The sequence below is a fragment of the Cupressus sempervirens genome, chromosome 10 (genome assembly GCF_028749045.1).
Source record: "Cupressus sempervirens isolate cs-2001-9-10 chromosome 10, ASM2874904v1, whole genome shotgun sequence".
Lineage (NCBI taxonomy): Eukaryota > Viridiplantae > Streptophyta > Pinopsida > Cupressales > Cupressaceae > Cupressus > Cupressus sempervirens.
Window position 1 is genome coordinate 900477727 of NC_143127.1, and position 72089 is coordinate 900549815.

The window sequence follows — 72089 nt, forward strand, 5'->3', positions numbered from 1 at the left end:
TCTGTAACATCCTTGATTTTGACAATCTTTGTAGGTGTGATGATGGCATGAGGAGGACTAGGAGGTGATAGTTGTGTGTCTTGCACACTTTGATCTTGTTTCTTAGCTGTATCTTTCTCTTCCTCTTTCTCCTCTGTATGTGCCTCTTCTTCTTCCTCTTCTTCTTCAACCTTCTTCTCCACTTGTTCCTTTTCTTTGTCTTGAACTCATGATGCCTTCATCTCCTATTTCCTAGCACTTGCCTCTACCTTATATTCTTCATTGTAAACATCTTCTATTTTCTTATAAACTATCTTCCACAATCTTGTGGACTTTGTAACTACATCCTCAATTTTGTTCTGCAAAATGCTAAAAGCTCTATGTTTGGGAGTGAATCTATTGTTATGCTTCTTAACTGCATTTGTTATTTGATCCTTAGTCAAATCAGCCAACAACCTAGCTAATGTTGATTCTCTTATCTCCCTTTCCATTTGCAAACAAAAATGCCACTTATCCTCTACAATTTTGTATGATTCCTTGGGCATTGATTCATCTAACTCTAGAGGTGTGTGCTTATAATCAGCCATCATAGCATACACTAATTCCTCTAATTTATTTTGTTCCTCCTTGGTGAGCTTAGAAAAATTTAGGTTCTTTAAACCTTTCAAATCATCATTCTTAATCTTTGATCATAATTTATCAATAGCAATCTGAGGTTTGTGACTTACCACTTGAAATTGGTTGCTGTCCTCTAACTCAGTCTTCTCTTCATCTGTTTGAGGCTGGGTAACAAATTTTCTTTTCTTCTTTGGCTCGGTAGCAGTCTTCTTTGAAGTTTTCTTCTTCTCTTTTGCCTCCTCTTGGGCTTTTTGTGCTACAGCCCTTGTAGTAGGTCTCTTTGGTGCAGGAGCAGCTACTTTCTTTGCCTTGGGTTGAGGAGTAGGAGGAGTTGTGGCCTTTCTTTTTGTGACCTTGGTTCTAACTTGTGCTTCCTCGGCTTCTTCTTCCTCAGCACTTTCCTCTTTATCTTCTCCTAACCCTTGAGTCAAACCTTGAGGTTCATCTCCCTCATCTTCAATGTCTTCTTCTTCCTCTTCTGCTATTCCTTCTCCTTCAACACCAAATTTTCTCTTGATTTGACTTACCAATTTTTCTTTCTTCTTTACTGCTGAGGTAGTCTTCAAATCTATTACCACCCTTGATTTGACAACATCATAAGTTCCAAAGGCTTTTGCATTCTTGTCAACTTCCTCTACAAGGAGAGCTGTTATTGCTGTAGAGGCTTGATCAATATCGAGTTGATAACCTAGTGGCCTAAGCCATCTCACTCTAGGTATGACTGCCTGGATATAAGTATAATCAATATCTACAAGAAAGCAAATGTCTTTTCCATATTTCTCAGTCAATGAGACTGGAATCCTCATTCTTTGTTTCATGGACTGTTTGAAGTCCTCAAAGTAGCTAGTCATTTGGGCATCAAAATTATCACCCATCTGTTCAATATATCCATTGATCTGTTCAACAATTGTTTTATCTGGATTCCATTTCACCTTACCCATAGAAGGGAATTGTTTCATCAGATAGAAACACATGCACACAAAAACTAATCCAAATTTGTAGTGAGCTCCCTTGCTCTTCCTTATAGCTCCTAGATTCTCATTAATCTGTTAAAACATGAGTTCTACTAGATCATAGGTATGATCCTTTTTAACCAATTTGTATGCAACGTCAAGTGCTATACAAGGCACACTATTTAACCTTCTTGACTGATAGAATTTGTGTGAAATGATTCTCACAGCAAAATCTAGTAGGGGTTTTGTCATTATATCAATAGCCATTCCCCTATTGTTCCATTTAGCACTTGTGTTTCTCTCTATTACTTCCTTTTTGTCACTACGCAAGGTCTTTGGCTGATCTAGGGTTGGAATACTAGTAACCCTATGAACAGTTTTCTTGGTAAATTTCACTGGCCCTATTTCTAACCAAAAGGCTCCATCATGTATTTTGCTCAAAACTATGCATACCCATTCAACTTTGAAAACAATTGGAAACTGTAGGGTTTTGGTCAATCCCTTTCTCTCGATTATTGAGAACTCATCTTTAAATATTTTTTTCTCACATAGCTTGTCATATGCATTATAAATTTCTAGATCTCCTATGGCTCCAATTTTGTAGTTATAAAATCTACAAACATCTTGGACCATGACAACTTTATCAGAAATAACGGATAATGCACTTGTAGGATCATTCTTGTATGCAACTTCTAGAATGGGCTTGAACTCTGATTGCTTGACTTCATTACTAACCAACTATATTTCATGACTCTCTTTTCCCTTAGTGATTCTAGACCCAGATGCCATTGTTTTCCAAACTAGGGTTTATAGTTCAAACAAGTTTATAAACACTATGTAGCTCAGCACACAAGTAAAATACCTCAAATCAATAAAACTCATGCTGAATAATTTTGGAAATCCTTGCAAATGGCTTCTAAGATGCCCTTGATCTTCTATGCTCTTTTTGTCTTTTCTTTGTGTTTGAATGGTGAAAAATGATCAAAAATCGACCTATGTACCCTTTAAAATAGAGCAATTAATGCTTAGTGTGTTGACAACTATCTACTCAGCACTTGAAGGATTTCAACATGACTCGACACCCATTGTGTTTTACTTCGCTCAACTCCCATTGATATTTCACAGCTTGGCATCAACTATCAACTCGGTCACTATTAGCAACTCGGCACTTGAAGACAACTTTAGAAGATTTTGCAAGACTCTCATTTTTGACTTAGCATCTTTGCTTATGCTACTTTCTTCTTTGCAGTTCTTCTATGCCTTGGGACTGATGTATGATATAACTTAGTATATCAGTCCCACACACCCATTCTTGCTTAATTAAATGAAGTGATCTCTACACTTGATGTGCTACACTCATCTTTCTTCTTCCATGTCTTATTCATCTCTCTTCTGATGTGTTCAACATTTATCTTTGCCTTTCCATTGTTGAACTCAGAACTTGGAGCCTTTGACCTTGTTGGACAATTCCTACTGATATGACCAGTTTCCAAGAAACTAAAACATGTGGTTTGACTCAACCATATTTTATAGTTCCCCCTAAAATGTGTTCTTATGCAATTTTGGAGTATATGTCCATATTCCTGACAATAGTGACAACTGTACCTAGTGTTGTAATCCCAATGATAATGACTTTCATTCCCTTTTGCTTTTACTGGCTGATTTGATGTCCACATAGGCTTTGATCTACATTCAAATGGTCTATGTCCATATTTCTTACAATTATGACAATGTCCATCAAATCTTTGTGTCCTTGTGACATTGGATCTGCAATCTTGTGTCATATGTCCTTGCATTTTGTACTTGTGACAGTAACTCTTGCTTTTATGTGTGTTTGGCTGATTGATTCTCCTACTCCTGCAAACATTAGCAGTATGCCCCTTCTTATTACAGTAATGACAAGTGAGTTTTGAATCCTTACCTTTTTCACTTCTTTGTTTAGCACTCTTTGATGATTCTCCAACTTCAGTGCTATTATATCCAAGTCCTGATGTATCATGGGTTGATCTTGGGGATTTTAGCAATTGCTCAAAATACTTGATGGCTTCATTGGGTTTGTTGAAGCTCTCTAAAATTTCCTTTTCTCTTCTCAAGTCATTCTGCAATTGTTCATTCTGCATCTTCAGTGTAGATATCTCAATATCTTTCACATTGAGTTCATGATGAAGATTCATCATTTGGGCAAGTGTATCCATCTACATGTTTGAGATCCTTGTCAGTTCAGTACATTTTTCTTCAAGTCTGTTTGCAAGATTTCTTTTGTCATTTTCCATCACAACTTTATCTTCAACTACTCTTTTCTTTTGTTGAGTGATTTCACATAACATTATGGCCTGTGATTCATGTTCCATCTTGAGAGATCTTATCTCATCTGCTTGAACTTTATTTTTCTCCATCAGTTTTGCGATTGCTACATCAAACTCTTTAGTATCTCTATTGGAAAATATATTTGTGGTATCAATCTCCTTGTAGTTTATCTCATTTTCAGCTATGGCTAAATCCTTCCTTCTTTTCAAGGAATTTCTCAATTTATCTCTAACTTCCTCCAAGCTATGCAGAGCAAGTTGCACATCTATCACCTAGTTTTCAATGATCTTTCCGAGTTTGAAAACTTCCATCTTTAGATCTTTTCCTCCAAGCTGTTAGGCTTTTTCTTGTGAGAACCTTGATGCTCGGATACCAATTGTTGGAATATTCAAATATGGAAAGAATACTTATGAGAGGGGGGGTGAATTAGAAGTATCACACTTTAACCAATAAAACTTTTATCTGAAAGTAAATTGCATGCATGTAAACACATCAAATAAACATGAAACTAATACATGCATCAACAACACATAACACTGAAATTTGGTAACCTAGAAACCCTCTAGAAATAAGAAGGTAAAACTGGGGTGGGGATGATACCCACAAAATCATTGCAGCAATATTGTTCAACCACTTCTGATGGTCTGCCCTGTTAAAGGCCTGCCCTATTAAAGGATTTTCAAACACTTTACATGAAGTGTTACCCTATTAAAGGATTTAATCACCTTTTGATAAGGATCTACAAATAGCTAAGGATCTACAAATATCTATTAAACCAACCTATCTACATAGGGTTTCCTTTCTAATACAATGGTAAGAGAGTATTAGGTATTATGAACCTGATAGTTTGCAATCCTTGATTGCTGAATGCAAGCACTTGTTCTAGCTCTCTCACTAATTTTGTTCCTCTGAGATCTAATTTCTATTCGTCTCCTTTTCTTTGTTCTGATCAACTAAATATCAAATTCTTGCTCTTACCCTCTATGTCTCCTTTTACTGAATTCCACTATGTTTTCCCCTTAACATTGTTCTCTCTCTCTCATCCTTGTTACAGTGAGACTTTCATTTTCCTTAAAAAGACTTCAAAGACTTAGGGTTAGGTATGGATCTACGATCCACATTAAATCTCAATTTCTCACTCAATACTTTCTTTTTGTTGATTGGTTGCATGCCTTTCCAATTTTCCAATTGGCTGCATGTAGATTGCATAGGAAATGTAAAAGATTCGTTCTTATTTCTAGATTTTTCAAGATTTACCTTTTGTTGGCTACAAAAATGGTTTACATCATAGTTTGTGCAATTAGAAACTCTTATGCTGATATTCTGAGTTACTCGGCTCATCAAGCATTACTGATGCTTGGCACATGTTGTTTCCTGGATAGCTCGGCACCTAAACAAAATTGTATCACTTGGCACCTGATCACTCTGGATCACTCAACACTTGATATTACTCAACACTTGATATTACTCAGCACTTGATATCACTTGGCACTCGATAAGCTCTATATCACTCAGTACTTGATATTACTCGACACTTGATAAACTCTTTGCTCAGCATGTATAGTGAAAAATGGTTAAGTGTATTGACACTCAGCTGTCAAAATTATTCTTTAAACCAACAAATTTGTATAAGCTCATTGCCAGTAGCCACACCTTATATACAATAAAAAAATGTAATTAAAAGGGATTACCAGAAACATTTTACAAGAATGAATCGATATTTAATCAAATAGAAAGCACATAATTACCTTTCCTGTGTCAATGCGTGCTAGCTCACCTCTTGCGCTTTGTCCCCCCAAGATAGGTGGTACCTGCAAGATAAAATAAAGATTAACAACCATATATGCTACAATATCAAATAGAAAAACAAAATGCGAACACAACATAATGTACCATAGATGTCTCAAGGCCAAATGAAATGGCCAAGAGCATGGCATCATCAATCTATCTGAGCTCCTCCTCGGTCATCAACTAAACATGAATGAAGATCACATACATATAAAAGTCAATATGGCTTAAAAATTAAAATTACTCTATTATAAAAATTAACTTTAAATCGCATATGTCATAACAAATATATATATACACATACCGACACCAAAGGAGTCCATGCCTTTGCATTCCCCTCCTTTCTTGCATCAAGGTCTGTAGCCTCTGCACGTATGTCTAGTGTATCCTCATGTAATACAAAATGATACTCAGGAAGATCACCTATGGGACCCAGGCAAATATTCTATCACGTAATGCAAGTGTGAGGTACACAAACGTGTGATGAGCTAGCCGATGATGAACTGGCACTAGCATCATCAACACGAGGAGGCAAGACTGACCTAGCCTAAGATATCATTAGGCTACTTAGCCTATGAATGACTCTAATGGTTTGAGAGCTAGCCTCTATCATAATATCTGGATGTTGCACTCGAGGAGGGGGGCAGATATCAGTGGGGGGACAAAAGTGCCAACTTTCTTCCACTAGGAAGATGGTCTATCCTGAGGAACTCCTAGTCCTAAGCCCATGTTGGGCTTCATGCTCCAATAGTTCATAGGTAAAAGCACAAACCTGTGTCACCTTTTATAAAGAAACACCATATCAAAATGTGACAGTTCAACATTAATGACAAAAAAAATGGTATTTGTGTTTAAAATATGAAGATGATGTAAACTGATGAAATGTGTAGAATTGGATGAGTTTTATGCTTATAATTTTTCTAATTTTTTTAAGTAAGAATTTATACATTTTATTTTATTTTGAAGTCCCTTTTTTAACTATAAAAAATATAGGGTGTAGTTCCCGTTAAACAAGTATATGCAAATCATCTTTTTTTGTTCTAATTTGAAAACATCTTATAGATGACATGTAAAGCTAGTAAACAAAAAGAGAAATAATTATTTTTGATGTATATTTTCTTTGTTATAAGTACTCAAGTTCAACCTTATTAGAATCCAACAGTTTTTTCCTCTCGTCAAAACTTCCCTATCAAATATATACCTTCTTGAAAAAAAATTACATATTCATGAAGAGGATTCTCTCATCTAGAGATAAATATAATTTTTTAATCTTTTTTATATGATTTACTATTTTTTTTCCTTTTTTGAGGGAGCATCTTCTGAAATGTTTGAATATCAACTTATAATATTTTGAGATTATAACATATTATAACTAATCAAAACACTCAAAAATTTATATTATGATGATATTGAATTTGAGATCTATAAAAGGGTATTTTTAGTTTTTGAAAAAAATTGAGTTTTGATAGAGAAATGAAATTTGACCAAAATAGGTTTTGGTACCATAAACGGTGACATAGATCTATGCTTTTACCCTCACTTTAAGTTTCAACACAAATTCTACATATAATTTTCTAAGGAAATAAAATGGTATGTCTAAATTTCCATGCAAAGGGATATCAAAGACCATCCACCAATGATCCCAAAAGTTTGCATGTATGGTGTCATTTGTGCACCATTTAATCGATAGTTTAGATTTTTTTGGGTCGATTGGTAAACCTGTTTTTGAGTTTGCAAAAAGGCTAGCCAAATCGTCTTTGGTTATGTTGAGGGCCGCAACCTCATCATAATCCAAACCATCATCAAACATCTCGTGCATTTCATCACGCCAATGAAGAGTAGCATTTTGTTGGTTTGTAAGGGTTTCAATGTTATCCACTATGGTGTTTAATGTGGATAAAATAAGAGCCAATGCGAGTACATTATTATATGTTCTATGCAAACCTCTCAACTTGGTGAGATTTTTATTTATCAAATCCTCGATTCGAGGAGGGTTTTGAGGGGGTAGAGGATCATTTGGTGGACGGTTTTGTTGGCGTACTGGATCGTTTGGTGGGGGGTTACAAGGAATATTATTCCCTGCCTCAGTGTCATCATTTTGATCAGTCATTCCTATTGAATTGCAAAACATAATTTATATTTTTCTAAAAATCTTAATTTTAACCATTTTTTTCAAAAAAACTCTAGATTCAACTAAAACAAACAAAATCATCCTAAAATTTATTGAATTTAGGTTAAAAATGAGTTGGAAAAAAAAAACATTCCTTAATATTTGATATCCGATCTTGAATCGTATATCTAATCACTCTTGTAATACTGGCCCCAAATTAAATTAATAAGAGTGCCCACGGGTCTATGTTTTTATTTTATGTTATGCACAGGTATCAGATATCTGATATGCCTAGAATATTATATATTAATTATAACATATAATATCTTACATTTTTATTATTATATTATATTTTATATATAATATATTACATTATATTATATTTTATATTATATTATATTATATTTTTTTATTATTATATTATATATATATCATATTACATTACTATATATTATAATAATATTTATAATATAATTTTATTATTATATTATATAATAATAATAATATTATATTATATTATTATAATGTATTATATTATATTATTATAATTTATAATATATTACTTTTTATTATTATATTATATTACATTATATTATATTTTATATTATATTATATTATTATAATATAGTACATTATAATATTATTATTATAGTATAATATTATACGATTATAATATTATAATAATATATTATAGTATAATATAATAATTATTATTATAATAATATTAAATAATATATTATACTATTATAATATAATAATATTATTATTATATTATAGTATAATAATTATAATAATTATATTGTTATCATATGATTATGCTAATTATCAGATATCCGATATGTGATCAGATATCCAATAAGGCTCAGCCTTACCTTCCAGGTTTGGTACCTGGATAGGTGAAAAAAAGTCAGAGCAGATTTTGAAACACTTTTAGATGTCTTCAAACTATATTTTTTTCACATCACCACTTTTTGGCACACCATGATCATGCACATACCCTTTCTTCAAACTAGGAATACATCTTACTCTTCTGACTTTTCTTATCTTGACCATATTATCAAAGTTTATATGACATAGTCTTCTGTGCTATAGCCAACTTTCTTCTACTTGAGCAATAAAGCATGAACAATCACCAAGATCAAGATAAAATAGGTTACCTTTTGTTTGTTTTCCTGATCCAATCAGATTTCCTTGGTTATCTAGTAGTCTTGCCTTGCCATTCATGAATTCTACCTTGAATCCAATGTTGTTTAGTTGTGCCACACTTAGTAAATTATGTTTTAGTCTTTCAACCCAATAGAAATTGTCACATACAAGTTCATTGGTTAATGAGATTCAACCTTTTTCTTTTATGCAATAAGGTTCATTATTTCAAAACCTTACACTACCTCCATCATAGTGTTCAAAATGTTCAAACTTAGTTTTATCTCTAGTTATATGGTGAGAACATCCACTATCTATGGTCCATGTGTCATTTTTACTAACATGAGAGACAAGTGCCATCTTCTCTCCTTCATCATCAAATTCATCTTTTATAGCAATATACACTATTTCATCTTCACTGTTATCAGAATCTATAGCCATAAAACAAGTTTTCTTACCTTTATTTGTGACCTTTGAATTCCTTCTTGCCATTCTACTTGTGGCTTTTCTTCTCTTCCTTGACTTCTTTGTTTGGACACCTAGCATCAATATGACCAATTTCTTCACAAGAAAAATAGTTTAAAGGAATTTTACCTTTGTACTTTCCTCTACTCCTGAAATATTTATTTGGAAGTAGAGCTTCAACAATTTCAAGATTACTATTAGAACTTTCTTCTATTTATTCCTCACTTTCTAACTAATTATCTTTTATTTTGTTGCCATTTTCTTTGAGTGAGAGTTTACCTTCAAATGTAGACTCAATATTCTTGGAAGCAAGAACATAGTTGTCAAAGTTTTCTAGTTCAAACGTTGTCAATCTTCCTACTAGGGCATCCAAGCCTATCTTGTTATTTGTATCACATCTCTTTTCTTGAATAGTAGACACTCTGATTGCATAGATGGGAAGCAAAGTTTTGGGCATTTTACTTACAATAGTTTCTTCTTTGATTTCTCCTCCAGATGCTCTAATTGCACTGACATTGGCTTTGATTCTTTCCACATATCTTGCAATGTTTCATCTTCTCTCATTCTCATTTGATCAAATTTTCCTCTAAGGCTTTCTACTTTGGCTCTTCTTACATTGTCATCTCCTCCATAGATTTTTTTTAGTTTGTTCCACATATCAAAAGTAGTTTTACATTCTTTGACCTCAGCAAAATTCAACATACTGAGAGTAGATGCAATGTTAATCATCATGATGTTATGGTTCTTCTTCTCAACAATATCTTCAATTGACAATGTTCCAGTGGGAGTTTTATATTCTTCATCAGGATATTTGCAACCTAAATCACTAATGGTAGCCAGATGAAGCCTCATAAGTCCTTGCCATGCTGCAAAGTTGTCTTTATTCAGCTTTGGAATCTCTCTCTTGTAAGACATCCTGATCTTTAGCTTACGTCCTTGAAACCTTATCTGCAAACACCAAAAAATCTGATGCCAATTTTTGGAAATATAAGAGGAGTAAGTGAGAGAGGAGGGCTGAATTAGTTACTACTAAAATAAATCCTAGACCCCTTGGATGTCAAATAAAATTCAGACTGATAAAACTGATAATTGTTAATACTTGGTAAGCATACAAAAATTGTTGTAACTCGATAAATGCAGAGTGTGTGTTACTTTAGCAGATCTTAAGATGTTATCATTAATTTACTTGCAAGCATCAAAGAAATAACATGAAAAAATAAGACACTAGGATTTAACATGGAAACCCAATTTGGAAAAAACCACCAATTGTAACTAGTTATTATTTTTCACTCTTCTGAAGTGACCCCTATTAGGAGCCAACCTTATGAAAGGTTACAAAACACACTATTGGGTGTGACCCTGTTAAAGGATTTAATCACCCTGTTAGGAGTGGCCTTGCAAGAGGTCTTCAAACAATTCAATGGAATTGCCACCTTGTTAAAGGATTTACAAATGGCTATTAAACCAACTTTGTTAAGAAATTTTAGATCACTGCTACAATGGTTAGAGAGTAACAATGAAATGACTTGATTGTGATGCAACTGAATTGTTGATTACAGATCTCTGTTCTAGTTCATACTTGATCCTTTTTTATCAAAAAACACTCATTTGCTCCACAAGGATACCTATTTATCCTTCAAGTTTTCTTCCTCTCTTCTTATCTCTTTCAACTCATTCAACTTTCATGTCACACTATTTGAAATCACAACTTAACCTTTTACTTATACCTTCTAGATTGTCAAGTTGGCTCAAATACAAATTATAATAACCAATATTCATTACCATAGTTGGCTAGAATTAATAGGTAAAATAATTAAGCTTTACATACCAAAATAAAAATCCTTTGGTAGTCGACCCAGCTCGGTAGAAACTAATTCTAAAGAAATTTCCTATGTTAACCAATAGGGGCTCGGTTAACACTATGAACTTACAAAATTCCTTTGGTAACCAAATGAACTCAATTCTATTCAACTTCCCTTTGTTAACTGAGTGAGCTTGGTTAACAGTCTTTTCTACATAACTTCCTTCGAAGCCCGAGTGAGCTCGGTAGATACTGCCTTCTATTTATAGCAGACTCAAGAACTCTTAGTAGACTATGAAAATTGTCTTCACTAACCAAGTGAACTTAGCATGCACAAACCATCAATTGATATGAAATTTGTGTAACATCAAAGACAACATACAATTAATCAATTGTATCCAAAAAGTTGTGCATCATAGGTGGTCCTAGAAGGATGTGTTTCCTCTTTATTTCTGAAAACAATTGTTTGCAGAATTTCATTTACATCATAGTGTCAATTATATAGATTTTCTAGCTCATGCTGGACAAGGCCTCGATAGATTTTCAGAGAGATTTAGACCTATGGACACCCCTGCCCTCATTAATAAACATGCAATGATGGGTTCAAACCTTTTGGTCATGTCGAGAGCTCCACAAATGCCTATTGCGGGTATGACTATTCCTAATGATATAGCTAGGAGTTAGATATATTCTAGCATAGCCACAATTGCTACACACTTGCAAGAGATGTCTTTAGATTGATGTGGCAAATATATGTTACAATCTTGTGGTCCCATTTCGATAGGTGCATCCTCTAGCACAGGAGTTGATGATCTATATGAGATAGAAGATATACCATCTCCACTAGAGTTTACTACTATATTACATGTGGATGCATTGCATCATATGTCATCTTATTTAGCATTCCATTTTGTTGGTTCATATCAGGCATTTCCAATAGTCACAAGGATTTCTCTTCATGACATTGGCGGACACATCAGCCATATTCTCTCACACACAGCAAGATTACAACCCTCACAGATATAGGAGGATATCCCTACACATTTGATAGCACCTACTTCTACAAAGGGCTCTACAACACCTATCCTCACACCTACTCAGGATCTTGTAGCACCTACTCCTACATAGCCTAGCCCTATAACACTACCTCCCCCCCCTCCTACAGCACCCCCCCATACTTAGGCCCCCATAGTATGATTGGGTCTATTTACCACTATGATTTTAGATGAAATGGTTGAACTGGACTAAGCTACTCTATCACTACATGATTCAGATATCAGTCAGATTGGTAGAGCATTACATGATGCTAGGGTAAATATTATAAATTTATATGTTTAAATTTATTTGTACTATAATTTACATATGTATACTTGTTTAGCGTACTCAAGATCTTTTATACATGTACTTAGGTCTATACATGTATTCTTGAGTAATTTAATTTAACTTGTGAACATGTACATGTGTGTTCTATAGGGTCTTAGTGATAGTATGTTGCATTTTGGAGATCTTCAGACCCCAAAAAATCTTGTATGACATGAGTCAGAGGTATGTTATGTATTTTTTATTATATATTTGATAGATATATATTGTACATATGATATAATACATGCATGCATACATGTATAATTTTATAATTTTACAAATTTCTTTCATTTGACACAAGGTTCAGATCCAGATCATAGAGCCTTTTGGGGTCATGGATTAGGAGGGGGATGTGGTTGATCTTATTTTACATGTCTATTTCATTGATGTTGGGACACTTTATATATATACATGTCATTTTAGATACTTTGATATGGAGATGTATGTTATTTCAGATACATGTGTTATTTCAGATACATGTATTATTTTGGATACTTTTATATGGATACATGTTATTTCAGATACATTTGATACATGGTATTTTAGAGACATTTGATGTGGTATTTTGGAGACATTTTATATGGTATTTTGGATACATTTTTACATTTGTACATACATTATTTCATAGATGTGTTATTTCACATAGATGTACATATTATGTTCATGTCTTATGTTCATGTTCAATGTATGTATGTTTTCAATATTCATATTTTTATTTCATAGATCATGTGTTATTTTGTACATGTGTTAAATGGAGGTCCTAAGGGAAAGTCCTAATGGGATGTACATGTACATATATATACATGAAACCATACACAAAAAATAAATAACATTACATGTTCATCACTAAATTTAATACATATAAGAACACAAAGAATACATATGAACATAAAGAATGTAATACATGCTATTATAGAATCAATTTTAAGAGTGCATTTAATCAGTAAAGGGGTTGTCCTAATAGGATGTCTTAAAGGGTTGTCTTAAGGGGAGGTCCTAAGGGGAAGTCTTAAGGGGAGGTCCTAAAGGGAAGTCCTAATGGGATGTATGGACATATATATACATGAAACCATACACAAAATATAAATAACAATACATGTCCATGACTAAATTTAATACATATAAGAACACAAAGAATACATGTACAAACATAAAGAATGTAATACGTGCTATAGAATCAATTTTAAGAGTGCATTTAATCAATAAAGGGGTTGTCTTAAGGGGAGGTCATAAGGGGAACTCCTAGAATGGGATTTCTTAAGGGGTTGTCTTAAGGGGAGATCATAAGGGGAACTCCTATAATGGGATGCCTTAAGGGGTTGTCTTAAGGGGAATTCTTAAGGGGAGGTCCTAAGGGGAAGTCCTAATGGGATATATGTACATATATATACATAAAACCATACAAAAAATATAAACAACAATACATGTAACATCACTAAATTTAATACATATAAAAACACAAAGAATACATGTACGAACATAAAGAATGTAATGCATGTTATAGAATCAATTTTAAATATGCATTTAGACAAACTATAAATAACAATACATGAATGTTCATAATTTGTACCATATATCCAAGATCCATAATCAAGTGTACATATAAATTTATAAAATATATATCGAAAATGATGTGTATGTAACTAGTAAATATGAAAGTATGCTCGACCTATATATAGAAAATAAGTACAAATAGCTCTAAACTAGAGGTCCACAAACATTGTATTGTTAGGATCCTCTCTATTTTTAATTATCTCTAGAATATTTTTATGTTCTTCAATAGGCAGTTTCCACTTTTGATTTCTACGACGTCCTCTTCTTGGTATTGCGTTGAATTGCAACTTTGTTGCTACAACATGGTTACTATATTGTACAACTTTTTCTCCATGCATGTATTCAATAAATTCAATACCGCTATTGGTTATCCTAATTTGTTGATAATATGTTCCTTCAACAACAATTGATCCAATTGGATATGACTGTCCATCAGCATCTATAGTTCCTTCTAGCAACTTGTGTTTTTCTTTTGTGCATCTTAGAAGATAATAGTCTACATTTTCTACATTATCTACTAAGTCTTGGAAAACAAAAATATCTCCTGCAATGTACATAAAAATAGACATGTTTATAAAGTGAAAAATTTAACAAGCATACATGTGTGTCATATATATGTACATATGCCACAAACCTGGAATAACTAAATCAGAAACATGCTCATAATCAGCCGAATATATAGGATCATGAATGTTAATGTCCATGTCAGCATCTTCAAAAGGAGGCTTTCTGACTATGTCCTTCAAATCCCAATGTGAAACATATCCACTTGCAATATTTTCACATACATCATTGGATTGTCCTTCATGCAGTCATCACAAAAACATGATTTCTCTCATGCTTTAATCACTGGGGGGTTTGTGGTGCCCTGTAGTCACCACTTGATGTAAACTTCTAATACCAGAAATCGTTTGACAATTGTAAGGATTAGATCAATCTATATCTATTACAAATACAGATAATTTAATTAAAAACTTGAATTATAAGAATATGTACACACATACATGTATTATATCAAATAAATAAGTATATTTAATACTCATACCTTTCACTTCCCAAAACTAACACTTATTGTATTTAGTATCTCGAGTAGCAAAATGATCTTTGCACCATTCAACAATTTCTTGTGCACTATTTATCCTATTACCTTCAATAGCATGCACATGTACATATATAATTTAAAATACATTAAATATGTGTGTGTGTGTGTGTGTGTGTGTGTGTGTGTGTGTGTGTGTAGAGAGAGAGAGAATCTATACAAGTATATATGCTATAAGTAGATCGAGAACACACTAAATGTATGTACATGTATGTACCTGCAAGTTCATGTTGTCGAAGTGCGCACTTTATACATGCTCCTGCTCCATCGTGCTCCCTTTTTCCATGTCCACTTTCAAACAAGTTCCACAAAAACCTAACATTGCTTCTAGCATGTTGCATGGCTAACCAATTAAATGATTTTGCAGACTTAAATTGTCCCGTGAGTTCATGAAATGAGATTAAAAAATAATTATATAAATCAAATTGAAATACGTGTACAAATCAATATAAGTTTTACATTTAAAGTTATATTTATTTGTACACGTATTTCAATTTGATTTATACATGTATTTCAATTTCATTTATACAAATCAATATACGTGTACACACCACATTTGATATAACTGCATCAATCTCAATGGCATTGATAAGGTCCTTAGGTGGAACCTAGACCACATCAACGACAATCAGAGTGTTTGTAGAAGGGACAAAGGGCATAGAGTCCATGGGGACAGTGGGGGAGGACGAGTCCTCCCTGGAAATAGTCATCAAATTTGAAAAAAAACAGATACAAAAACTCAAGGGGGTTGTAGAGCTCCAATTTCTTATTCATGTTATCTAACTTACTATCTTGTTATTAAATAGTAAGTAGGGTATTAATTGCACAAAGCCTGATAATAAGTTGACAAAAGCTTACATTTATATAAAATATAGGTATTATACTAATTTGATATTGTCCTTTTCAAACACTTATGAGATCCATTATTGAGATTATCATATATATTTAGCTATTAAAATCATATTCTCTCTACACAAATCCTAAATCCAAATGAAAAAGTCATTTAATTATTAATTTTATTGAATCGATTTAAAATATTGATGAGGTGTGTCCTATCATACACATGAATTTAAAAGAAATGTCATTTCATAGTAGGTAAGGTATCTTTCGATTATATAAAATATTGATACTGTGCTAAACATGAGTGCGCTTTGGTTGTCACCCGTGCAAGTTGTGAATATTTAATCCAATATAGAAAGGATATTTTCTGCTATTTCATTCAAACGAAATAATAATAATAATGATTTTGAGGAGGCCTCGATATATGAATAATAATAATAACACTCATAATTAATAATTAAAATGCTATTGCCGAGCCAAGACAAGATTACAGTCAAATGATTTGTTGGTGAAGGACTACAAGCCCATTGATAAAACTAAACTATTATTATTAATAATAAAATAAAAATATACTTTAATTTATCTCGATAATTAATGGAGCAGCGCATGTTAGAAGTGAGAACATGAGTTATTGAATTATTATTAAGTATGACTATTATACTGAATCTACATTGCTGTTCAATTATCCACTTGCATAAATATTGGTTGGGCATTTTATCATTTTACTGAAACCAACCAATGATTCTTATTTTGAAAGTGATGTCTATAAATTTTAATAGAAATGATGATAAGTAACATGACGCAGGCTTAATCAACGGCAATCGCCGAGCGTTGAGAAAATAAATTTATAATAATATGCTCATTTGGTGGGCATTCACTTTGAATAATATTGGCCCTAAATATACACATAACAACCTGCTTTCTCATCATATTTTCGCCTCAGTTATTGCTTTAGTATTTCAGAATTTTTGTTGGCAGTCACCGGGAGACATGGGTAACATTTGCAAGTGTTTGAGAAGGTCTTCCAGTCTACCGTCCTCACCCCTTCCAAAACCCTTGGAGTTGTCTACGCCTAGTGTTCCGGTGGGCTCTTCTCTGCATGATGATCCTCAGCCACCCATCAACAATATGCCTTCCTCACCTCCTACTGTTCCAACCGCATCGGCGCCCCCTCTTTCCATTGATTCCCTCAACCTTCGCATTCAACAAGTTGATCCAGCTGATCAAATCGAGCCGCTCATCCGCTTCGTTGATTATCATCTACACAGGATCAAGGTACCTACGGCCCCAACCCTCGAAACAGTGCTTATGTAGGTTCGGTTCATGACTTATTAATGAATTTTCAACTGAGAAAAGTGTGTGGTTCTTGACTATTGTAGGGTTCTTCAGAAGAGGCGTCATCCTCAACCTCCTCTTCTGTGTTGACTTGTGTAGCCTCCAACACAACTCTGGCTGCTCAATTTATCGACACCATTTCAACCGAAGCTGAAAAATTAACCAGCACGGTACTGGATGTTGCTTGGCCGTAAGTGTAACCTCAAGTGTAGGAATTAAGTATTTGTAATTGACAACAACAGTTTGTTTCATTTTCATTTGCAGGACATAGCTAAGGAAATGGGAGTCTTAGCTTTGGAAGGGCTGAAGAAGGTCGGGGAAGCCCACTGGGTGTTCTTGGGTCTGTCGGTGGTTGCATCTGCACTGGAGAGATGTGTGACCGTGACATCTAATGTTTCCGAATGTATCGACCTTTTGCAAGCAATTGTTGACCTTGCGAAAGATCTCAAGGTCTTCAGGAACGCGATGCCCGATGAGAAGGAGAGGCTACGCGGAGCGGTTCAGATGATAGTGGAGGGGGCGATCATGTGCTCTGATTACATCAGCAAGGGACGACTCTCCAGGTTTGGGTTTGGCGCACACTACCATTCAATTTAAGTTTTTATAACACACTCGCTTGCGTCCCACGATCGTATTAATTGAAAGTGTGTGATATTCCTATTAGGATTTAATCGTCTAATTTGATTTCAAGAATAGTTTAGATGTTCACTTTTACATTAAATTTTCTAACTCTTTTTTCTTTTGCTTTCATTTGTTTTTTAATTTTAGGTTGGTTCTTTTTATCTACAAATAAATAGTATTTTGAAAAAAAAAAAAAAAATTTATAATAAAAATATAAATTAAAAGGGAGAAATCTGTGATTGAAGTTTATATCTATCTTTTTTAGAGAAAATAAAAGAGAAAAATAAAAATAGTTGTAAACTTAAATTATCTCAAAGAGGCTAGTAGTTGTAGGGAGGCAAGAAAGGTAAAGAAGAGTCAAAAGTGGCATCCAAAAAAGAAAATATAGAAAGAAAATGTGAATAACTAGAATCCACAAATAAGGAAATAAAAAAAGATTGTAATGAAGAAATAAAAACCTTAACATAAAGTTAGACCAATAAAAAATAAGTTGCATAAAAAATATTTAACAAACTAAAATAAGAAAACAAAAATGAACAAAATATTAGATATCTATATATAAACATACAACTATGTATATTTTACAATTTGTGTTCATTGTATATATCTATATCTATGGTGCTTGGTGGTTAGAAAGAGATTTGTGAGGGTGGATTTGAACACTCACTCATGCTTAATATCAGTGTTGTGCTCCTTCATTCTAATAGCAAAGAAATCACCTATTTCACCTATATAAGGACTACTGAATGAATAAGATACTTGAAATAGTGCTTCAAGAAGTTTTCACTAGGCTCTTTAATTGGAGGGGCACATAACTCTTCACCAAGAAAAGGGGCCTAAAACCAAAACAAATTCATTTCTTCTAGAAAAGATTTTAGATAGTCTATAGGAGAGTCCACCAATATAAGGCAAGGTCATACTATGAGGATCCACTAGAGGAGGAAGGATAGAATTAGAGAGGAAACAAGAGTCAACTTGTATAATGGCTCTAGAAATTTGTTTGCTAGAATAATCCTTAAGCTTTAAGGTATGCCAAGGATGCTTAAGCTCTTGGTAAATGCTATCTTCATCAAAAATACAAAAGGCTCTAAGGATAAGGGTTTTGATGGTCCCCACTTTTTGGCAAGGGAAGTGATGCATAAAAGACTTGAGGTAAAGGTCAATGTGGGGTACTTTGTAAATGACCTAATGACCTAGGGAGCTATTTGGTTTCATGGTGAGAAGTACATCCAAGAAGGGGAGTTGTCCACTAGATTCTAGCTCCATGGTAAATGTGATGGAGTGGAAGATCTCTCTCTCTCTCTCTCTCTCTCTCTCTCTCTCTCTCTCTCTACACACACACACACACACACACACACATATTTGTATGTATGTAAATATATATACACAAATATGTATGTATACATGTGTGTGAGAGTATATACACAAACACACACATCTATGTCTTTGTGTGTATGTGTGTATATATGTGTGTGTGTAATTATATATGTGTATGTCATGACTGTGGGGTCAACAAATGTTTGTGTCATTGATATATTTCTTTTACCTTTTGGACTTGAGGCATGAGATAATAGAGCCACATCATTTTGACACTACTTGAGAAGGTTAGCTATTATAGGTGAACTTTATCAACCTACTAAGAGGTAAAAACTTTAAAGATTTAAAAAGTAGATTTAAAGAAAAAATAAACTAAGGATATGTTCTCAATGTTTTCCTTATGGCCAAAAAGCTCTATAGCACCCACAATGGGGACCTTGTTAAAAAGAGAGACAACATTAGAACAAACTAAGAGGCAATTATCATTAACCATAGTGTCCTTGATATATTGATCAAAATGAGAAGAATATTTGATGAATGAGTCTAGATGAGGTTGAAGAGGAAGGTCACAATCTATTAGGCGGGCAGAGCCTACAATGGGCATAATGAGAATAAAAGGGAGACCCTCTTTGTGAATTTTGGGGATTCCAACTATCCAAGGACTCGCTTCTTAGATGCAACAAAAATATTTTTCTTCATTTCATCAAAGGAGAAACAAGTCACTAAAAATTTGCCATGCCTAAAAACCTTGCATAAATGGTTGCACAAGAGAATTCTATAGATAATAGGGTCACAAAAGAAAGAACACATATTGGCAATGTCATCTTGCTTGTCCAAGATGACTATCACATTTCCCTTGTCAAATTTTAGAGATAATAAGATCATGATTTCTAATTAGCTTGTTGAAAGACACAATTCCCTCTCTAGGAAAGTTCCTTCTTAGGGGTTTGGTACACTTGAGGACCACCAATTAATCTTACCTAATTTTGGCAAAATCATTCAGAGGAAGAGAACACACTCATTCTCTATTTCAGTGAGAAATTCAATATCTCAAATTGAAGAGGGACCAAAGAAAAGATAAGACCCATTTTAGGAAGTTAAAATATGAAGGGTCTAAGTGTTGGAAATATAAGATAAGCTAGGTTATTTAGAGGGGAGCGGTTAATTAGGACCTAGTAAAACTTTAACTTACTTCACCAATTAAACTATCATAAAACTTTGACACAAGATATGGTGACCCATAAACCTTCCAAATAGAATGTAAAACTGGGGTGGGGATGATACTGATGCATGATCACATCACAACATTTATCCCCACACTTGCATCTGGTACGGAACAAACTCCTCTGTTGTCCTGGTTCATTTTCACCACTTAGTAGGACTCTTTCATTTACCAAGGTCTCTCCTCTTTTTGCATCCTCTGAATGTGATGATTGTGCATCCTCATCCACATGAGAAACCCTAGCTTGGCCCTCAGCTCTCCTATCTGTCCTTCCTTGTCGTTGAGGGCATTCAAAGGCACGATGACCTTCTTCATTGCAATGGAAACAGGTACCACGGAAGCCTCCTCTTCCTTGTCCACGTCCTCTACCTCTTCCTCTTTGATTTCCAAAATCTTGATCACGGGAGCGGTTGAAACCCTCATTCCTCTGGTTCCTGCTAGTACCCTCATCTTCATTTTTCTTTTGAGTTTCATTGCGGCCTCCAGATGATCTACCGCTTCCCCTTCCTCCTTGACCGCGCCCTCTTTGTCTTCCTTCAAACCTTTTACTCAGCTTCTCTTCAACTCGTACGACAAACTGGTATGCTTCTTCAACGCTGGTCATTCTTACCAGACTTAATTCCTCCTGGATGCTAGGTCGTAACCCACTGATATAACGAGCAACCTTCTCCTTATTTGCTTCTGCATGCCCCGCTCTAATCAGGAGTCGATAAAACTCCTCTGTATATTCTTGGACGGTTGAGATGTTGGTGTGGAGGATTTGCATGGTGGTTTTGTTGTCCCTGTTGAGGTGGAAACCTTTGGTGAAGATGAAGATGGTGGTAGATCTTTCTTTTTGGCGTCAAAGTGTGGGACACACTTTTCTATCTACCGAGGGAGTCTGATGCAGGAGCATCTTGCATGGGAAAATTATTGGGAAAAAAAAAATTAGAAAAAAATAAAAAAAAAATTGTGGAGGAGAGAGAAAGTGATGAAAATTAGAGGAGAAATAATTTAAAAAAATTTAAAAAGGGGAAAGGGAGAAAAGAAAGAAAATGATGATTTCTATTTTCAAGGTGCATAGGTGGCATAATAGAAACAAATAAAAATAAATGGTTGTCATTCCATTTATCGAGGTGTGTGGGTAGAATTCTAGAAAGTTATGAATATTGTAGAAAGTTGTGGATATTGTAGAAGGTTGTGGAAGTTGTATAAGGTTGTGGAGGAATTCTAGAAGCTTGTGGATAAGTCATGCATTGGGTGGTAAATGCCTATTTAAGCAAGGCATATGAGCATTTCTAATCAAGCTCAAGGAGAAGCTTGAGAGGTGAAAGCTCAAGGAGTAGAAGCTTGAGAAGTAGAAGTTGTGGAAGGAGAAACTCAAGGAGAAGCTTGATATCATCTTGTGGGTGTTGTAAGGATCTTCAAGTATAATAAAATTTCTTGTGAAGCATTTTTTTTATTTCTCTTGGTCTCCATATTGTTGCATTCTTGATTGTGAGTGGGTAAGGGTGGTGTGTACCTACATTAGTGGTATCAGAGCAGGAGTTCCTGAGTGTACAAGCAGATCGCCGAAGTGTGAGGCAGTTTATACCAGGACTTTGATTGGGTGAAGTTTATTAGATTGGGAGTTCCTGAGCGTGTAGACAGATCGCCAAAGTTGAGGCAGTTTGCACCAGGACCTTGGGAGGACATGCAGATGGATTGATGGATGCAGAGATGGAAGACTGAACTTGTTGAGGCATGATCATAGAGAGCTTGTGGATTGCAAATTTGTGGTCCTAGACTTGTGATGTGGTTCCTAATTGTTCGTGTGAGGTGGCAGGTTGTGATCTGACTTGCAAACAATTTGGTTGTCACAAGGAGCGTGGGAAGGATTTGTTGCAGAGGGTTTACGAAGATCTTGGGAGATGGCTCCAAGAGGATTGAACCCTAAGATGATTGCGAAAATCCATGATATAGTGGAGAGGAATTTTTCTAAGATGATTTCTCGGTTGGATGATAGATTGGCTGATCAAGTTAAGGAGGTTCGTGAGAGAAGATGGCATCACAAGGTTGAGGTGGAAGAGGATGGTTTTGCTGATCAGTTTGTGGAGTCTGATGCAAAACCTGTAGAGCAAATAGAGGTTGTTGCTGAGGATATTCCTAACCTTGCTAATGTTGGGATGGAGGTTGGTTTTCATGATCAATTGGTTGAATCTGACATGGAGATTGTGGAGCACTCGGTCATGGATGATCTAGTTGATGTTAGTGGTGACTTGAATGTTGCAGAGCACTTGGTCATGGATGATCTGGTTGTTGGAGGTGAGTTATGTATTGCAGAGCATCTTATTGTGAGCAATGAGGTTGCTGGTGTTGAGAGTTTGGCATGTATTGATGGTGATCTACAAGTTGGTGCTGATATGGAGTTTGTTGTTGCTGATGTGGGGTTAGTTGCTATGGGTGTGAAATCACTAGTTGTTGATGTGGATGAGGGTTTTTTGATGAAGCATTATGTTCAATTTATTCCTAGGGGTGAGCATGCTAATTGGATGGTTGAGCTTTTGGTGTTTGACAAAGTGATGCATGTATGGAGGATTTGCATGGTGATCTTCTTGTCCCTGTTGAGGTGGAAGCCTTTGGTGAAGATGAAGATGGTGGTAGATTTTTCTTTTGGCGTCAAAGTGTGGGACACACTTTTCTATCTACCAGGGGAGTCTGATGCAGGAGCATCTTGCATGGGAAAATTATTGGAAAAAAAAAAAAAAAAAAAAGGTTGAAAAAAAAAAAATCTAGAGGAGAGAGAAAGTGACAAAAATTAGAGGAGAAATAATAAATAAATAAAAAGGGAAAAAGGAGAAAAAGAAAAAAAGGAGGAATTTCTATTTTCGAGGTGCATGGGTGGCATAAATAGGAAAATATTTGTCATTCCATTAATCGAGGTGTGTAGGTGGAAATTCTAGAAGGTTTTGGATAAATCATGTATTTAATATTTGTTGGGTGCTTAGTTGTATTTGGGTGAGAATTTAATATTTATTTAAAGATAGTTGTATTTACCTTTTATCCCACATTGGTTGTGTTTGTAATGTCTTGGGTTAGAAGTGCCTATTTAAGCAAGGCTTATTATCATTTGTAATCAAGCTCAAGGGGGAAGCTTGAGGAGTAGAAGCTCAAGAGGGAAGCTTGAGGAGTAGAAGCTCAAGGGAGAAGCTCGAGGAGTGGAAGCTCAAGGAGAAGCTTGATATCATCTTGTGGGTGTTGTAAGGATCTTCAAGTATAATAAAATTTCTTGTGAAGCATTTTTTTTATTTCTCTTGGTCTCTATATTGTTTCTTTCTTGATTGTGAGCGGATAAGGGTGGTGTGGCCCTCTATCAAGTGGTATCAAAGTTGTACCTTGAAAACTCTTATTTTGAATTACAATAACATTTCTACAAGATCTCTCAAGATCCAGTCCAAACCCAAGCTAGTCCAAATCCACACTCTGGTAGAAACCTCCAAGATCTCAACTTGTGCTTGCAAGCCACCAAGCAACCTTCTTGTTTCTAAACCATAGCCACTAGCTCTTTTCCAACCTTATCCAAGATCCAAGTGTAAACTGCCTCACATTCGGCGCTCGGTCTACACTCACAACTCCATCACAATCCTGCTGTAAACTGTCTCACATTTGGCGCTCTGTCTACACTCACAACTCAATCACAATCCTATTGTAAACTACCTCACATTCGGCGCTTTGTCCATAGACTCAAGAAAACTCACTCTTCACTTCCTCTTTCTCTTTCACACCTTGAAGCCTTCCAAGCTTTCCAAGCTTCACCTTCTTGAGCTTTTCCTTCTCAAGCTTCTCCTTGAGCTTTCACCTCTCAAGCTTCTCCTTGAGCTTCTACTTCCCAAGCTACTCCTTGAGCTTCTACTCCTTGAGCTTCTCCAAGCTTGATTTGAAATGCTCATATGCCTTGCTCCTTGACCGCGCCCTCTTTGTCTTCCTTCAAACCTTTTACTCAGCTTCTCTTCAACTGGTAGGGAAAACTGGTATGCTTCTTCAACACTGGTCATTCTTACCAGACTTAATTCCTCCTGGATGCTAGGTCGTAACCCACTGATATAACGAGCAACCTTCTCCTTATTTGCTTCTACATGCCCCGCTCTAATCAAAAGTTGGTAAAACTCCTCTGTATATTCTTGGACTGATCTTCCTGCTTGGACTGATGTATTGCTATGATGTGAGGAGTCCTCTTTCATGTATTGCATGTAAATCTTTCTTTTCTTTTTTCTTTTTTTTTTTTCCAATAATTTAATTTTTCCATGCAAGATGCTCCTGCATCAGACTCCCCTGGTAGATAGAAAAGTGTGTCTCACACTTTGATGTCAAAAGAAAGATATAGAACCATGTTCATCTTCACCACAACCTTCTACCTCAATAGGGACAAGAAAATCAACATACAAATCTTCCACATTTTTTTTTTTTTTTTGCTGATGCATGATGCTCCTGCATCCGACTCCCATGGTAGGAAAAATTTTGTGAATATGGATTCACAAAATGAAGTAGCCATTGTTGACAGATTTTTTTTCCTCTTCCTCCAACACATAGCTGGAACAAGTATCTGATGCTGAAATTTCTCCTTTCCAATGAACTCTATCCATGTATAAATCTCATCCTCATCCAATCTTGTTGAATTAATTACACCTGTAATAAATCCAGCAACACCATACCAATCTTCCTTTGCATACCATACATCATGAACAAGATCCTCATGCAAACCATCATTAATATATTTTAAACTCATATCAAAGACAACATCCCATGATTCATAAGAATTCACCTCTTTGACATCTTCATCTTTGCTTGCCTCTTTCATGTCGTCAACAATGCATGCAACTACTTCACTTGCTTAATCTCCAACTAAGGCACTATACTTCTCCTCCATTGCTGCAATCTTCAAATCATCTTGATCTAATTTAGGTTCATAAATCTTGCCATCTTTATGCTCTTCCTCTTCTCTTTCATCTTCTTCAACTTTAGGTTTGCAAATAATTTTCTCTTCATCCGCTTGCTCTTCCACTAGATCATCTTCCTTTTCCACATCCAAAGAATTATCAACATCTCTTTTCTGGTGACATGCTCTTTGTTTCCGCAACTCAGCTTCTAATTCATTCACTTGCTTCTGCAAATCATCTAGCAATGATTGTTGATTTCTTGCTCTAAATTTCTCAAGTTGAGGAATCCTTAGAATCCATCCAATCACAAAAGTCATCTTCTTCTTTCTCTTCTCCATAATCAAGTCTTCAGAAGACAAATCTCGTCCAAAACAAGAACCTTGTGCAAACTGCCTCATAGTTGGCGCTCTGTCTACACAATCAAGAACTTCTTCACAAACTTCACCCAACTCAAGGTCCTGGTGCAAACTACCTCACGTTCGGCGATATGTCCGCACACTCAGGAACTCCTGCTCTGATACCACTAATGTAGATACACTCTGATACCACTGACAAAGGGCCACACCACCCTTACCAACTCATAACCAAGAATGCAACAATATGAAGACAATTTTATTATACTTGAAAATCCAATAGTAATTACAATAACATTTTTGCAAGATCTCTCAAGATCCAACCCAATCCCAAGCTAGTCTAGATCCACACTCTGGTAGAAACCTTCGAGATCTCAACTTGTGCTCGCAAGCCACCAAGAAACTTCCTTGTTTCTAAACAACAGCCACTAGCTCTTCTCACAAACTTAATCCAAGATCCAAGTGTAAACTGCCTCACATTCGGTGCTCTGTCTACACACTCACAATTCCATCACAATCCTGTTGTAAACTACCTCACATTCGGCGCTCTGTCCACAGACTCAGGAAAAATCACTCTTCACTTTCTCCTTCTCTTTCACACCTTCCAACTTTCACACATTCAAGCTTTTCCTTCCAAATCTTCCACTTCTCAAGTTTCTCCTTCTCGAACTTTTACTCCTCAAGCTTCCCCTTGAGCTTCCACTTCTCAAGCTACTCCTTGAGCTTCCACTTCTCAAGCTTCTCCAAGCTTGATTTAGAAATGCTCATATGCCTTGCTTAAAAGATTCCTCCATATAGACATGGAGAACATCAAGGTACAACTCTCATACCACTTGATGGAGGTATGCTCTGCTACCACTAACAAAGGTATGCTCTGATACCACTGATGTAGGACCACACCACCCGTACCAACTCACAACAAAAAATGTAACAATATGGAGATAGAGAGATGACAAAAATGCTTCATAAAGCATCCATTAATACTTGAAATTCATTACAATATCGTCCCAAATGAAAAAAATCCAAGCTCTTATAATATGAGAGAGATTCCTCACTAAGGGCTTCCAACTAGAAGAGCTTATAACAAAGAACTTGTTCACTACACCTTGAGAGCTTCCTTACAAGAGATTACATTCGAAGAGCTTCACCTTGAGAGCTTACACTTGAAGAGCTTGATTAAAAATGAACATAAGCCTTCCTTAAATAGGCACTTACCGCCCAATGGATGATTTATCCACAACATTCTAGAATATCCACAACCTTCTAGAATATCCACAACTTTCTAGAATTTCCACCTAAATACAACTAAACACCACCATGTGGCCCAGTTACAAAATTAAATTTGCTTTATGGATCACAACAAATATTAAATGCATGATTTAAGGAACTTTTCACAAACTTCTAAAATGCCACCTACACACCTTGATTAATGGAATAATAACTATTTTTATTATTTTTCTATTTACGCCACCTATGCACCTTGAAAATAGAAATTCCTCTTTTCTCCTTTGTTTTCCATTTTCTATTTTTTAAAATTACTTTCTTTCTATTTTCGTCACTTTCTCTCTCTACAAATTTTTTTTTTTTTTTCCCCTTTTTTTAAAAAAAAATTTAATAATAAATTTTTGCAAGATACTCCTGCATCAAACTCTCCCGGTAGATAGAAAAGTGTGTCCCACACTTTGACGCCAAAAGAAAGATATACAACTATCTTCATCTTCACCACAAGCTTCCACCTCAACAGGGACAAGAAAACCAACATGCAAATCTTCCACATTTTTTTTTTTTTTGCTGATGCATGATGCTCCTGCATCCCACTCCCATGGTAGGAAAAATTTTGTGAGTATGGATTCACAAAATAAAGTAGCCACTGTTGACATTTTTTTTTCCTCTTCCTCCAACACATAGCTGGAACAAGTATCTGGTGCCAATATATTTCCTTCTTTCTTATTTTCCAACATCTAGATGAAACAAGTGTCTGTTGCTGAAATTTCTCCTTTGCAATGAACTCTGTCCAAGTATAACTCTCATCCTCATTTAATCTTGTTGAATTGATCACACCTGTAATAAACCCAGCAACACTATACCAATCTTTGTTTGCATACCACACATGACTAACAAGATCCTCATGCAAACCATCATCAATATTTTTCAAACTCATCTCAAAGACAACATCCCATGATTCATATGAATTTACCTCTTTGACATCTTCATCTTTGCTTGCCTCTTTCGTGTCATCAACAATGCATGTAACTACTCCACTTGTTTGATCTCCAATGAAGGCACTATACTTTTCCTCCATTGCTGCAATCTTCAAATCATCTTGATCTATTTCAGGTTCATAAATCTTGCCATCTTCATGCTCTTCCTCTTCTCTTTCATCTTCTTCAACTTTAGGTTCACAAATAATTTCCTTTTCATCCGCTTGCTCTTCTTTTGTACCACATGTTTGATACTCCACTGGATCTTCTTTCTTTTCCGCATCCAAAGAATTATCAACATCTCTTTCCTGGTAATGTGCTCTTCTCTTCTGCAACTCAACTTCTAATACATTCACTTGCTTTTGCAAATCAACTAGCAATGACTGTTGATTTCTTGCTCTAAATTTCTCAAGTCGAGGAATCCTCAGAATCCATCCAATCACAAAAGTAATCTTATTTCTCTTCTCCATAATCAAGTCTTTAGAAGACAAATCTAGTGTAACACAAGAACCTTGTGCAAACTGCCTCACAGTCGGCGATCTGTGTACACAATCAAGAACTTCTTGACAAACTTCACCCAACTCAAGGTCCTGGTGCAGACTGCCTCACGTTCGGCGATCTGTCCGCATGTTCAGGAACTCCCGCTCTGATACCACTGATGACGGGCCACACTACCCGTACATATTGCATCATTAATTGTTCCATTTTTGTCACTTTCTCTCTCCTCCACAATTTTTTTTTTTTTCTTTTTTTTTCCCCCCCCCCCTTTTTTTCTCTCTCTCTTTTTTTTTTTTTCCTAATAATTTAATTTTCCCATGCAAGATGCTCCTGCATCAGACTCCCTTGGTAGATAGAAAAGTGTGTTCCACACTTTGATGTCAAAAGAGAGATATAGAACCATCTTCATCTTCACCACAAGTTTCCACCTCAATAGGGACAAGAAAACCAACATGCAAATCTTCCACATTTTTTTTTTTTGCTGATGCATGATGCTCCTACATCCGACTCCCATGGTAGGAAAAATTTTGTGAATATGGATCCACAAAATGAAGTAGCCACTGTTGACATTTTTTTTTTTTCTCTTCCTCCAATACATAGCTGGAACAAGTGCCCGATGCCGATATATTTCCTTCCTTCTTCTTTTCCAACACCTAGTTGGAACAACTGTTTGCTTCTGAAAATACTCCTTCACAGTGAACTCTATCCAAGTATAACTCTCATCCTCATCCAATCTTGTTGAATTAATCACACCTGTAATAAATCCAGCAACACCATACCAATCTTCCTTTGCATACCATACATCACGAACAAGATCCTCATGCAAACCATCATTAATATCTTTTAAACTCATATCAAAGACAACATCCCATGATTCATAAGAATTTACCTGTTTGACATCTTCATCTTTGCTTGCCTCTTTTATGTCATCAACAATGCACGTAACTACTCCACTTGCTTGATCTCCAACTAAGGCACTATACTTCTCCTCCATTACTGCAATCTTCAAATCATCTTGATCTACTTTAGGTTCATAAGTCTTGTCATCTTTATGCTCTTCCTCTTCTAGTTCATCTTCTTCAACTTCTGGTTCGCAAATAATTTCATCTGCATCCTCTTGCTCTTCCACTGGATCATCTTTCTTTTCCACATCCAAGGAATTATCAACATCTCTTTTCTGGTGACATGCTCTTTGTTTCCGCAACTCAGCTTCTAATTCATTCACTTGCTTCTGCAAATCATCTAGCAATGATTGTTGATTTCTTGCTCTAAATTTCTCAAGTTGAGGAATCCTCAGAATCCATCCAATCACAAAAGTCATCTTCTTCTTTCTCTTCTCCATAATCAAGTCTTCAGAAGACAAATCTCATCCAAAACAAGAACCTTGTGCAAACTGCCTCACAGTCGGCGCTCTGTCTACACAATCAAGAACTTCTTCACAAACTTCACCCAACTCAAGGTCCTGGTGAAAACTGCCTCACGTTCGGCGATCTGTCCGCACACTCAGGAACTCCTGCTCTGATACCACTGATGACGGGCCACACCACCCATACCAACTCACAACCCAAAATGAAACAATATGGAGCTAGAGAGAGATGACAAAATGCTTCATAAAAATTCCATTAATACTTGAAATTCATTATAATATCCTCCAAATGAAAAGACTCCAAATTCTTACAATATAAGAGATATTTTCTCTCTAAGAGCTTCTACAAGAAATTACATCCGAAGAGCTTCTATTTCTCGAACTTCCATTAGAAGAGCTTCCATTTCTTCAACTTGATTACAAATGATAATAGGCCTTTCTTAAATAGGCACTTACCACCCAAGGCATGATTTATCCACAACATTCTAGAATCTCCACAACCTTCTACAATATCTACAACCTTCTAGAATTTCCACCTAAATACAACTAAGCACCACTATGTGGCCCAATTAGAAAATTACATTTCTTTTGTGGATCACAACAAAGATTAAATGCATGATTTAAGGAACTTTCCTCAAACTTCTAAGATGCCACCTACACACCTCGATTAATGGAATGACAACTATTTTTATTATTTTCTATTTATGCCACCCATGCACCTTGAAAATAGAGATTTCTCTTTTCTCCACTTTTCCTATTTTCTATTTTTAATTATTTTCCTTCCATTTTCGTCACTTTCTCTCTCGTCCACACTTTTTTTTTTTTTTTCTTTCCCCCCCCCCCCTTTTTTCTCTCTCTTTTTTTTTTTTTTTCCTAATAATTTAATGTTCGCATGCAAGATGCTCCTGCATCAGATACCCACATGCTTTAGTACTACAGTATAACGTTGGCCTATTAAGGCTTACAATTTATCAATTCTGGTGATCTAGCTTTCTAGGAGCAATAAGGATTGCTAGGTCCACCTTGTAAAAGGATTTACAAAACATAGAATGAAGTATGTACTCGGTTAAGAGATTTAGCAAAAGATTGTTAAATTTACCTTGCTAAAGGATTTAACCAATACATTGGTTAGGATGAACCAATGGTTGATCTCTGATTTGCAACTCTGATTCACTGGTTGAGATTCCTTGTAATGTGATGATCACCTAACTGTGATAGATAAATCTTTGTTGTACCATATACTACTTGTAGCCTTCAATTCACACTTATATATTTCTTAATCCTTCTCATCGAATTACAAATGGATGTGATATAATATATCATATTTGTATATCAATCAATTAAGTTATTATTGGAGTTGGCTACAATACTAAATTAATTATAATTCATAAAGTCGGCCCAATTGCTAAAGCTCGGGCTCCAAAAATAGAATTTGTAAAGTTCTAACACTTGGAAACCACTGTCAATAGTTGACATCTTTTGGCACCTGATAGAAGTAGAGTCATGGTCCATATTGATCACTTCCAAGTAGCAAGAACTCGGTCAGCTCTAGTGACTCAGTGAACACTGAGAAACTCAACATACACTGAATCACTTGGTTGACACTCCATGGCTCAGTCAACACTATATTCACATTATTAACACTACGAGCTCAAGAGATACTGTAGAACTTGGTTAACTTAGTTAACACTACAAAGCTTAGTTAACATTGGAGAACTCAGTTAACACTACATAGTTCAGTTAACACTAGAGTTTCCATCACTTCCACTGAATAGCTTGGTAGCCTCTGTTACACTCGGTTTGCACTGAACCTTGTCTCTGAAGCTTGATACGCACTGTGTAGCTTGAAAAACACTATAAACTGAATGATAAGCTTGGTAGCAACTATAGAGCTCAATAGCAATATAACCAATTGACTAAGTATTGAGTCACTGATAGATAGATTGACCTTAATGTCAACAATCTCCCCCTTTGGCATTAGTGACAAAAACACTTATCAAGACAAAAGTTTGATCTTTCAAAAGTATAAGTCAAAACTTTTTTTATCATCATTATGTGTCTTCAACTAAGTTTTGACTTCCAGCTACCATGGCTTGGTAACATACTCTATTTTTCTAATTTTTCAAAATTGCTTTTGTAAAGATATTTTCTTCTTATTTCTATAATATTGTACTACTCCCCCATACATATATCTCTCCTATGTACATACAAATTGAGTGTAGTGTATTTCTCCACCATTGCATATTACTTTTCTCTCTTTTTATCAAAATTGTTCTCCCCCTTTTATAGATATACATATACACATTCATTTCATACTTTCTCTCCCCCTTTTTGACATAAATGCCAAAGGTGTATAATATCTATATGTTAATACCAAAATGGGACAAGAATTTAGAATTTACCTTCAGAATAATTACCAATGTCTTGTCCCAATTCTCTTGTAACACCTTACTTGCATGTGATGCAATCTGAACTTCTGCTGATAATTCCATCATGTGATCAACTATGGAGAACTTATCATCATGGATGAGAGTCTTTGCATGTGCAATGTGTTTTTGTAATGCATCCATGTTTGGAAGAATCATGCCCTAAATTTCTACAAGTGTGGCTTAGATTCTGGCGTCTTCCTTCAATAATTCTGCCTACAAATTTTTTAGATATCTGATCTTTAAGTAATGTGTAGAACTATGACTTGAGTCAAGTGATAGCTGGTGTGAATTTTTCTTCATATCTTCATCTATCTTGGACAATTTATCCTTGATCTCCTTTGTGAAGATAGATGTGTCACTTAGTTTGACAAATAATGATACAACATTACTAATAGATATTTCCAATGAACCAAGAATAGTAGCTAATTCTACTTGATCAATTGCAATTCTTTGTGCAACTTGTTCCAACACTCTATTTTCAAATTTCCTTTCTTATCTTTGTAGTAGTTTATCCTATCCCTTCAAGTCTTCATTATATTTGTGGATAATTTTTGCTAGCTAGTCCAGAATGAGTTGTTTTCCATCAACCTCAATACATAGAACATGAATAAATATGCTCTTTATGTCTTCAAGAACTTGATTTTCATTCTCTAAGCTTCTACTGCTTAGCTCTCTTCTATAATAGTTCACCTATGGTATTCATTTGATTAGGGTTGAGGGTAGAGATATCCCAATTTGGAATAACTTTATCCACATCTTGATCAATCTCCTCTTCTTTACCTCTTTGTTTCAAAATGGTAAAAAAAATTTGTTTTCCTTTATTTAAGACTTCAGTGCTCGATTGAGATTTGTTCTCAACTATCATTGCACTAGCTATGGATACATTTGGAATAGAAAAAAATTGTAGAAATAGATGGACTAGCAACGTATGTAGAAATGGTACTAACAATATGAATTGGTTGTTGCTACTTGGTCAAGCCTAAAGATGGAGAAACTTGCTGGTCCATAGATGAAATATTGAGCATTTCAGACAATGTAACACTCAACTAAATAGATCTAGAGTTTGGTTTGGTACTTGGTGTAGCATTGGTATCCATAACCAACTTGGTAGAAGCTTTCTTAGAGCCAAATTGCACTAAGGCTTTTTTCGGAGAATGAGGAAATGAGCCAGGACTTTTGCTGCAATTTTCTTTGCATTAGTTTCCTATATGCTTTGTATCTCTGGAAGGCTTCCTTCAGTAGCTTCCCATTCTTGCTCCTAATCATCCATATTGACATCATCTATTTCATCATCTTTTATTTCTACATCTTCTTTGTTGTCATCAACATGAATAACAAAGTCATTGGGTTGATGCAACTGATAAATGTTATTCCAAGTGGCAATGGCTAAATTTACCATAGATTCAATATCTTTCATTATCACATGACATGTATTGAACTTGGGTATAAGCTTCTTTTCATTCTTTTTCAATTCTTCTTTGACCTCTTTGTTGCTGAGACTTTGCATAAGCTATCTTAGGGTTTGTTTGTTGATGTCCTTGGTATTTTTCATTTCACTATCCCATTGTGGCTTAATTGCTTTCAAGAGTGCATTTAGAACTTGTTGTGTGAGCTCATCTAGTGAATAGTTCCATTTACCAACTTTGATATAAGAATGTCTTCATTTTCCTTCTTCTCCTCAGGGTTCCTGGTCTCATATTTCAATGGCTTGAAATTGTTCATACCATAACCTTCTTCTAATCTTTTCATTTTTTCCTAAAGAGTGGGAGCAGTCTTATAAAAGAAAATTTTCTCATCTTCTTCTTCTTCTTCCATCTTCAACTTTCTCTTGGTCTTGGCTAACCTTCTTGTGAATACAACATGGAAGGATTTGATAGGTCTGGTTATGATAACCTTCCCTTTCTTCTTGGGAGGCTTTTCATTCTTAGATTTAGATTCTTCTACTTCATCCTCATCATCATCATCTTCTACATCATCTCCTTTTCCTTATGTCAATATGAGAGTAGAGCTTCCTTGCTTTGTATTTTTTATTACCTTTTCTATCCTCTTCCTTTCTTTTTTCACTACCTAAGGTAGCTTGATCTCAAGCTCAATTCTTTCCTTTGCTTCATCATATGTTCTGAAATAGGTGGCTTTAGGATCTATAGGCTCATTTAGCAGAGCTTCTATAATATCCTTGGTGTCATCAATGTTAACCTCATAGTGTAGAGGCTTAACCCATGTTACTATGGGTCTGACTGCCTGAATGCACACTTTATCATAGTCAACCATGAAACATATATCTTCCTTTTAGTCTTTTCTAAGCTTCTTAGGTATTTTGAATCTATTTTGCATCTTCTCTTTGAATGTTTCAAAGTAGTTATCCATGATGCTATCAAAATTCTCACCCATTTCTACTATAAATTCATTGATCTGGTATAAAATAGGAACTTCCTTCCTCTATACTACTGAACCTTTGGAAGGGAAAAACTTTTGAAAAAATAAAAATAAAAATGTCAAAAGGGAACCAAACTTACACAGGTTATTTATTGATCCTCTGATGCTCTCCATATTCTTGTTGAATAGATTCAACAACAACTTTGCAAGGTTGAAGGACAGTGTGTTCTTCACCACATTGTAATCCATGTCAACTACTTCACATGATACTCTATTTAATCAACTAGAGTTATAAACCTTGTGAACAATTCAGTGGATTCCAAACTTTAGCTCCATGTTAGTTATCCCACTTGCCAAGAGCTCTTTTAGCCAATTCAACCTGACCTAAGGTTTTTTTCTTTGTTTAGCATTGGTAGTCTAGTGATTCTGTGAATAATTTTTCTTGTAATATGAAAGGGTTGGCCTAATCATAATTTTCAATTGTGAACACAAATTAAGATATTTTTTATCCATTTAGCTTGAAAGTCCCTTGGCATATGTGAAATATGCATTAAAACCTTGCTTTCCAAATGTTGGTGCTCAAGTTTTAATACACCATTCACACATAGTTCATTTAACGATTCATTCATCTCATGAGTACTGAGTTCTTGAATAGAATAGTGGTAATATGAATGGATATCAAGTATGAGCAATACCTTAGGTAGAATTTGTGACTGTGCACGAGCTGGGTTGAGCACCTCTGTGATTGTTGGACTCAACTTGAATGTAGGAAACTCACATTCCACTCCATGAACTAACATTTCTGATCCTTTCTTAGCTTTTCTGCTCAAAGATGCCATGCTTGGTAGGGTTTTTGAAAACTTGAGAATTCTTCAACAACAAACACTCAATTTTCTCGAAGACTCTGAATTCATTCTTTACAAATAACTCTATAAATTTGGGGTGAAAAAATGAATTCAATTTCTCCCTTTTAATGAATTTCCTCTTTTCAATCACCATCAATGCTTGGTACATATACTAGCTTGGTGACAGACTGTCCTGCACTCAATTTTGATTTTGATGCTCGGGAGACATTCATAGCTTGGTAGAGTCATCAATAACTTGGTGTCTTCATTCAATGCTCTAGTGCATCACAACCTCGCTCAGTAGGGTCTTGCAACCCAACTTAGCTCGGTAAGTGTTGCACTAATTGCCAATGTTCCCCTTCAAGATTTGTGACATGGCTTAACCACCTCCTATGTTCTATAAGTCTAGTGGTTGTATCAAGCATTAGTAGGTTGATCTTTTGGTGCAATGACAACCCTAGCTTGTAACAAGTGGTATCAAAGATTGGTAACAGGTTTGAATCTCCTCGGGTAACGCTAAGGGGGGATTGTTGGACTAACTGCCAATATTCCCCTTCAAGATTTGTGACATGGATTAACCACCTTGTGTGTTCTATAATTCTAGTGGTTGTATCAGGTATTATCAAGTCGATCTTTTGGTACAACGACAACCTTAGCTTGTAATAGTAAGGTCTTAAACTTTCCCAATCACTTGCTGATCCTTATGCATCTTGAATGTTAATATGGATCTTTCTTCTTGCTAGATGGAACTAATGAGGGATGTTTGCTTCTAAATCTCAGTTCCAATTATTCCCATAGGGAACTAAGTCAAAATTCTTGAGTCACCCAAATCACTAATTTGGGTGTCATCCACTTTATGACCTGGGCTTGCATTCTCTAGAGATTTTGGTACCCATTGTTGCCTCATTTTTTTTCTGATATTTTCAGCTTTGTCTTTCTTATCATCTTCAATTCTTCTTGTATTCACACAATTCTTTGCAAGATGTCCAAGTTCTATAAAAATAAAACATCTTTTTGTAGTATCTCTTTTCCTCATGTGATATTTTACACAATTTTCTCCAATGTGTCCAAACTCACCATATTAGTGATATCTACACCATATGTTGTAGTCCTATCCAAATATTTCTTTCACAATCTATTCTACTAGGTTCAACTTCTTGGTTTTCCATTCCGAAGATTTGTGTCCATGTTTATTGCAACTATAACATTTTCCTTCAAACTTAGACTTCCCTTTGCATTCACTTACACGATGTCCATGCTTATTTCAATTGTAGCACTTCTCATTGAATTTAGGTTTACAATTGCTCCAACATCTCTTTGATGTATGACCTATCTTACCATAATGATTGCAAGTAGGCCTTTTATTCTTTTGAGCTCCCTATTTGGATGATTTTCCTTCTTCTGTATAACGTAATCCCACTTTACCTTTGTGTCTATATTAATTTTTTTCATTTAACTAATTCATGCTTTATTGAGATTTCATCATCCTCTCATTGGTTTTCTTTTCAATATTGAGATCATTCTGAAGTCTTTCATTCTCTGATCTTAGATTCATGAGTTCTTCATTTGCACTAGTGAGTTGATCAATAAAATCTGCTTGTTGAAGGGATAGTTGACTGATTTCATTGTTCTTTCCTTCTATCTCTTCTTTGGATTTTTTCTTTTATTTCATGACTTCACAAAATCTAATTGATTGGATTTCTTGCTCTCTTTTTAGCTTTCTAACTTCTTCTTGGAGAGTAAGATTGTTCTCAAGTAGATATTTGATTACTGCATCAGCTTCATCTGAATTTCTTTCTAGACATAAGTCTTCAATTCTTTCTTCAATATTCTACTAGTTCCTTCCTTCTTTGAAAATATTGAGAGAGATGCTAATTTTATTTTCTGAGATTTCTAGTGGTCAATTACAAATCCAACTCATCATTCTCAATAGCCTTTTCTAGGTTGTATACCTCTGTTGCCTCTGATCTTTTCTCAAGTTGTTAAACTTCTTTTGGGAGAAACAAAAGAAGCTTAGATACTAATTATTGAAAATATGAGATAGGATAGGTTACTAAGATAGGATAGGATACCAATAAAAATTTAACTTACTTCACTAATTAGACTATCATCACAAAATCTGATCTAGTTGCATGCAAGAAAGAATGAAAGCAGTAAAACATTCATAACACTTTGAAACAATATATGGTGACCCAAAAACCTTCCAAATAGAAAGTAAAGATGGGGTGGGGATGATACCCACAAGCTTTAGTACTACAGTATAAAGTTGGCCTGTTAAGGCTTACAATTGATCACTTCTAGTGATCTGCCCTGTTAGGAGCAATTAAGATTATGAGGTCCACCTTGTGAAAGGATTTAAAAAATATACAATGAAGTATGTATTCGGTTAAGATATTTAGTAAAATACTGTTAACTCTACCTTGTTAAAGGATTTAACAAACACATTTGTTAGGATGATCTAGTGGTTGATCTTTGATCTACAACTCTAATTTCCTAGTTGACATTCCTTGTAATGTGATGATCAACTCACTGTGATAGAAGAATCTTTTTTGTACCATATACTACTTGTAGCCTTCAATTCACACTCATATACTTTTTAATCCTTCTCATTGAATTAAAAATGAATGTGATACTATAAGAATTTTCCTTATGGTTAATTTCACCCAAGATCAAAGAACTCAAACACAAGCACAACAGTAGACCAAAAAGAGTATGATCAATATCCTCATACATCGCTCTGTATACATACACACTAGGAATGCCTATATATAAAGGCCTCTCAAGATGCATCTAGAATGGGTCTAGAAAGAACCAGGAGATAAGATAAGCATGGCAGCTAAGCACACACCTTATCTTTCATTGTAGATGAGAGGATAAGAATGACAAGGTGTATCTCAAGTGGAGATGTTGTAGACACCATGTGCATAAAAGAGGTGTGAACTTCTGTTTTGTCAACATGACAACTCACAAGAGTACACATACTCCTAAGTGAATAATAGATAAATAATAAAATGATGCATTAACCTAAGTAAACTTAAGTAAGTGCAAATAGTAAATACTTATTTACACCAACACCCCCCCTTAAGTGAAACTTAGGGGAATGCACTTAAGTTCACAAAAACTAGGATGAAATGCATAATGGGTCCCAACTACTAGGCCATGTTAGGTACCCATGTACATAATGCAAATGTAATCTCTCATAAAATGGAGAAAGGGGAAAAACCTCATGGGAAAAACCCTCCCCCAAAAAGAGAGATGAAAAGATAAGATGCATGGATGGATGGAGTAATCAAGATCCTTCCATTATGACATACATCAAGTATATACAAAAGAGAAGTAGGAGAAGGACAAAACCCCATAAGAGGAAAAAGTTTCCCCCATAAAAGAGAAGGAGACAAGGTAGTCCCCCCCCCAAATGTTGTTAGAGTAAATAATTAATTTATTAATTATTTATTCTATTTACTTAAGCTTACTTAGGTTAATGCATTTATTTAATATTTTGTATTTAATGCATGTAGTGGTTAGTTGATGACAACACGGGAGTTTGTTCCCTTCTAGCATGTTCCACCTTTTGTGGATATGTGTTGAGTTGTCATCCTTATCTTCTACCACCTTCTAGCTTGTTCTACAAGCTTTCATGAGGTCTTTATAAGCAACCTCTCTCTCATTGTATTATCACATAACATCACATAAGGCATTGTGCATATTGTAAATACATTTCTTCTTGTGTTTGCACATATTGTCTCTCATGTCCATTTAGGGTTTTTCCCTTGCTCCATGCTCTTCCTCTCCTTGGCTTCTCTTTGACAAGTTCTCGCATGCAGGTGATCTTGGGCATCTTTGAAGTTGGCTTTCCTCAACTACAACATGGTATCAGAGCCTTCCTACTGCTACTTGGTTGAAAGATTTTTGAAGCCGTGATTTGAAGTCACAAACCCCAATTTGTTTGTGCATTTTTTCTTCAAATTAGGGGATCAAAAAATTTTTGGAGCACATTGGGGTCAAACAGACATCACCATTGGATCTAGAAGGCTGTTTGCAGTCAGGATTCATATAAAGCTTTTCGATTTTGGAGATAGAGCTCCAGGAGGCAAAGAAATTTTTTTTTTGCAGGGTCTACCGTACAGATTGTACGAACACAGTGCGAAAAAATTTCAAAATAATAAATAAAAAGTGCACCGTTGTAGCAACGCCAAAGCGCCACTCAGTGGCCACTCGCGCTCCACCTGTGAACCGCTGCAATCGACCACGCTCCGCCCGTGCATCCTCCGGTCATTGGTGGCTCAGCCTCGGCCCACGCTCCTCTTGAGCATTATTTCTACCTGTGGCTCAGCTCAGTCTCCACTTCGATAGGCATCTTCTCTGGCCGCTCTGCTTGGTTTCACCTCTAATTCTGCGCCCACTTGCATGGTACACTCTGTCAGCTCTACGTCACTGGACCTGTCAGCTGCTGCAGTCAATCAACGACTGTCGCATGGATCCCTACTGCTGACACGTGTTTCCAGCCAGCAGGCAAGTCAGCACCTACTTAGCAATGACAACATTTTTTTGCCCAGTCATAGCGAACCTAAAGCTAACACTTGGCAGGTCTGCCACATGGCACATTGCCACGTGGCCCCTGCCACATCATCTCCTATGCCATGTGGCATCCATGTGGCACTACCACGTGGCTTATTTTTTGCGGTGATGGCCTCCAAGCCATCAATTTTAATGCCTTGATTTGCTAACATTGGCATGAGGTCAGCACTGCATCAGCATCCTTCTTGCACCTCTCCTTTAGGTTTTGTTTTGGAGCTACTTGTGGTTTTTTGGCCATAACTTTTGCATACGAAGGTATTTTTCCGATTTGAAAGAAGTGCCGAAAAGCTGGTTCTGAGATGGAGACTTTGGTGTAGATATTTTTAGGTTTTCATGCATTTTTATTGCCTATTTTTTTAGTTCAAGTCCGAAGTCCTATTTTTGACTTCGGAAAGCATATCTTTTGCGTTCCATGCCTTTTTTTGAAAACTTTATATTTCTGAAAAGTTGGTTCTGTGTATTTTTCAGAAATATGGTCCTTTTTCTTAGTTTTTGGCCCCTGCTCTTTCTATCATAGTTTTGGCATTTTTTCTATATGGTGGATATCTTGAGTGTCTTAGGCCCCGAGGATCGTTTTCTTGGCATGGATTCTCTTGTTTTTTGCTGTGCTTTGTTTTGTTGCAGCTTTTTTTCTATTTTGATCATTGTAGCTATCATTTTGAAGCACTTTTTTGTATCACACTAAAATAAAGTGCCACTTTTGCATTTCGAGGATCATGAATGTTGTTTTGAGTCAGTTGTACATGCACTATTTTCATAAAGCACCATGGGGGGGATTGTTGTTTGTTGTTTTAGGCATTCTCCCTTTGTCAAGTGAGTGTCCCTTCCACAACATTAGCCCCATGCAGAGTCAGTTTGACCATGTCTTTGTAGGTGTCTGTACCTCTTTTCCTCTCTCGTCATTCTTGGTTCGTCTGCAAGAGACTTTGGCCCACCTTCTCAGTTGCCTTTCATCACACCCCGTCTGCATTAAGGGGGGGTTATGTTGTTATTCTAATGCATCTGTGGTTTGATGGTTCGATAGTATGAACTATGTATTCAGTGGTTGATCCTATATACAAGGCGATTGTAGTGGCTGGCTACCTATGCATTTCGGTAAGATGGATCATCTACCATATAGACATGCTTGATTCATGCCTTCTTCTTCCATGGAGGTTCTTCAGATCAGTAGTTTGACAGATTTGCAGCTCTTCATGATCACTCCTTGTTACTGTTTTAAGGGACATTTTCCCTAGTTGGAGACTTCTTCAGCTCTTCAGTAGGTTTCCTCTTTTTGGGGGAGGGTTTTTCCCACATGGTTTTCTCTCTTTCCCCGCTTCCAGAGGTTGCATTTTCTTGCATTGTACTTGGGTACCTAAAATGGCCTCATTGCCGAGACCCATTCTGTATTCATCTTAGTTTTGTGAGCTTAAGGCATTTCCCTAAGTAGCACTTAAGGGGGGGTGTTAGAGTAAATAATTAATTTATTAATTATTTATTCTATTTACTTAAGCTTACTTAGGTTAATGCATTTATTTAATATTTTGTATTTAATGCATGTAGTGGTTAGTTGATGACACCACGGGAGTTTGTTCCCTTCTAGCATGTTCCACCTTTTGTGGATATGTGTTGAGTTGTCATCCTTATCTTCTACCACCTTCTAGCTTGTTCTACAAGCTTCCATGAGGTCTTTATAAGTGACCTCTCTCTCATTCTATTATCACATAACATCACATAAGGCATTGTGCATATTGTAAATACATTTCTTCTTGTGTTTGCACATATTGTCTCTCATGTCCATTTAGGGTTTTTCCCTTGCTCCATGTTCTTCCTCTCATTGGCTTCTCTTTGACAAGTTCTCGCATGCAAGTGATCTTGGGCGTCTTCAGAGTTGGCTTTCCTCAACTCCAACAAATGTAAGGTGCCAATCAATGAGAAATGCTCCAATGTAGAAGCTGATCCATGACAACTAAATGATGTTCCTCCCCTTTGGAAGAAATAAGAAAAAGGTACAATCCTAAAGATGTATGGTGGCCTTGAAACCTGCTCAAGTGTCCTTGTGTCAATGCTGATAGTCACCCCTTCCAATGGTGCTAAAAAGAACAAGTGCAGATCTGAAAAGGATGTTTGTAGAACCTATCTCATAGAGTCAATTGTCTCCTCAACTGAGAAAGAGACCTCCTCCAACTATTGTACATAAGGATCCACAATCACGCCAACCTATAAAGATTGATCATGTAGAGAATGGACATGCGGGTTAAAGTGAGCCCTCACAACAACTGTAGAAGGATCATCTTCAGTAAAGAGAAATGGTATCATCAAAGAAGTCTCCCAAATATTCTATGTGCAACTCCAAAAACAAACCTGAAATATCTATCAAGAAGTCATCTACTGATGCTAGAGCTAGCAAACGTGATGTACCCTACTATGCTGGACCTTTCACTATGGAAACGGATGAAGTATTGACTTCAATAAAGAGAAGATGAATATCATCAATGATGTCTCCCACATCTTTAATGTGAGACTCCACGAATAGCTCTGCAATGTCTGGAAGGAAGTCATCTCATGAAGGTAAAGTAGAAAGACATGAAGGTTCCTGCTGCACTGAATCCGAAGCATCTATGGTTGGAACTGGATCAATAATAACAACAAGAGCATATGGAGGTGTGATTTCATGTGGAGTTGGAGGTACCATAATTGGAGTGACTAGATGAAGAATGTCCTCTAGAAATGGAGGAACACATGGATCTCCATATGCTTCCCAAAGAGCCATCCAAAGATCATGAGGAAAACTTGCCATTCTAAGAGGAGCAAAAGAATCCTTACTCATTATGAGATACAACAAGTGACGAAGTTACAAAAAATGTGTCCAATCAAAATGTGGTGGCAATGAATAGAGATAAGGAAACACATCTTGATGGTCTCTTAGATGATCAAGTATCAAAGCACTCCATTTGTGATAGTTATGTGTTGTCAACTGTGGTCTAACACCAAACTAACATGTATGACAAGAATCTATGAGATTAGTCAATGAACCCCCCAAAATGGAAAAGAGATCAATCAACCCCCCCTACCGTATGATTTGGGCACTCTATAGCCACTTGCCAATTTAGGGCTTTTTTTTAAAATAGTATTTCTATCCACAAAAGCCTATATCTGATTATAGATCTAGAAAGTAGACAAAAAAATGCACTTTCAAAAAGAATAGAACTTGATTATGTGTTTAGATGAGCTCATACTAAGCATTTGAAGTGGTAAAAATCAGGATTTTAGAGTTGCAGAAAAATTCAGGAATAGAGATGTCAAACTTCATGCACCAATGTGTAGATCATGACTACCCCAAAACAAAAAAAATTGCTCAAAAATATGAGTTCATATGAGGGAGATATCACTGTTTGAAAATCACCTCTATTGTTATTTTTCCTGAATCATCATCGTGCCTCCAAAAATTAAATGACTATATTTCACCTTGGATGTCTGATTTTGATGAAACAAAAGTCAATTTGGGGGTTTTTTGACCTTCTAAATATGATGCAAATATCTTATTTGCACCAGCAAGCACCAATCTTCACTTGCAAAAAATCTCTCCTATAGCTCAATGGCCAAAAAAATTCTAAAAAATAATGCAAATCTCAAAAAATTGTAGAGATGCAGATGGAAAAAATGTAGAAAAATTAAATGTACAGATCTAAAATGATCATACCAAATACTACAAATCAAGCCTTTGGGTGCCAGTTTGCAAAAAAAATTGCATCAAAGTTGACTATGGCCTAGGGTAGGAAAAATTATAGTCAAGTTTCACTGAATTGACATGTCGGATGCAATGGCGAGGTCTACTTTGGCTCTAGACGCTCTCAATGACTGTGATACTCCAGATCTGGGTCGAGGTACTGAAGGAATAAGATGGTCTCAAATGGCTATGTGAAGAGAGATTCCCCAAGAGCTCTAATACCATATAATAATTTTCCTTAGGGAAAATTTCACCCAAGATTGAAGAACTCGAACACAAGCACAATAATAGACCAAAAAGAGTATGATCAATATATCAAAGCATGTCCTCATACATCACTCTGTATACATACACACTAGGAGTGCATGTATATAAACACCTCTCAAGATGCATCTAGAATGGGTTTAGAAAGAACCAAGAGATAATATAAGCATGACAACTAAGCACACATCTTATCCTTCATTGTAGATGAGAGGATAAGAATGACAAGGTGTATCTCAAGTGGAGATGTTGTAGACACCATATGCTTAATTATAGTGCTAACTCTTGTTTTGTAGACACCATGTGCTTAAAAGAGGTGTGAACTTTTGTGTTGTCAACATGAAAACTCTCATGAGTACGCATACTCCTAGGTGACTAATAAATAAATAATAAAATGATGCATTAACCTAAGTAAACTTAAGTAAGTGTAAATAGTAAATGCTTATTTACACCAACAGATACAATACATCATATATATATATATATATATATATCAATCCAATTAACTTATTACTGGAGTTAGCTACAATACTAAATTCATCACAATTCACAAACTTGACCCAACTGTTGAAACTTGGGTTCCAAAAATAGACTTGGTGAAGTTCTAACACTTGAAAACCACTATGAACACTCAAAAAATTTTGGCACTTAGTTGAAGTAGAGGCTTGGTCCATACTGATCACTTCCAAGTATCAAGGACTTGGTCAGCTCTAGTGACTTGGTGAACATTGAGAAACTTGATTGATACTCCATGGTTTGGTCAACACTATATTCACATTGTCAACACTATGAGCTCAATAGATAGTATAGAACTTGGGTAACTCAGTTAACACTGAAGAGCTTGGTTAATACTACAGAGCTCAGTTAACACTAGAGTTTCCATCACTTCCACTCAATATCTTGGTAGCCTCTAGTATTCTTGGTTTTTACTAAACCTTGTCTTTGAAGCTCAGTAGACATTGTGTAGCTCAAAAAACATTGTAAAATGAATGATAAGCTTGGTAGTAAATGTAGAGCTCGGTAGCAATGTAACTGATTGACTAAGTGTTGAGTTACTGATAGACAAATTGACCTTAATGTCAACACTAAGGTCACATTAGATTTGGACATGTTAATGATGAAGTTGAGAAGATTTATAGATATTTGAATAGTTTAATGACTTGTGTAAAATATGAAATCATTTTTATAAAGATGGAAAGTTTGATCAAAGTATATTTGTATGCCTTGAAGGCTAAAGAAAAATTGGCAAAGAAATAAGAGCAAAAACAAAGAGCAAGAAGTGGAAGATTTTATAGAAGTAGAGGAAGATCTCATGGAGAAAGTAGCAGATCTTATAACACATATAATCACTAGTACGAAAACAACAATATATTACTAAATAAACTACTAAAAATTGTAGATATGCAACTAATTTTGATCACGTGACCAATGGTAGTTTATTGCCAAACATTTATCTCCCAACCAAATTTATAACTAAACTATTTTAATCATTGATTAGGTCATTCATTTAGTCATTTATTATTGCTACTTGGTAGTTTATATGGTAGTTTATTTGGTAATTTTGGTAGTTTATTAGGTAGTATATTTGGTAGCTTTTTGGGTAGTATATATGGTAGTTGATTTGATAGTTTTTTGGGTAGTATATATGGTAGTATATTTGATAAATTATTTTTTATTGTATATGGCAGTATATTTGGTAGTTTATTTAATCATTAATAGAGTCATATTAGGGCACAATGGAATTGAACCACCATCCTCCTACTTATAGAGTAGGTGCTCTTTCATTGAGCTAGTACCCTATAAAGAATAATGCTAAAACTTGACAAATTTGTCTTCCCATATTAGATCTACCATGATCATGGTCACTATAACATGATATACTCTTATCATGATATACTCTATTCATGGTAGTGGCAAGAACCTACATATTTATCCAAAATAATTCATTGAGAAATTATGAAAAAGCGCAAAACTTGAAAAATGTCATACGAACCATGTTGGTAGTCATCATGTAGTATGTTGAAATCAAAGTACATGTATGTTCCCTATTCATATTAATTTTTTTTGACTTTCGATTCCTCATGTCTCTAGAACCATGTATTGTATTTCCTATGGTACCTCCATGACTATTTCTTGAATTCTCTTGCAATATTGTTGATATGTATTATGTCATGTTTTCAAGCCAGGATGTGTCTTTACTAGATAAATACAATTCAATATAAAGATCTCGTGTTGATTTAGAAGCATTGAGTATTAATCTTGTAGAATTGTACCCTACCTGCTGGTAGTAAAAAATAAAAAAGAGTATATGTGTCCAAGTGCTCCCAAAAGGAAAGATTTTCAAATATACAAAATTGAACTTGAGGAAACCCTGCAGGTGTTACAACAACCTGTCTCTGCCCATTTCATAGATGATGAAACAACACAATTAAATAAAAGACCTAAACTATAATCATGTCCACCTTCCATATCATGCATATGAATAATACGTTTAAGCTTCTTTTTTGATTGCAAAGGAAATCTTATGTATAGGTATATAACTCCTCAAGTGCTCTAAATCTTTGGATTGACGAAGCTTGTGGTATGCTGCATCAAGCATCTGGAGGTTGTAAATGTGATCATGTGCTCCTCTAGAATTGCCAATTGAGTTAGCCAAACTATCACCAATAGCACCAAGGTTGGAATTGCATCTCTGTCCTATAGCACCATGACTAGAAGAAGGTTGCAAAGGTTGCACTGGAGTCGGATCTACATCTGTTGAAAGTTGATAGAATTTTGCGAAAGAACTTGGCCCTGCAATCTGCATTAAATACTTGATTACTTTAAAATGCCTTTGAAGCATCTGTTAAGTCTAATAACATAGACATTACTCTAAAATTTTGAAAGCATTATATCTTATTATGATTTAATTTCCAATATTTTAACTCTCAACTCAATTAATGAATAGGAATTGCATGCAAGGAGTTTATATGCCATTTAAATTTGGATGTCATTTGAAAACATAACATAGATAAGTGGTAGAATTCACAAGAGCATGACACAATAATAAGGTATATTTAAGTAGGTTGTAAATATTAGACAACATTTTTGTTGTGAAACAAACTATTTATAGTCATCTCAAAGATCAAAAGTATTTCTATGGTATGTAGCAGCATTGGGCTTAACTCTAGCTAATATAAATGTTTTATAACAAAATTCCTACCTATGAATTATTTGTCACAAGTTTGTAGTAGTAAGACAAACCATAATGCTGACAAAATAATCAGTATCTAATGTACCCAATGAAAAAATTGTGCAGATGGCCTTACCAATGTTTCTCCTTTTTTTCATAACTTCCAATCTGTTATTGTGTCCTAAAGCATTATTTATCTAATAGAATCAGTTGAGCACATTGAGCTCAAGAAATAAGCATATACCAGACTACTTCTATAGTTGCAACTTCAATGCAAATAGTGACTTACCTTAGTCATTTTGGGTCTAGAAAATATTCTCCAAAAATTCAAGTTACTAGTTATTTATTTCTGCAACTCCTTAGAATTTCTAGAGTCTTCTATCAAACTTGTAGATGCCTATATTGTTGCAAAGTTCCCTTCAGAATTCTTCAGCATGCTATCAACTCCAAAACACTTCATATGTGTGAATAAAGATTGGTGAAGATAACACCATTGGAATCGACTAGAAATGAAAAATAGAGTTAGAATCAAAACCAATTTGAAGTCTATTCCACAAATCAACTACATGTTAGTCAAATTGTTTTAGCTGATAACTCTTAACAGTTAAAGGAAATATGCACATATATGAAATGACTCAAATAGATAGCTATGAAACATTGATCTTCTTGATTCACACATGCAATGGACCCAAGTATTTCCAGAACATATAGAGCAATATAGATGACTGAATAGAACCTTATGAATCTCATACAGTATGAAATACTTAAAAGGATAATATGAAGGTTTGACCTGAATTTGCAGAAAATTAATTTCTTTAATTACATATACAGGTTGGACTCAAATAGCCTTTTGTAGTTGTAACTAGATAAGAAAACACTCAGCACCAAAATGTTACAGAATAACAACATTACTTTCTATAGTAATAATAGTTCTTCCCATATACTTCAAACATCAGTCGATAACTGGCAATAATGTCATAAAGATAAAAACACCTCCTAACAGGAACATTCCAACATTTGCACTCCTCAATTATGATTTTAGTTTCGAGACATACTGTCAAACAGTTAGCTTGCAAAAAAAATTTCTTCTGAGTTTCAGACTTGGAAAATAGCTAGTATGATTTAGCATAACAAGCACATAAAAATTTATGCACCTCTAAATAGGAAGAGAATAGAAACAATCAACCAAAACTGAGAACATATTACAATTCTTCCATAAGTTGTTTAATTTCATATCTGACCTAACACTTTACTTGGCATAACTTTGTTGAATGTTATGGGCTCTATCTAGTAGAACATACTTATCATTTGAAAACTTCTCCACAGGCACCATGGAAATCATTAATGAAGAGCCAGGACACCAAATTGATACCAAGAAATGATAATCTTAAGGGACTAATGCTTTTGGCTCAGAATATTTCATGTAGTAATCCCTTCATACAAAATTCTCAAATTGAGGTGAATCTTTACGCTCTTCCACCATAACCAATTTCTAGCAACAACCTGCATAGCTCTTTAGCACTCCATATTTTACACTCCTGAAAAGAAAATAAATTGCTCAAAAATAACTTTGTAAGAGACTTTTTGCTTCCATGCAAGAATGAGGAGATTCTAAAATAATATGTGCCATTAACTGGAGAAATATGCCCAGTTGTGAAAATAATTCCTTTAATAACTAAAATAGCTAATCTCACATGATGCCCAAATTCCAAAAATATTTGAGAGTAGTGCTATGATGTGCTACCTCTGCAACTAGTAAGATTACTCTGACAGAATTTATCTCATACTATAAACTAATTACAACTAATGGAAGTTTTATGCAAAACAACTCCTTGATTCTGAAATCAAAGCATTGTGATAAAACTTATATTATAAGTACACACCTGGACCAGAATGTCTGTGGATGTCACTTATAGCCATATTCTTCTCATTGTACAAGTCTTTGTATTTGTTTCAAAATAACACAAAGAAGAAACAATAATGTTTATTTCTGAGAAATAAATGTATCCGTCAAAACTTACTAAGTAAAATATGGCTTGCTACATTGTATGATGCAATTTCATTAAAACAATAGCCAAGCCCTCATAGATAATATGATGCATCAACCACTGGCTTCTTGAGGTTATTGATTTTGGCACTAAAGGTTTCTAAACAAGAGTTAACTAGGATTTTTCTTGATTATACCACTTATCAAGATATTCATCTAGGGCCTTAAGGCTTTTTTTTTGGTTTGAGTAAAATATTGCAAAAAATTCTCAGTTGATTCAGAGATAGGCACAAAGAGAGTTTTAGACTTATGTAACTGTGATTGATAAAGGCATATGTTGTTGATATATTCAAGATGTTTGAACATTTGGCATGCTTTTTCTCCTCTATTGGAGACTCATGATGAATGAAGGAGAATGTTGGATAAAAACTACATCAGAAGTGATAGCCTGGAGAGTGACATGGAGGACAAATCTGCCAAAGTAATAATCATCAAAGAAGGCCTGTCAATGGAGGAAGACCATCAAAGGGAGAATCACCTCTACTGCAGACCAGCAAAGAGGATCCTGGTCACTGACCATATGATTGTCTTGGGTCTCTGAATACAGTCCTAAATATATCAATTATTTTCAATATAGTGACAGTAATAGATAGGGTAGAGACTACATTTTTGTAGCTATTACTTGGTATTCTTGTGTCCCTAGGATTTTGGATAGTTATGGACACTACTAGATTTTTTTTCCATTCTGGTAGGCCCCATGTTATGTTTGTGTGTCTTGGAGGCCCCTTCCTATCAAGCTATATGGGCTTCAAAGGATTCAGTATAGCTAAGAAGGATTGTCCCTACCTAGAAAGGTCTTTCATTTCAAGATGGAACCATATTATAGGCTAGCAAGCTATAGACTCAAGTTCACTAATTAATTAGACCCAACAATTATGAATTATAGGCTAGCCACAAATTCTCCTACATCTACATTGACATGTAATCAACAAGCACTAATAAAACACATCCACACAACCACATCAGGTTTTATTTCCATTTTGATGATAAAGTTTAGGATTTCTTCAAGAAAATGAGCACAGCCAAGAAGGTCAGCCAAACAAACATAATGATCAGGAGTAGGTACAATGAAGTACTAATTGCTCATGTTATTGAAGTGTTTACAATACTCATCCACTAAACCTACATGACTACATGCAAATAAAACACAAACAAAGCTCACATGGTTGGGGTTTGTTTCAGAGTTCTTCATTAATGCAAAGAGTTCAAGGGCATCACTGTTGTAGCCATGCATTGCATATCTTGTGATCATTTCATTCCATGAGATGATAGTTTGCTGAGGCATTTTGTCAAACAATTTATTTGTCTTCTTTATGATTCCACATTTTTCATACATGTGTATAAGGGCATTTGCAATGAAAACTTCTGATAAAAGTCCTCTATCAATGATTTTTTCATGGATTTCCATACCCTATTCTAAAGTGCCAACTTTGGCTAATGCAGGGAGGATGCTAGCAAAGGTTATAGAGCTTGGTTCTATGCCTTCTAAAATAATTCACTCAAAATGCTCCAAATTATTTTCAACAAACCCATTTTGAGAAAATCTAGCAATGATTGCAGTCCATGAGACAACATTTTGATGAGGTGTTTCATTAAAAATCTTCAAAGCCTTATCAAGAGCTCCAATATTGGCATATCCTGTAATCAATGTATTCCATGAGACCACATCAGAGTTATGCACTATATTGAACAATTTGTGTCCCTTTTCTTTGTTTCTACATTTTGTGTACATGTCCATGAGAGCAGTCACAAGTATAACATCCCATAAATGTCCGCTCTCCATTATTTTTGAGTGGACCTCGGTGCCCTATTCCAAAGCTCCCATTTTAGTGCAAGATGTTAGAATGTTGGAATAGGTTGACGAGTTTGGTTTTATGCTTGACACTTGCATTTGGTTAAAAATTTCCAAAGCTTTATCAGCAAGCCCATTTTTTGAATATCCTATAATCATTGTTATCTATGAGATGACATTTCGGTGAAGCATCTTGTCAAAAAATTGGCGTTCCTTGCATATGCTTCCACATTTTGTGTACATGTCTATCAAGGCATTGGAAACCACAATATTGAATGCCAATCTGCTTTCTATTTCTTTCTGATGGATTCCCATACCCTGTTCTACAAATCGGTTTTAGCACAAGCAGGCAGGATGCTTGAAAATGTTTCTGAGCTTGGTTTCACACCTGCTAACTGCATCTCTTTGAAAACATCCAAGGTTTTTTCAACAAACCCATTTTGTGCATCTTCAACAATGATTGAAGTCCACGAGATCGTATTCGACTGAGGTATTTTATTGAAAAGCATAAACGCCTCATCAAGAAAACCCTGTTTGGTGTACCCTGCAATTATGGCATTCCATGAAACCACATCTACATTCTACATATTTTCATGTAATGCCCCACCAAGGGATCCAAAGAGTTTCACAAAGTTTACCAAACAATTTTTTTTTTTTTAAACATGAAAGATAAAACCATTCATAACATTTGCAGAAGCAATAGCAACAATTCAAATGAAAATAAACATAACATATATACATAACAGGCTACATTCTTTAAAGATCCCTTAACATTGTATCACATCTAAATTAACTATTAATCTAACATCCCATCCTTATGAAATAACAATGATACATCCAATGTACTTAAACAATATACAAGTGTCCTTTTGTAATTATATTTTAGTTTAGCTCAATCATCCACTGTACATATCACAGGGTATGAAAAGCTTAAAAGAATAAACATCCAAGTAAATAAAGTATATCATCATCATCTAATATTAATCCATGATGCAATAACATAAATGAAACCACATATCATACATGATACATCATCACAAAAGATAACCATACATCACAAACATAAATAACTAAGTGCACAGTTCCTCCCAACCATAAATAGCATCATTAGACCATCATGGATCCTAGCCATCCCTTTGTGCGTAACATTCCAAAGCACCGAAGAGATCATCGGTATTAACATAGTAGGATTGTCACTCCTAAAACATCCTACTAACATGCAAAGTAAAGCATAATAAATCATCAACTAACATATGCACAGTAAAGAAAATCATCAATATAAGAAACATACTAGTAAATACATCCATCATAAGGTATATTATCTATCATAATGCTCCAAGAACATAATGAAGAATAAATACCAACCAAGGATACTCCAGCCACAATGTCTCGGACGGATCTCAAATGATAAGAGTGAAAATACACTACCACCCAACCGCATGGAACCTAAATGGTCCACTCCCACCATGCTGAGGAGATAATCTCAAGTCCCAAATAGGATATCAATTCATAAAGCATAAATCTCTAATAGTCCAGGAATCCTAAAAGTATACTAACTCAAAGGTTCCATCACACAAAATCGACATCTAATTCTCAAAGGCACACAAAGACATGTAGGAAACCTACTCTGCAAGCGGGAAAGTGTCATTGCATTTATCACGTACAATTTACCCTGGCAGTTAGCTAAACTCCATGGGTCCATACTGATCTCATGCAGCCACTAGTATCCTCTCATACTGACAAGGCATACTATGGAATGCACAGTCGCAACCATGCATTCTCACTACTCTCATCCTAGCATGTACAAGCACTCAAGGCATGGGTGAGAACATCAAAAAAATTATCTTTTTAAGTTCATTTAATCCCCATTTAGTGTGTAAATGTTATCACTTATTAACCAAACTTACAATGAGTTACTCTGGCAGCCACTTAGGGCCCCGACCCCCATTGCAAGCCACTTCCCGACACTACAAGTAGATTACCTACCCTAAGCTCATGGAATCATAAATCTCAAAATCATAAAAGTTAATCTATAATAAAATCATCAAATATGCATAAAAGCATCAAATGTCCATAATAAGAATCATCAAATCTCCAAGATAAGAATCATCAAATCTCCATGAGCATCTGAAAAACATCCATAGAAAATCATGACCACAAAAATTCTCTATTGGCAACTGAAGGCATCACTGATAATCATAAGTATCAATTGGTTCTCAATAACCAAAATATATCACCATATCCATTGGTTCTCTACAAGCAACCAAGAATATCTCAAAATCATACTGATCGAGGACTCCAAAATGGTTGAGTCAAACATGTCACAACATGACATCATCAAAAAATAAATTCATATTTCAGTCCCATCATGGCGACTAGAAAATAATCCAAGGATAACTGATCGATGACTCAAAAATGATTAGCTCAAGTGTCTCATACACATACCTCTCAGCTTCACACATGAAGACTGATGAACAATAACAATCAGTAAATACAAACATTTCATAGAGCATACAATCACATTACCATGGTTGGGCTTATAAAGATCGAGACCAAATAAGATCAACATGCCATCATATCTCATAACCCTCAAGCCTCTAGTAACATCCTAAGACTGGTCAACACTAGTCAACCCAAAACCCAAAACAAAAAGCATATAGAATACATGATGCAAACACATGTTTTGGTTTACTAAATTCACATAGTTGAATAATGTGTAGGGGTTTCCAGTTTTCTGTTTGCAGTATACTTCAAGTGTATAAAGTTATCATTTGACCTACAAGTCAACCCATTTGTTCCCCGATAGCATTATTCTAAGAATAACTTAAGGATAATTATTTACTCATTAAACTGATCATCACTAACCTTTAATTAAATTGCTTTCTTTATTTAACTAAGATCCATATTCTAATTGATTAACTCTCCTTCATAAATCAAGGATCATTATTCATTTATAAAAGAACCAATTATCAAACTAAAAAGAATTATAACTTTATTAAAATGATCAATCAAATTAAACAATTAACATAGGTACACCATCCATGACCTATTAACATCTAATAGTTTCCAATTCAATAATACTAAGTCTCACCATTAAAACATCTAAGGTCGTTATTCAAGTCATGAGAGTACGACTTATCAACTTCGATGTCAATACTTCACAACTTTGCTAGAGGAATCGATATTAGCATATCAATTAAAATACTATTACATAACTTGATTATTAATCAAATCTAATTAACTCTAATTAATTTAATTAATAATTACATATCCAAGGTAACATTCCAATTAATATTAGTTGACTAATAACTAACTATAATTTTGTAAGTTAAAAGTCATCTATAATTTAGTACGCAAATATTCATATTCATAGTTCAATAATAATAACTTGTTAATATTTAATAACAAGCTATATTGGAAATCTTATTAATAAATCTAGAATGACCACATTCGTCATTCTTTCAACAATATTTCCATTTTATTTTAATAATAACAAGTTATAATAAATCCCCAATACCAAGTATTATTATCTCAAATGTATGATAATTCAATTAATTAATACTCTAAATTATTAACCAATTCAATTTGATTAATATCTTTTACAGTACTTCAATAATTAACTAATCTCCTCTAGATTAACTCTGATCGTATTAATTGATAACTATTTAAACTATTTACACTATTATTTATTAATAGTTTGTTAGTCCCAACAAACATTAATAAATAATAAACTCATCAAAACTATTATTAATCGATCTAGAGAACTTTACATAAGCTTCATTAGTTAACTTTTAATACCATTAAGGTATATCAATAATTTAGTTAATAATGTATAACGTATTAATAATACCATAATAATTCAAATTATAACAATGTTATAATAGTGACTTCATGTCAATTAAATCTTAATTCATTATCATTAATTTCTCTAAATTTAAATCAACATAATATAAATTATCATCTTACAATTATTTAATCAATATTAAAATCAACCATTAGACTTCATTTTCTAATTGTTTTAATAATATTTTGTCTATATAAACGTTGTTTGAAAGAGATCCCTATCACAAACCAATAAGACTCATTGTAGATTTTAACATGAATAATCTCCAAATTCTTAACATTATCATCTTCATTAAACAACTCTAAAATTGTTTAATATATATTAAATAGTATTCAATATACATTATAAAAAGTCCACTATATAAACTATATTAAAATCTTTTTTCTTTTAATTTTCTCTCATCCATTTACTTAGATTGACTAATAATTAATTACACTTCTTCTACTATTAATTAATCTTAATTAAATTTGATTTAATTAGATTAGATAATAAACCATATAAAACTAATGCATATTAATAAGATTTTAATAAAGGAAGATTGCAATAATATCTTTAATTCGTTTCATGCTTTTATATATTATTTTTGTGAAGTTTAAGCATAAAGAACTCTTGCTTATGGGAAATAGAGAAATATTTGTTCTTGAATAAAACAGTCCCAGTACGACGGCCATATCTCCCTAATGAACTGTTGGATCGAGCTAAAATTTAAATATGTTGGAGAGGGCCAAGTTGCGCCAATTCTGACTGGAGCGATCAAATAAGTTCGATCCCGATAAAAAGTTATGAAGGAATGAGTTTGGGTCTATCCAAGGGGCAGCGACAGGGTAGTTTGTGATGAATTAAGAATTTCCTCTTAAAATAATTGTTCTCTAAATTTCACCATAAAAAAGTTTATTCATACGCATCTAAAAATATAATTGATAGAAAGATTATATCTAACTATTCAAAATTTCAACTTAAAATTTCTATTTTAATTTCAAATCTATTTCAATTTGATTCTAATTCGAACCCAAACCCATTTTCTCTTTTTTTAAATCCATGCATATAAAATTCTCAAATAAATTTAATTGCCCAAATTGAAAATGCATACAATAAAAATATGAAATTTCTCAGAAGACATATGGAAGACAAGAATGTATGATGCGGAAATAGCATAAGAAAAATCACAAGAATCTACCCAGATTCTGATGCTAATTCGCTCTTCCTCAGAAAATCCACAGAGCAAGCTCCTTTCTTCAGAGTTCTTGAGTCCTCCAATGCTCCAATTGCTTTCCACCCCCTCCCTAAGCTTCTATGAATGCCTGAATATAAAGAGCTCTCAAGAAACCTTTGGATTGCTTCTTGAAATCGCTGAAAGGTGTCACCAGCTAAGCATGGATCTTTTTCAACCTTTTTGATGAGTCATAGAGTTGTAGACACCTTGTGCTTAATTGATGCACTAACCTCCATGTTGTTGACACATGTTAATTTCCATGCAAGCTTATAACTCCAATTTACTTTCTAAATAATCTCTATTTAAATTTTATAACTTTCATTTTAATTTTTATAACTTTTATTATTATTATTTTATTTATTACTTTATTATTATTTTATAATTATTATTAATTTTAATTTCTAGTTTTCTTTTATTTAATTCCTTTTCTCCAATAATTCGCATTTAATTAATTACAATCAAAATATCAAAGATCATGATATTTTATTAATTTTCTCAAATAAACAATTTATTAATTAAATCTATTTATTAAGACTTAATTAATGAAAAATTCACCATAGACCTCCAAGATAAAATATAAAATCCCATCATAGAACAAATCATACAAAATAAATCTAAAGGGTTAAAAATCACAAAATATGTCATCTGACACATTCGGTGGGTATTCAACTCAGATACTTGTCCTAATTTTCCAATTAGGGAAAATGGCTCAAAGGGTTGAGATTTGGACTTAAGAATTTATCTCCCCTCTCTTATCATTGAGATAATGTGATAGGGTACGCTCATCCTAGCAATTCAGAGAAGTTGATACCCAGTACCTGCAACCTACATAAAAACCATGCATGTACAAACACAATATATACTAAACTAAATAGACAATGGTAGGAAGCGGTGCATCATGTAGATCCTGACTAGCAGGTGACTATGACTCCCTTCCTTAACCACATCAGACACGCAAGGCAAACACGCACACTATACACATGCAAGTATGGGGTAAGTATCCATAAGAAAGCACATATGATGATAAATCATCTTACTAATCATCATTAATAATTGAAAGCAATGTAATAATCATCATCAATAATTGTGAACACTAAAAATTATCATCATACATACATGAAATGTAGAGTCTAAGTAATCTCATCACATAATAAACTGAATCCATAGCATAATATCTGATAATCTCAAAAGAAGGCTGCTAACTAACAACATAAAACTAGTTCTAAAAGAGTTCAGCAACGATAACAAAATGTGAACCAGGGGCAGGCACTACATGTCAAACAAGTGGCACACATTCTGTATCCTTCCACATTTTGAATACATATCAATTAGGGTATTTGTCATGATAACGTCAGATTGAAACCTACATCTGATTACCTTTCCATGGATATGAAAACCATGTTTTTGAGATAATGTGTTGGCACACACAGGGAGTACAGTAGACAAGGTGAAGTGGTTGGGTTGGACGGTTGTTCATTGCATTTGGTGAAATAGTTTTAAAGCTTGTAGAGGAAACCCTTGATTTCGGTATGCCGCAATTATCATATTACATGAGAAGAACTCTGGTTCGCTTATCTTGTCAAAAACATATCGAGCATCTGCAACACTTTCGCACTTGTCAAACATGTTAATAAGCTTAGTTTGTATAAGAGGGTGTGTGGCAAATGCATGCCCACTGTCATTAATGTGAGTGCTTATTCTCTTACCCTCTAAAAGGGCTTTCTTATCTATGTAGTTTTGTAATAGATGGATGTATGTAGAAGCGTGTACAGGAGGAATGTTCGTGGTAAGAGACAATGTTGACTGCATCCTTCAAGCGACCTTCTGCACATAGTACTCTCATATTTTGATTGAGATTGGTTACGAACGACATCGTATGAGTATGTCACGTCATTCATTTCACAACGAAATGGAACTTCTTGCAATCGGTCTCTGATTTATTAAATGTGATACTATGGCCATTTCGCCTTGGAGTGTATTATTTTTTTTAAATGGATTAATAGTAAATTTGATTTAAAAATTGTACTAGTAAATAAAAATATTTATAAAGTAAGTGGAGAATATCAAATTTCATGATGTTTAACATTGATAATTACTTTATCAAAATTTATATTGTGAAATAAAAGACTCTTTAAACAAATAAAAAGTCTATTGTTAAAAACTTGGATGTAGTAACTAGTACATATCTAGTAATTTATTTGAAATGTTTGAAAATCTTTCTAATCATAAGGAAATACATAAAAGTAATGAATTCAATAAAATCTAGAATTCGATAATTGAATCTAATAAATCTTTTCTTTCAGATGCTTATTCAAACTTTTCTTCTTTTATGAGAGTACGGCTAACCTTGTGTTCATCATTATAAGTCTCTTATCTATTCTTCAATATGTTTAAGTCCTTAACCATAACATCCATAACCTCTTCTCTTTTTTTTCCAAAAATAGTAACTAGAGTGAAAGTTGTATGGTCTTGCACTTTACCTTGAAGAATATATATATAATCACATTGAGGAAAATTATTGCCACATCTTTGACCATAATGATTACCATTTTCATTATTGTTCACATCACATTTAGATTTATACTAATATAACCTTAGAGCCTCTTGTCTTAGATGTAGACAAAACAAATAATAAAAAATTTCTTTATCAACTAATATGAAAAGATAATTTGAATGAATTACATAGGTTACAAATTAAGTATCTAGAATTTCTAGATAAAATTCAATTACTTATACCTATTATTCCCACTTTATGATTAGTTATGGAAGGAGTTATAATGTCCAATGAAACAATATTATATGATGCTATTTATAATCTCATTAAAATTGTAGTAAAAAGTGAACCTAAGTAAGAGTAGAGTAGAGATTGTTTGACAAGAAGCCATGTAAGTTCTCCTTATTTAATTGTAGCCCTTGGAAAACACACACATAAATTACATCTATAAATTTAAGCTTAATATATCTTGGGTGTGATTATTGTGATATATCTCCTCCATTGTTCTTATTAGTCACATCAATTTTAGTTCAAAGTATGTTTATTACATAGAAAAAAGATCCAAAACAATTACATAGTAAAAAGAGAGAAAAAAGGCATATAAATGAGATTTTAATTTTCAAAATTAACACCTATTCAAATGAATCTTAGAGGTTCCATACCTAGTGCATATTACTTCTTCCAAATATTCCAAGTGACCTAGTTTAATGGTTTCTCCTCGCGAACTAACATGCATGCTCTTCTTTCTCAAGGGTCTATTCCTATAATGTAGAGAATGAGGGTGTCCATGAGAGATAAAATTATATTTAGAATCCACATCTTGAAAGTCTTCCTAATGACCAATGTCATTGTTACATAATCTATAAATTGTGTTCTTATAGTATTTGGGAACAATTCACCAAATAACTATTTTTCTATATTGAGAAAAGTCTCTTGAACTACCCTAGAACTATTTCTTGTTAAGATATTAAGAATTTTTATAGGGATAAAATCACAATATGTTTACTCTCCTTTGATAAGTTATTAAAAAATTTATTTATTTATTTATTTTTTATTAGATATTTATTATTTCCTCCTGTCACAACAAATAACCTTATTCTTGATAAGTTGAAGATATTACTTTAGATTAAATTTGTTTTAAAAAATAGTACTTTTAGAAAATTATTTATCTTGGATTTAAATTTATGAAGTTTTCACAATCACTTGACAAGATTTCTAGATTTAACTATGTAAAGAAATGATCATCAACGTAATGTCAAACAAGATGTTTAATTTATTATTTTGGTTAAAAAAATAGTGTGGTTTCCAACTTGATAAATTAATTACTTAGTAAATATAAAATAAGATTTATATTTATTAATTAATTTTCAAATATTAGTTAATAAAGATAAAACATGATAAAATTATATTTTCATTGTCCAGTTGTAATTATTATTTACAATTGATGTGTTCTAAATCAATTAGTGAATATTAACTTTTACAGTACAAAATATAAAGGGTATTTTTGCACTTTGAAGGGGATTGGACACGTGATTTTATTTTTTGAGACACCTCGGAGGAGGTTTATGGAAAATGGGAGCATCAGTTAGGAGAGGATTTTTGTTCTTTTGAAATAGTTGTGGTGACTAACATATCATTTTTTAGATTGTTTGTCATTAGTTGGTGTCTTTTGAGTCCATTAATTGATGTCTTTTTGAGTTTATTGTGAGTTTGTGTCTTTTTTAGTTTATCATTGGTTGGTGTCTTTTTTAGTTTATTATTGAGTGCAATAGATCCTTTTTGTGCACTAAGTAACCTAGGTGGACAAATGGTATGTTGTAGGCTTCCCATGAGGGGGCTTAAACTTTATGCACTATGATCAAATTCAAAGGAAAAAGTAATACATGAGTAATAGTCATTTATATTTGTAAATTATAAAAAATAAGTGGCATTCATTATAATTTATTAATATAATGATGATAAAAACCACCGATAATTCATTTGGTCTTTAATTAAGGTGACTAATTATTAGTGATCAATTATTTAGTCATTTATTTGATCATTTATTTAGTCACTTATATTTGTCCAACCTTGTGATTTTACCCATTGACCAAATTAGTCATTTATTTAATCACTTATAGTTATAAATTGTAAATCATTACTAAAATTTGATCAATTTTAGTCATGTGACTAAAAATTTTAGTCTCATGACTAAGAAACTTAGTCACGTAGTCATTTATTTGCCAAAATTCTACTAGTGAATGATTAGGGAAATTTTGAATATAAAGAGGACAATTAAAGTAGAAGAAGAGGTAGTTCAATGCTAGAGGTAATTATATTGGTTTAAAGGAACTTATTTTGAATGTGGTGAAGATGGACATAAAGTTTTTTACTGTAACTTTGATGGTAAGAGAGTAGGAAGTACTAGTAGAAATACTTTGATTCAAAAAGAAGCTACTAATGCACCTAATGAATGTAACAAATGAGAGAACCTCATGATGAGAAGAACTTTGTGGAATGAGTAGTTGGATAATGTACTTTTTTTTAGGAAAATTATCTTTAAGACCATATCAAAGATAAAAGATAAATGTTGCATGGTGATTATTGATAGTGGCAGTTCAGAAAACTTAGCATATGAAGATATGATAACTATGTTTAAATTGTAGAGATTAGAGCACCCAAACCCTTATCACATCTCTTAGATCAAGAATGAACATAATTTTTTGGTAAGTGAACATAGTCTTGTGAAAGTCAAGATTGGATACTTTGATGAAGTTTTGTGTGATCTTACGCCCATGGATTGTTGTCATATACTTTTGGAAAGACCTTGGAAGTATGATAGGAAAGCTTTGCATGAAAGTAGATTTAATCAATATTCTATTTGGGCTTGTGGGAAGAAACAAACATTATTTTCTTTGATTGAGAAATCTGGGGAAAGTAATTGTGCTTCTGTAAGAATTTTTTTGGTTGAAGGGAATCAGTTTGGGAAAGACATGAAGAAATATAATGTTCCCTTTTCTTTGATTCTTATGAAGACTAGGAAATAAGATGAACTTGAACATTTACTTGAGGTGAGATCTTTGTTGACTGAATTTTAAGATATTATCTTGGATAATACACCTGATGGATTACCCCTTGTGAGACGTATATTTCATTGTATGGATCTAATACTGGAAGCTATTTTGTCGAATAAAGAACCACAAAGACTAACACCTACAAAGAATGAAGAATTGAATAGAAAAGTGCAAGAATCACTTGAGAAAGGTTTGATCAGAAAAATATTGAGTCTGTTGGTGTTTTAAAACATCACAGTTTCAAATTAGCCCGATGAGAACAAAATACATCTAGGGGCAACTACTTCCCATCTGCAACATATCCTTTCATACATTGGGCCAACTATAAGGCTAGACCCTTCTTCTACTTTAGGCTCTACAAAACCTAGGCAGGTGGACCTATTAGATTCTTCATATGGTACTAGTATTCAAAGCATAGACTGAATCTAAACAAAGAAGATAAAAAACCTTATATCTTCTATACTTATGAAAAGATCATATACATGAAATAGCTAATGAAATTACCTAAGCAATTGATAAGATAAGTGAGGGCATCCTTTCACCACTTAAACAGAAAGGGAAATGGATGATTATAATGTTGATTTCAGTGAATCCCCAAATGTCCAACAGTAAGAACAAGTTGATCTTGCAGCTGATCAGTGCCTTATCTATTGGGAAATTCCTTGACTCACACACATACGTCAGGATATCAAATCTATCTTACCACTTTGTGAATCAAACATCAGTGTTCATAAAGGCCTCATTCTCATGAAGTATTCTTCTCAAATAACCAGCAACCTTGTCAAATACATTAAGCATTTACTTGGCTCTTTGTTCCAACAACAAAACATATCAAACATAAAACCATAATGGGATGCAAACGGGTCTAAGTTCTTTGTCCCTAAACTACACAACATTACAAATTACAAAGATAGTCCAGATGAGAATCAAAATGAAACTAAGGATATTCTTGCTCATCGTATTCATTTATTTAAAACTATGCATTCAAGATGCATGTAAACAACTCATAAAACCACTAAATAGACCAGAACTATCTACATTCTAGCTTAACTACTATTGTTCATACAAGAGAAATATGCTAAAGAGAATAGTATCATAGTCATGAGAAACTTTCTCAAAATACTAGAACCTTGGTCCCACAATACTAAGAAAAAACTCAAGATTGGAACTGTTGGGACAAAAAATTGCATGCTTCATTTTGAGCCCCATTCCAAATTTTGAGTCAAACCAAGCCCCATGAATGCCCATAATTGCATATGTACCTCGTTGTACCTGTGAAGCCTCGTGGTGTTCAATATTTCTAACACCCTCCATCTAGCATGTCCACTGGTTCTATGAAGTTAAAACATCATTCCGAGCTATTTGACAAAGTCTTGTTTTGAGTAAATTACTAAGTCTGCATTTTATCCTAAGTGTCAAACAATGATAGGAGGCTGTGTTTTCATTTGATTATTTCACACCCAGAAATGTGTCATGATTAGCCACTTTGGGAATGTCTAGTGTCCTTACCTGAGAACCTATATTTAAGATTTTGAGTCATTTCGAGTCCGTTTGACTAGGCTTTGAATCCCTCAAAGTTGGTAGTTTACTGTTTTCATGCTTTTGCACCTTGCACATAATTCTGGGAAGCCCTGTTTGGTGTGTTGTATTTTTGACCCAATTAACCTAAATCTTGAAATTCTTTTTGCATTGCATTGTAGATGTCAGAGACTTGTTATGTTTCAAGTTTCGGCTCATGACGAATCTATTTGATCAGTTTTCAAACGTGATTCCAAACGCAAATTCTATCCTTTTATTGGTGTCAGCATTTGCAGATTTGTCGAAACCCCTGTTCGGGATGTTGTAACTTGAGATGCGTGATTGGTCAAGCCAAATGGATTGTACACCTATTTTTTCCTCTAAAAATACTCCGAGTGTCTCAGTTTGTAAGTCATGACAAATCCATATGCACACTTTTTTGGGTCAATTCCATTTCCAAAAAATCACTTTCTGTCATTGTTTCCAGTCAGCAAATCTAGGTAGCCCACTTTGAAAGCTCGCCATTTGTGTCCTATTATTTTCATGAGCCCAAATCATAAATCCATAATGTCCTCATGACAGAGAACTAACATCCCAATTTTCATCTTCCCAAGTGTCAGTTTGCCAAGTTTTCCAAGCCAATTCCAAACCCAGTTTGTTGTTTTCTAACATGTTTACTTGCAGGTGATTCTGAGAAGGCAACTTTAACAACGAATATCTTTTGACTAGGAATTTTTCATGAGACGAGATTCAACGAGGTATAAGAATGCAGAACAGAGATTCAGTGGGTTAGATTTCAGAGCCTGGTCAGTTGTTCAGGTCAGTTTTTAAGGCCAGCCAAGAGACTTTCTAGCACCAATTTGACAGTTAGCAAAAAGGATAAAATGAGTTTTTAATGATATATTATTGATCGAATTCGATTTTAATCATTTCAACATGATCAATAGATCAATTCAACTTTCAATTGTTTGGGAACGAAATTTTTTTTTAGTCGGACCCACTTTGGGGCCCGACTATTCCCGCTAGGATTGATGGAGTTTGAGATAAAATGTTGCAGTTTCGAGAGAGGGCAGTGATATGATAATTAATTGTGTTTAACAAATCTTTTGAGTTCAAGAGGGATTTGTAAAATAAGCATGCCACTGTGGTCCTTCTACCACATTAATTTTTTAAACCATGTCTTGCCATTGGTCTAAATATTAATGATGTTTTCTGGAACACTCCACATAAAGAAACCAAGCAGCTAATGGCAATGGAAGGGCAGAGTTTCCACGGCATCTGCAGGGAGCCCACATTTTATGTTGAAGCCAAATATAGCTCACTCAATGTGTAAGAAAGGAAGAAAAGGGGAGACATTGAATGGCAGGAGAATCCAGCATATAAAAGAACAGAGAGGCAAAATTTTAAAAGAAGCCATCAGCGCATAATAACAGTGAAGCCAGCATGTTACAATGAGGAAATAACCTGTTTAAGCAAGAAGAATAGGGGATACCTGCACATAGAAGGTTGAGCCAGCATGTTGAGAAAGGGAGCCGCCCAACAAGAAGAAACTTCACACTTATAACAAGGCAGCCCCACTCACAGAAGATAGAAACTAAGCCACATCAAGGTTTTGAAGCCGCAGGCATGAAAATGAGATGCCCACACACCAAAAGGAGCAGTGAGCCTATCCCACATAGCACAATAAAGACAGAACTCCACCCATAAGGGGATCCACGTTTCCAGCAAGGAAAAAGCTGCCAATTTTAGTGAGAATGGAAATAAGAAGAGAGAGCTCACGTTAGGCTGCTGCGTGGAAACAAGAGTCAACGCCAAGGGAAACTGGAATCATTATTAAAAAGAATGAGATAGACCTTGCACTAAAATGGAGGAATGGTTTAAGAACTTAGTCCCACATTGTCTGCGGGTTAAGGTTCTTAAACCTTTAAATACACTTCTACACAACAGAATATGTGTCTTAAAGACACACGCACTTTTGAAGTGCCAGTTCATTGTGGTGGACCCGTGCACGTGAATAGCTGGCAGGGTCAAAGGGTCGAACGTATTTTGACTTGCCAAATTGCTAATCCTTAAGCGTATGTCTAAAGATTAGTTGGAAAAGCCTTACGGGCTTACGCTCATGTAAAAATAGAGGTTAATATATGGAGGGTTTGATCTTACACCCACCATCGTAAGATCAAAAGTGGTAAGTGTCAAGCTTCCCAATGTTACAAAAAAGCAAGTGTCCCGTATGGATGTAAGAAAATTTTTAAAGACCTCTGGTGATACAAGTGCTCGTATGGGCGTAAAAGAAATTTGCCCCGTATGAGCGTGAAGGGAAAATGAGAAGGTCCTGACACTATGAAAAATGATGAAAACGTATGCACGTAAAGAAAATTCTCAAATTTGCCTCGTATGAGCGTGAAGGGAAAATGAGAAGGTCCTGACACTATGAAAAATGATGAAAACGTATGCACGTAAAGCAAATTCTCAAGGTGCACGGTGATATGGGGAAGCTGATGATATGAATATTAAAAAGATTAATTAATTAATATATGAATTGATTGATTAAAAATATTTCAAAAATAGTGATGGTAGAAAATGAGGATTGACATGTGGCGTCACAGGAATGGAGAAATAAAAAGAGTCTGAAAACAAAGTGAAAATTCAAAAAAATTGTTCCAATGCATGATGAAAAATTTGAATGATTTTAAAGTTTTATATAGTTCAGACTATATAAAATTTTTAATTTTTGAATTTTAAATCTCTGATTCAGTCCAGAACCTTGTTTACACTATGAAAAATGATGAAAACGTATGCACGTAAAGAAAATTCTCAAATTTGCCTCGTATGAGCGTGAAGGGAAAATGAGAAGGTCCTGACACTATGAAAAATGATGAAAACGTATGCACGTAAAGCAAATTCTCAAGGTGCACGGTGATATGGGGAAGCTGATGATATGAATATTAAAAAGATTAATTAATTAATATATGAATTGATTGATTAAAAATATTTCAAAAATAGTGATGGTAGAAAATGAGGATTGACATGTGGCGTCACAGGAATGGAGAAATAAAAAGAGTCTGAAAACAAAGTGAAAATTCAAAAAAATTGTTCCAATGCATGATGAAAAATTTGAATGATTTTAAAGTTTTATATAGTTCAGACTATATAAAATTTTTAATTTTTGAATTTTAAATCTCTGATTCAGTCCAGAACCTTGTTTTTCAAATTACCATATCAGGAGCACTTTTTATCAGAAATAGGCACTTCAATATATCGTTGGAACCGGGAGAAGCTAAATTTTCTGAATTTGGGATCAGATTATGCACAGGTCTTTGTTGATTCAGTCTATAAGCAGTTTCATGAAATTTTGGGCATTCTCAATGCAGTGAACAGATTTGATCATAAAGTGTCAAAGGTGGTTGCAGAGCAGTTTGGAAGGCTTGGTAAAGTCTGAGTGTGAAGAAAATCAATTCCAAAAGATTTTCTTGGCTTTTAGAAGTCAAATTTTAAACTAATTTTCACTTTTACCATAGGTAAAGATCAAGAATCAAATCAAAAATTTGTTCAATCATAGTTTCAGATATTTGATGCTTTTAGAGCCATAACTAAAAAGGATTTGATTTAGCATTTGAGGGAAAAGATCTGAAAGTTGTTTTGAACTTGTTGAGAAGGTTTTTTCAGGTGGACAAATGGCAGTTACATATCAGATCCGAGAATTTCATCTTCTACTATATCTTTCATTCTTTCCTTCATTGTAAGGGTTCTAGTTCTTTGGAGAAAATTGGCTCATTACTGTGATACCAGATTTTGGATCCAGTTCTTGATGCATTTTCAATACTGAGACACCATTTTCTTCAGCAAATTCTTCTTGTATGAACATCAATAGGAAGATTAACACAGATAGTTCAGATCTATTAGGTTGTTTCATGTTTTTCATTTCATGCATATGATTGTATAATTTCAAGGAAATAATACAAAGAGCAGTAGATGATTGAGTTTTAGTTGAATCTTGTCTCCTTTATCAGATAATTTTCAATGTTTTACAGTCTTTGACATAGTGCTTAGGTTGTATTTGCAGTCCCTTAAGGTTGTATGTTATTCATTGTTGCTTATGACCCAAGGGGTTGTGTAAATGCTTTAGGGAATCAACAGGGTTGCAGGTTTACTGATGGGGATATCATGTAAGAATGGGATTTAATTTGAGCATAGATGTCTATTTACAAGTTAAATAGATAGATCAGATGTCTAAGTATACAAATAAGTACCAGATATCCATATGTATGTTTGTGATCTTCATGAATTTGCCCAATGGTTAAGGCACTGATCAGCTGCATATTTGAAGTTTTGTTGAAATCAACATTATTAATCAAACGTTCTTTCCATTTCATGTTGAAGGACCTAAATAGAATGCCCTCACTCAGCTTGTGAATATTCTAGATTTGCATTTAGCTACTGTAGATCTATGTCATTTCATGAGATACTAGGAGATATAAGGGTTTCATCTGCTTAATAGATTCAAGGATATGTTTTTGCACTGGTACAGTATCATTTGAATCTGATGTTCACCCGACTAGGTTTAGCAGAGCCTGAAGCAGAAGAAGTGTCATGCCTTATAGTTGGCCCTGTGTCAGAAATGATATGTTGATAATGGGAGTTAGCTGGCCCTAGATGTGTCATATTCTAATGGGGATAATTGAAAACCCTCCAGCATTTTCAAACACCAACAGGAACCTCTATAATGGATGAGAAAGAGAGAGATACATGAAAGGAATGTAATCCTAGATCTGATCTAGAAGTGACATGTGTCCACTTCAATCTTCATTCCTTGTTGCAAAGCATCTCTCATCTTTCTACAACTGAAAACTAAAATGCTTCTCATGATTGTTTGTAATAAACTTGGAAATATCTCTTCCCTAATGATGAAAACCCTTGCTTTGCCAAAATATCTTAAATGCATTTGAAATGATGATAATACCTTCATCAAACTAACTTGGAGGTGACAAAATCTGCCCCTAACTACATCCCCACTACCTCTGATGTTCATCCAGTTCACCATTGCATCGAAAATTCTGAACTTCTATACCTAAATGAAGCTAAAAAATGGATACCTAAGACGAAACTTTGAATAAATTTAACCAGTGGCTTCTCATGCAAATTTTTTTTCCAAAAAATGTAAAGTTCATTCTCTCCCAGTTCTGATGATATATAATATTGCTATGTTGGTGCATTAGATATGACCAGAATCTCAAAATGAAAAATAGGCTCCTATCATGGCTCTCAAGTTTGTATTTTTTTGAAACTATTTAATTTTATCCTAAAGTTTAGACTATAGGTTAAAATATCAAGTTTATTTAAAAACTTCTGCATGTGATTTCAAAGGGAGAAATTAATAAAATATTAATTTTTTCACTTTTAGAATTTACCACCATTTTCCATCCGGGTCAAACTTATTTGAAGGAGTTGTGACACCTCTGATTGGTTGGCCTTTTTCACCATCCTCTGATACGTCATCCATCTTTTCTATTTGGGTGCCATGTGTTATTTCTTGATTGGTCCTTGTTCTTCCACTTGTGACCGAGTCCTCTACCACGTGGTGGCCTTTGATTGGGTCACTATGTCATTTTTCAAGTCAGCATGGTCACCATGTAATCACAACATAGCAGTGTCATGACACGTGGCACCTCTGTACATGATATTGCCTTGGGAACCACACTACATCATCATGTCCACTTCACCAACCTCTGCCATGTAGTGACCTATCACTATGTTGCTATGGCATCTCATCACCGCCATGTTACTAGTGACATAGCAACCTTGTGCCATGTGTCATTGTTCATCACATCATCATCTTGGAATCTACACCACATCTGGAGGTTCCTTTCCATGTGTCAGTTTATGATTTGTCTAAAGTTCCATGTCATCATCCATCTGTTAGGCATGTTTGTTCAAAATTTCTACCTTCCTCCAGCCGATTGGGGTCCACCACAAGCTTTGTGGCTTTCCAAAAACTTGTGTGTCTTTAAGACACTTAGACAATGAGTGGTTGTTTATTTAAACAACTAAATTTTACCTTGTGGCGTGCATGTGGGACATTTCAAATAAGTGATCTTCAGAGAAATTTTCTCTATGCGGGTGCTCTGCTTCTAATTTCAAAAGTGTTTCTACATTCTTTGTAGAGGACTAATGGATACCTTCATTTGCTTCCTCCAACCTTGTGGAATTGGGCTTTATTCATTGCACCCACCTCACTTCTTAACAAATTCTTTCACCACAATCTGGAAGCACAGAGACACAATTTTTTCCCATAAGTAATAAATGTGGACAAAGATCATGCTATCCAAGGTATTCATCCTAGGGTATCAAATAGAAATGTCATCCCCCACACCCTCTATGTAATTCACAAACTCTTTCATCCTTGCTAACATCTTTTTAATGCTTCAATGTCACCGCATTGTAGCTGGACCTTCACACATTCCTTTGATCTTAAACATTTTTTGCAAATTAGGAGGACTCATGCGTGGAATTAGGAAGGCACGATTTGGAATGTCAAGTAGAAATAACCACCGATAGCCTTATAAAAATCTCCACATCATACATCAAAGAAAGAATTATAAAGGAAGAACATGTGAAACAAAGTCCTCTATCCTCCTTTTAAAGTCATGATTTCACATTCTTTGATTTACATTTTCCTCTGCTAACAGTGTGGGGTCTCAATAGAACAAGTTAACAAGTTTTTTTGTGGCCGTCGGTCTCCTCTTCTTTTTAAACTCTAAGGCATCCTTGCTTTACATTGGGTGTTACCAAACTAAGCACAACTAGATGGGATGATTTGTTAATATGAAGGAAAGAAAAATCAAAACTATGCCTTCATGCATGTAGGTCCTCCTTGTGCAACCATTACTTCTTGACAGTGATCTTCAAATGGGTTGCTGGCATTTGCATTTGGTTGTCCAGAGCAAAAATCAATAGGCTTTCTCCACCATGATGACATCAATGGCTCTCGAAAGCTCCCACAATGGTGAATGAAAGTTTGTAAGATCCGTTTGGTTTTCTTGTTTGTTATAGCCCATAACTGCTAATGTTAGAAAATGAATCCAACCAACTTGTCTCTTTAGCATCAGCCAATGTTCTTGTATATGGCTTTGAATGCTTTCACCAACATCAATATGAAATAATTAAACCATCCATATATGAGCTACATTGGGAGTTGAGAGTCCTCACACAATCTGTATGTTATGTAATGGAGAGGAGTGCATCTGTGCAATTTCCTCCTCTCAGATGAGCAATAGAAACTTCCCAAAAGTGTTCAACCAATGTAACCTCTACTTTGTTAAAGATTACCAATGTGGCCCCAATCCATTTCTTTATTATTCACTCTGTGTATAATCCATACACCTTTTTGATCTCAAATGAAGATATAAGAATATAAGATATTTAATGATCACAAACATTAGGACCTTGAAGATAACCTTGATATCCATGGTATTATATTGATATGATGGAATCAGTCAGGCCTCAAAGGGGGTGCGGCTAAAAAAAAAAAATTTATTTTCAAACAACTAATATTCCAAACTTATCCATTAATCACTTGACACTAATTGAAATCAAAATTGATCATTGAAGAATCAATTAAAACTCATTTTGCCACTTGTTTGTAAATTGCCAATTTTGTGCCAAGCAGTCCTTTGACTAGCTTTAAAAACAAAGCAAAACACCTGACTAAGCTCTCAAATCAAACACATTGATTCTTTGTTCAACAATCTCTTACCCTATCATATTTCATCTTATGATGACTTCATGGTCAAAATATATTGACCATTAAAGTGGTCTTCTTAGAATTGCCTATAAGAAAACATGTCAGAAAACCATAGAATGCATTCAATTTTGTCTTTGAAAATAGGTCAAACTACCAATTGAGGGAACGAGAACTAGGGAATTAGTTCACTACCACAATGAGAATATGAATCTGTGATCTAGCCTCATCATGAATAACTGGGTGCATTTGGCGAGCGGTCAAAGTGGGCTACTTGGATTTGTAGGACTGGAAACAAAGGTAGAAAAGTGATTTTTGCAAATGAAATGGACTTGGGAAAGTGTGTAGACAGATTCAACAAGAATTACAAATGGGCACACTTAAATAATTTTCAAAGTAGAACACAATGGTGCAATCCATTTGATTCAAGTAGTCACAGATTCAGAGTTATGACATCCCAAATAGTGGTACTAATCAATCTACACTTTACAAGTAAAACTTTACAAATTGCATATGGAATCGTTAAACAACTGATCAAATAGATTCGTCATAAGTTCAAATCAGAAACATAACAAATCTTTGACCTCTAGAATACAGTGCAAAAGGAATTATCTCATTTTGATCAACCGGGTCAAAGTTATAACTAGTCAAATAGGGCCTCCCAGAATTCTGAACAATGTATATCAGTATGCCAATAGTAAACAACCGACTATGAGGGATTAAAAACCTAGTTAAAATATGTCAAAATGACTTGAAATCTAAAAAATAGGTTCTTTGATATGCGTACTAAACACTCCCAAAGTGGCAAGTCATGAAACATTACTGGGTGTGAGATATTCAAATGCAAACTAGGCCTCATGTCATTGTTTAACACTTGGGCCAAAATGTTGATTTGGACATTACTCAAAATAGACCTTCACAGAATGACTCAGAATGGCAATTTATCTTCATGGGACACATAGACATACTGAATGCAAGGTGCTAGAAACATTAAACACCTCTTAGGCCTCAAATGGACATTTGGGTACACTTTGCATTAAAAAGTTCTTATAGGGCTTGATTTTTAGAATGGAGGGCTTCAATTTTGAGTCCCAATAGAGTCCTTGTGCAATACCTCTTGTATTAGAACCTAAAAATGGAGAATAGTGAATGTGCACTAACTCTAAAGCTACAAACAAAATAACATTGAAATA

At 34.6% G+C, this 72089-nt stretch overlaps 1 protein-coding gene and 1 pseudogene across 1 annotated transcript; one reads left to right on the top strand and one right to left on the bottom strand.

Moving 5' to 3' along the window:
* Window positions 1–16925: 16925 nt before the first annotated feature.
* LOC149536909 (uncharacterized) lies at window positions 16926–39786 on the top strand. Its single transcript, XM_089806373.1, has 4 exons — window positions 16926–17294; window positions 17399–17524; window positions 17619–17917; window positions 39591–39786. The coding sequence occupies exons 1-4, from the start codon at window positions 17010–17012 to the stop codon at window positions 39784–39786; spliced, it is 906 nt and encodes a 301-aa protein (XP_089662499.1). The 5' UTR covers window positions 16926–17009.
* Window positions 39787–50124: 10338 nt separating this feature from the next.
* LOC149536910 (pentatricopeptide repeat-containing protein At2g13600-like) lies at window positions 50125–57966 on the bottom strand (annotated as a pseudogene).
* Window positions 57967–72089: the final 14123 nt, after the last annotated feature.

What these genes read in the sequence shown, in the direction of transcription:
- LOC149536909 (XM_089806373.1), top strand. Translation starts at nt 17,010, where the DNA reads ATGGGTAACATTTGCAAGTGTTTGAGAAGGTCTTCCAGTCTACCGTCC. An exon ending in CTGAAAAATTAACCAGCACG is followed by an intron (nt 17,525 to 17,618) that starts GTACTGGATGTT and finishes TTTCATTTGCAG; the next exon opens with GACATAGCTAAGGAAATGGG. An exon ending in AGCAAGGGACGACTCTCCAG is followed by an intron (nt 17,918 to 39,590) that starts GTTTGGGTTTGG and finishes TTTTTTTTGCAG; the next exon opens with GGTCTACCGTACAGATTGTA.